The sequence below is a fragment of the Onychomys torridus genome, chromosome 16 (genome assembly GCF_903995425.1).
Source record: "Onychomys torridus chromosome 16, mOncTor1.1, whole genome shotgun sequence".
Lineage (NCBI taxonomy): Eukaryota > Metazoa > Chordata > Mammalia > Rodentia > Cricetidae > Onychomys > Onychomys torridus.
The window spans coordinates 62568690-62619185 of record NC_050458.1 but is presented as its reverse complement, the minus strand read 5'-3'; the positions used below and the strand labels follow the sequence as shown (position 1 = coordinate 62619185).

The following is a 50496-nucleotide window of genomic DNA, read 5'->3' as shown; positions in this document are numbered from 1 at the left end:
TTGCCACCAACCCAGGTGAAAAAGGAGATGGTCCTGGGCTGAGCCCTACAGACTGGGCCCTGTGGGACATGGGACAAGTTCTCAGACTCAGTTTGCCAAGACACCCCAAAAGGTCATGAAGGACACACCTGGGCTTAAGTCCTGCTGTGTCTGTAGGCATCGCCTCCTGTATCTTTCAGTAAATGGCCCTACATGTGGACATGGCTTCTGGTTCCTTACTGTGATGTTTTTAAGCATATACCGTAAAGTAAAAGGATGGACAAGACAAGAGGCCAGAAAAACCGTGCCCAGCATATGCGAGGGATGGGGGGTGTGTGGGGATGATTGCCAGCTCCTGTCTTTCTGGTTGCACGTCTGCCCAGCCTGGTCACCATATACCTTGGGGCCCCAAGCAGTCTGTTTGGAATAGAAGGAAAAAAAAAAAAAGATTCCCCTTCTCGGACCTGTGGAGTAGACATAGAATCTGCAAGGAATGCTGAGGCCTTGAGCATGCTGGCCCCACCGGACAGGGCTGGGGGAGCAAAGGAGGTCTGAGTTAGTGCTCTCCTCAGGCCAAGAGGGCAGGCTGCCCCCTAGCCCAGACTTACCTTAGAGATATAATCAGACAGAGCCCCCACCTCGCCCATGCATATAATCCCCTCTCAAGACGCCCCCCCCCCAAAGAAACACCCTGAGGCTGATAAAAATGGCTGCTGTATTTCTGCTAAAATGACAGTGTAAGGCTGAGAGCGAGGGGCGGGACCCTGGTGCAAAATGGCAACCTACAAGAAAGGATAAACGTGGCAGCCCCTGCCCTCCCTCTCTACTTAGGTAAGGCCTTGGGCCCATGTTCATTCAGGAAAGAGATGAAGAAGATGAGTGTCAATGTTGGGGTTCGGTGCAGGGAGAGGTCCTCATGGTCGGGGTGGTCTTGTGCAGTGAGGGTCAGGGGATGTGCAAGGCTGGAGACTCAGGAGTACAGGTGTAGTGTTCTCTCTAGGCCCTCACCAGCTTGCCCTCTTATCCCAAAGCCCTTCTAGGTGCATGGGGTGTGTTTCCTGTGGTCCTCAGGGCTAGCCTCATCCGAGGAGCCCAGCTCTGGTCATGTGTGGTCATGTGTGCATGTGTGACACACAGGAATGGTTGGCTGGCTCAAGCACCCTCATGGGAAACAAACTCTGGAGAGAAGGTAGGAGGAGAGCCGCTGGGTTCTGTTCAATTTTGCAGCTTGAGGACAGAGCCAATTGTCACTTCCCTGGGGACTGATGAATTCAGCTACCTGACCCTGGAGGACAACAGGATGGAGGCGCTGGGGTGGGATTTGAAGACCGCTACTGGAGATTTCTTACTTGATCAGACCTTTCCAGATGCCTCCCCGCCACACACACACAGCTTCAATGATGTCTAGGCAGCCAGGAGCCTGTCTCCAACCCTGCCGCAAGCCATACGACCAGACCTCACAATCCTACCCCTTCACACCTTGAGTTCATTATCGTGGCCCCACTTACAAAGATTCCTCAGAGTGCTAAGAAAATAGATCCATTTGGAAAGGTCTAAGCTTACTGCCCATTAGCCTGGCTAATGGGCAGATTGGCAGTACCCCTTCAACAGTTCTGTCTCCCCAAAAAGGGAACCAGACGGCTTTCTGGGAAACTGAACTGGCCCTGCTGGGTATGCTCTGCCATGGTTCTGGAGTCCCCCAGGCTCACTTGATGACTCAGAAGCTGAGTACAGGTCCTGAGGGCCCCCCCGGGCTGGAGTGACCTCATCCCCTGGGTCAGAAATCACTGAGGATGCTGATGTCAGCAAAGTCGGCCCGGTAGCGGTGGGCGTAGAGGCTGAGGAGGAAGGCCCACTTGAAGGAGATGAAACTCCAGACACAGGAGAGGTAGTAGCTGGTTGGGTCTTTGAGACCTGCGGGGAGAGGCACCAGATGGTAACTTGACAGATCTACCCAAACCACACAGCCGGCCACAAGGCCAGGACCCCCATTCCTTCCCACTCCACATCCCTATAGCCTCCGGGCCTCTGAACCAATGCAATTGAAAGATGGGTGTTTAGCACAGGTTTAGGGCACCCCTGCATGTGCAGTCACAAAGCTGAGGCATGAGGGGAGGTCAGAGTTCGCCTGCAGGTCTGTACCATCCACTCCCCTTTTGAGGCACACACACAGGCCACTTCCAAACTGCATCAGAGAGGGCACGGCCTCTGGCCACTTCTTACTACAGCCAGCAGGGGGTGCTGCCCTCCTGGAGCTAGGCAGAGAATAAAGGACCCCAGTAACTCTGGGGAGGGAGGTGTTCATGTGGGCCACGCTTGTCCCCAATACTTCCTACCAGTCTGGAATCCTCCTGTCCCTGAGGAGGTGTGGGCTCCCATCCTCCCCACTTGAACAGTCAGGAACCCCTGCAGGGGAGGTCATGAGATGCCTTCGGTCCCTAGAATAGCACTTACAGAAACTGGACAGGAGTCCCAGGGTATAGTCACAGATTGCTCCCTCCCCCGGAGCCCTCCCCCTTCCTCCATTCCCTGGACGGTCCTTACTCTGGTGCTGGGTGATGGCCAATGCCAGGAAGGTGCAGAAGGCAGAGACGGAGACGGCCGAGAAGAGAATACCCACGAGGAAGAAGCCCCGAAGCCCTTTGAGCCAGGTCCTCCAGTAGTCCTGCATGTACATCACATGAGTCACCAAGACCCACAGCGCCAGGACACCTGCCGAGACAGACTCAGTCAGCACCTGCCTGTCACGTTGTGGCCTCCTCTCCCTCGGCCTACAGGCCCAGGGGCCCCCGATACTAGGGCCCTTAAGTCCACTCGGCCAGAGCTACTCACACACTGACACTAAGAGGATTGATCCTTATGACAGTGATGTGATGTCTATGGGATGGGATGTCACCACTTGAACATGGAAGCATGGGGCTTCAGCTGCCTTCCAGAGAGCCAGGCATTAAAGAGATTTGTGGACAACAGAACCAGGCCAGTCTTTGTAATTTTTATCACCAACTTTTTCTTTCTTCTCCTCCCCCTTTCTCCCTTCTCCTCCTCTTCTACTTCTTTTGACAGAGACAAGGTCCTTTTCTGTCGCAGAATAACGTTGTAAGGGGTGTTACTTTCGTTTCTGTGGAGTTCGTTGAACTCTGTGAAGCTGGGTGCCTGTGCCCGTCTAAAGAAGAGCTGAATGGCCAATGGTGAGCCAGGAGAGAGAAACAGGCAGGGCTGGCAGGCAGAGCGGATGAATAGACGCAGAGATCTGGGTAAGAGGGGAGGAAAGAGATGGAGGAGGAGGAGGACTCCAGGAGCCAGCCACCCAGGCACACAGCCAGCCACGGAGGAAGAAACAAAGAAAGGTATACAGGAGTAGAAAAGGAAAAGCCCAGAGGCAAAAGATAGACAAGTTAATTTAAAGTTAAGAAAAGCTGGCAAGAAACTAAGCCAAGCTAAGGCCGGGCATTCATAAGTAATAATAAGCCTCCGCGTATGAATTTATTTGGGAGTTGGGTGGAGGGTCCCCAAAAAAGTAAAATACCAACCAACAACACTACTTTTTTTCTTTCTTTCTTTTTTTTCTTTCTTTTTTTTTTTGGTTTTTGGAGACAGGGTTTCCTTTGTATAGCCTTGGCTGTCCTGTAACTAACTCTGTAGACCATGTTGGCCTCAAACTCAAAGATCCACCTGCCTCTGTCTCCTGTAGTGCTGGGATTAAAGGCATGAGCCACCAAAAGGCTTAGACAAAGTCCTATATAGCCCAGGCTAGCCTTGAATTTGTGATCCTTCTGCCTCAGCCAGCCAAGTGCTAGGATTACAAGCATGTGCCACCACATCCAGCTTAAAAATACTGTGTTAGCTGGGCAGTGGGGCTCTCCTTTAATCAATCTTAGCACTTGGGAGGCAGAGGCAGGTGGCTCTGAGTTCGAGGCCAGCCTGGTCTACAGAGTGAGTTCCAGGACAGCCAAGGCTATGCAGAGAAACCAAGGCTACACAGAGGTCTGGAAAAATCTAAATAAATAAACAAAAGGTTAAATATGCATACGAGTAAAATGCTTAAAAGGGTCTCAGTTTTAGTTTCTAATATGGCACATGTCCAGAGATAGCCTCTGTCTAAACAGAATTTGTTTGGCATTTCATCTGAGAACTTTCCATATAAGCCTCCTGAAACGAGACTTCCTGATGCCTATCCAAAGCCACAGAGGTGGAGGAGCATGCCCCTCCCACCCTTCTCCTCTGCCTGGTCCACCAGGTCCTGGGGCCTACAGCTGAATCCTTGGGCAGCAGGGCTCTTCTCGACTCTACACTGGTCTTGCTGAAAAAGGAAGCCTTGTCATGAGGGCTCCCAAGGCCACCCAGCACCCATGGGGCCTACTTGCTTTGGGCTAGGCCTCACACCATCCCTCCAGTGTGAGGCAGAGGGCAGGCTAACATCCCAGGCCCTTCTGGGCCTGCCCTCTGCGCCTGGGATGCTGTCAGTCAATACAATAGAAGACAACACCCTCAGTGCCAGGCAGTGCCTGCTGGTGTGGATCACAGAATGAAACAAATAACCGATTCCGTTGGCAGGGACCCAGAGCAGGGTCGTGAAGCCAGGCGAGGGAAGAATGAGAGAAGAGAGGTAGCCAGCTGTAAGTATTTTCAGTGTAGCCATGGGTTGTAGGCAGGCCCCTCAGGCTGCCAGCACCCAGGAGTCGGGAGGCCTCTCAAATCATCAGCTGCATACAGTACAAAGTGCTGTGACCCCTCAGAAGGACAGACATCCATTTGGCTGGGAAGGAGGTCTCAGGGACAGAGGGAACCAAAAGGGACCCTTTGACAGCCACCATACATTTTATTTCTTAGGCTGGGGAATGAGTACAAGTATTTGTTAAACTGTTCCTCCTCTTGACATGCCTGAAATGTTTTTCACTTTTTAAAGTTGTAACACAAAAGGTTGGGGTGGCAAGCAGAAGAATCTAGTTATCATGAGGCTATGGTGACTGGCTTAATGATCACAATCAGGGCAAAAACAAAACAGGGATAATACAAACCAGGAAACTTAGGGCCGGGCACTGGTGTGCCGCCAAATGTAAAAAGGGTTCAGTCCTGAGGTCCCGCCAGTCTGGATAAACAGGGAATCCTGGACTCCTCCCTGGGTGGGCATGAGCCCACCGACTCACCCACCTCACGCTGCTCTCCCCACCTGCCAGTCTGTAACCCATCTTCCCCTCCCCCTTCTTTCAGTTCAGCCCGAGCTGGCCTTCAGTCTTCCTCCTTGGAATGGGTCCCCATTACCCCTGGGCTGTGGGTGGATGAAAACAAACATGCTCCCATCTTTGTCTTGGCAGGAAGCTGTGCAGGCCAGAGGTAGACAGAATACTAATCTTTGCTCTAAGCCTCCATGATCTGGATTTTATCCCAAAAAAAAAAACCTCCTGAAGTTTTCACCAGCAGGGAGTTGGTTGGAATCTCTTGTTAGGGACTCTGAGAATCAAACCCAGGGCACTGTGCACCGTCTTTGCTTTACCACAGTGAGCTCCACTCCTAAGACTTGCATGTGGTCTCTTTTGTTTCTCTCTCCCTCCCTCCCTCCCTCCGTCTTTCTTTCTTTCTTTCTTTCTTTCTTTCTTTCTTTCTTTCTTTCTTTCTTTCTTTCCTTTTTTTGGTTTTTCAAGACAGGGTTTCTCTGTGTAGCTTTGAAGCCTGTCCTGGATCTCACTCTGTAGCCCAGGCTGGCCTAGAACTCACAGAGATCCGCCTGCCTCTGCCTCCCAAGTGCTGGGATTAAAGGCATGCGCCGCCGCCGCCGCCACCACCACCACCACCGCCCAGCTGCATCTGGTTTCTTAAATGGCCCCAAGAGATGAAGCCTTTGTCACTGAGCAATTCGGGGACAGACCAGATCCTTCCAGTGACTTGTCCTCCTCCTCTTCTCACAGAAAGGGGGTGCAATAGCTGAGTTCTAAGACCCTTTCCCACTTGAAGACTCTGGAAGCCAGCTTAAAGTGGAAAAAGTTCAGAGCAATTCTTCCGTGACTCAGCAATTTCTGGGTTAGAAAATGCTGAACTAGGAAGTATAAAGATGTCATCTCAGACAACCAGCATGACTCAGGGGTTCCCCTAAACTCTCACCCCCACATATGCCCAGCAGTGCTGGGAACAAGAAGAGGAAGAAGAGGGTGGCTCCAGGTGCTCCAGGCTGTAGCCAAGAACTTCCCCTGAACCCAGTCCAGTTATTCTTGCTACGGAAACGCGCCCAGGCTGGAGGCCATTTCCCACCCTGGCCCTCCTTGGAGAGATGCTTCCTCCACAAGTGGTCACCGAGGAAGTGTCCCTCCCTGGTCCCTTCCTATACTCCAGGAAAGCAACTATACCCTGTCTTGCTCTGTTCCCTTTCCTAGGATACTCAAGGACTGCAGGATGCCTGGTCTATACAACTCAGGGCAATATGGACGAGTCCCCAGCCCCATTGGGTTACAGGAGCAAGCCCGACCTCATCCTGGCTCTACTCTACTGCGCCAAGGCTAGGCCTGACTAGCCTCCGGGTTCATAGGCCTGGTTAGGGAAAGCACCTCCAGATAGATGCTGGGCTTGCTAGGAGGCTTGGAGGTACCCAAGGGAGACTGTGGAGTAAATACAGACACTTGGTGTGTGGCTCTGAGGACACACTCCAGCCCTGTTGCCCAGCCCAGAGGACACAGAAGACCCAGGGTGGCAGAGTTCCTCTATCAAAGCTCAGTTGTGAAGAGTATGGAGCTGTTTGGATGTGGGGTGCAAACACATTACTATCCATGGTTATCTAAACACAGAGCAGGCATGTTAACGAGGGCTCCCCAGTGCAGAGCAGAGTGGGGTTCCAATGAGGCCTCTCTGCTGAACCCACCCTTTTTTTTTTTTAGGTCACTGCCTTTCTGCAAAATCACTTCCTCCCAGATTCCTGCCAGGATAAGAGGGTGTCCCCACCTCAAGCGTTCATACATAACCTGTTCCAGAAGCCAGCATGCCCAGCAGCCACAGCTGACCAACACATGCAAAACCCACTGGGATGGACTGCTGTGACTCAGCAATTTCTGAACTACGGAATGCTGAGTCAGTAGTGGAGTGCCTGCAAGTCAGAAGGCTCCTGACACTTCACCCCAAAAGAGGAAGAAGGGCGGCTGGCGGTGGACCCCTTGTTACAACCCATGCTGGATGGGGAAAGAGTGTGGCCTTGGCCTGACAACTCTTTGCCCACCAGCCACCACCACTGGGCAGTTATGGCTCTTCCATGGCCATGGTTGCCAGAGACCAGACTAGCTGGGAGATGAGCCCCTGCTCTGGCTAACTGCTGCCAAATGCCTGTCTCTCAAGGTAGCTCCACAGCTAGCCTGCCTCTGGCCAAGCAAGGCCATCAAGGAGAGAAAAGGCAGAGAATGGGTTGGAGGGAGGCCCCGGTGGCTGCCTGGAGTGGGGGCTGGAACTTTCCCTGCTCTTAAGAAGCAGCTAGACACAGCCGGGGAGAGTGGACAGTAGCACACAGCCCTGTAGACCTAGAGAAGTGGTATCTCCTCCCACACCTTCTAGAAGAGGAAGCTGAGGCCTAGCAGGCATTGCCATGCTTCACACAGCTCGGGAGAGATCACCTCTACTTCCACAGGGCAGACTCTTAGCCAGCTGATCCCAGGCATGCCCTCCTCCTCCCCACAGCCAAAGAGCTTATCTTGAGTCTCAGCATCCAGCCTTGGGCCCTGGCAGGGCCTTCTGACCCAGAGGCAACGGGGCCAATAGGAAGTGTGGAGGAGGGCGGTCAGTGCTGGCTGTCCCAGCAAGGTCAGAAGTCTACAGGTGGCAGGCCCGAGAACTCCCAGCCAGGGCATCACACTGAACCTTCTCGGTGATCCCAGGACCTTGCCTGGTATGGCTTTGGTTTAGGAGCCATGCACGCCCTCTGATAGGACAGAAACACCTGTGGCTCCTTCTCCACCTCAGGGAGGCAGTCAGGGCATTCCGTGGTAATGAGTGGTTTTTTTTTTTGTTTGTTTGTTTTGTTTTGTTTTTGTTTTTGTTTTTTTTGTTGTTGTTGTTTTGGTTTTGGTTCTTGTTTGTTTGGTTTTTTGTTTTGTTTTGTTTTGTTTTTTCAAGACAGGGTTTCTCTGTGTAGCCCTGGCTGTCCTGGAACTCACTCTGTAGACCAGGCTGGCCTCGAACTCACAGACCCACCTGCCTCTGCCTCCCAAGTGCTGGGATTAAAGGGGAGTACGGCTGTGCCCAGTGGGAATTAGTTATTTTCAGTTACTCCACTTACGGATCTTTGGGCCAAGGATGTTAGTCATGGAATAAGACCTTTGTATATTAAAGTGTTATCCTTCCCTATACTTCTCCCCACACAGCTATTGTTTCGTGCAGCTACTGTACAATTGGGCTAACGTTCTTAGTAGGAATTTTAATGCCTTTAGTATGCTAATCTGAATTTTACAACTCTCAAGAACCCAACCTCTCCTGAGTTCTAAGGATGGAACTCAGGTCGGCCAGGCTTCCAAAGCTGGGCCTTCTTGGAGCCCATCATGTGACTGTTGTAACCCTGGACAAATTATTTACCCTAAGCCTCTCTTTTTCTAACCGTAAAATGGGCACAACGATGCCTACTTCAGAGGGCTGATATAAGGATTAGATGAAATAAGGGGAGTAGATTGCTTAGCACAGCATAAAGCATTAAATTATGCTAATAAGTACAAATAATATATTTGGCCTTCACACCACTTCTTTGGCACAGAGATTAAACGGCGTGACCAAAAACTGCATGCACATCAAGTACAGAGTACAGCTGAACAGTGGGCCTTCACCGCTGGTGCCTCCTGTCCCCTCCTTAGGGGATTAGCAAATTCCCACTGAGGATCCACAGCAGATGGACGTGGATGCAAAGGAAATGTCCAGTAACACTAGATCCCACAGCATGGTCCTGGTCTCCGCTGAGGGCCTCTGGGGCCGGCTGATGGGCTTCCCCGAGAACCCCCACTTATAAGAGACGCGGGAATCCTGCAGAAGCTCTGTGTGTGTTTTGCGGGAGCGAAGGTGGCCAGGGAGACGTGGTAGGTGCGCGCAGAGGACGTGGTAGTGGCCCCTGGGCGGAGGACAGACCGACAGGGTGCCGGGACGCGACAACCCCAGCGCGGCAGAGCTGTGCAGACGACAGCGTCCGGCAGTCGGCACCCTAGGTCGCGCCACGTTCAGAAGACATCAGGTCCCAGAGGCCCGGGCAATGCCCAGGAACCCGGGCCTGCGCTGCCACTGGCCTCTTTGGGGTAAACAACGCTCCCGCCCCGGGGACAGCGCCGCCCCAGCCGCCGCGCGCAGCAGCTGACAGTCCCACCCCACCCCACCCCCGCCCGCCCCGCGCCCCCCGGGATACCTGCGAGACCCCCCATTGCCGCAGTCCCCGGCTGTCGGTAGACCACTGTCCAGACGAAGAAGATGGAGAAGCCGGCCACCGAGCTGATGCCGGAGTAGGCGGCGCGGAGGCCGAGCTGCAGCCGGGACGGGGCCATGGGGCAGCGCGCGCGCCCCGGGCAGCAGCGGAGGACCAGCGTCGGCGAGTCACAGGTGCAGGGCCCGAGCTGGAGCCCCAGCCCCAGCCCCAGCCCGAGCCCGAGCCTGAGCCGCCGGCGCCCGGCGCTCCGCCCCCAACCCGCCCCCCTCCCGGTGCCGCCGGCACAGCGCCCTCCCCGGCCGGAGGCCGCTCGCGACACAAGCTTGACCCGGCCACCGCGGCTTTGCAAAGGCCGGCGACCTCTGGTGGAAGAGCAGGATCCTGGGTTCATCCCCCGACCCCATCTACCTAAGCGGGTCCCTTGGCGGGCCTGGAAATAAGGCTTAACCGGAGCCAGCTGCAATGGTTACTTTTTTCTTTTCTTTTCTTTCTTTTTTTTTTTTTTAAGCTGAGGATTTGAACCCAGGGCCTTGAGCTTGCTAAGCAAGCGCTCTACCACTGAGCTAAATCCCCAACCCAATGGTTACTTTTTAAATTTTAAAATAGGTTTTGAAATTTTTTGAGATAGGGTCTCTCTACATAGCCTTGGCTGTCTTGGAATTCGCTATGTAGACCAGGCTGGTGAAGAACTCACAAAGATCCACCTGCCTCTGCCTCCTGAGTTCTGGGATTAAATTTTGAACGGGAAACTCATCCGCATATAAGATTTAAGATTAAAATTTCTAGTTACGACTATAGAAACTAGCCAGGTGCAGTGGCACGTGCCTTTAAACTGGCAGGAGCAGAGGCAGAGAGGCAGGCAGATCTCTTGTGAGTTCGAGGGTGGCCAGAGCTAGACCATGAGATCCAGTCACAAAACCAAAACAAACAACAAGGAAAAAACATTAACTGGGTGTGATGGCCCACACATATAATCCTGGCACTTGGGAAAAAAGTGGCCAAGGCAAGGGAGACTGTCTTGGGGGAGAAACAATACCAAATCTGGACAGCTGATTTGATTCCCTGGCTCCCCCTAAATTAATAAGTAAAATAAAAAAAATAAAAACCCTAAAATAATACAGTGTACAACTACGATATTAATTCTTTCCACGAACCAGGAGGTGGTGGTACATACCTTTAATCCCAGCACTCGGGAGGCAGAGGCGGGTGGATCTCTGGGCGTTCAAGGCCAGCCTGGTCTACAGAATAAGTTCTAGGACAGCCAGGACTACAGAAAAACCCTGTCTCAACAAAACAAAACAAAACAAAAAATTCTTTCTGCCCATATTCCTAACCCGTGAATCCTCTCCCCCAAGGGTCACACACGTCACTTTTCCCTTTCATCTTCACAACTTTCACTCCCAAATTCCTTGCAAGCTTGTCCCAGCCTATGTAGGGCCATCTGTGGCAGAATCCCACTAGCCCAGCGCTAACAGGGAAAGTCAAAGGAGAAGCTGCGCTCTGCACCCCAGGACCTGGCGTGGGCAACCACACCCCCACAGGCCCCTCAGTGTAAGTAACTAGAGTTTCTTGCAAACATTTCCCCTCACTACTGCAACAGTTACTAAAACGCAGTGGTCTAAAGCAACACAAATGTATTACAGACCAGAGGTCAAGGGTCCAAAGAGAAGCGTCACTGGACTAAAAGCAAGGAGACTCCAGGCAGCCTCTCCCGGGAGGTGGAAGGGAGCAGCTGTTTGCCTGCTATCCCAGCTTCTGGGCAGTGCAGACGCCTGGGACTCCCTGCCCCCCTCCCTCCCTCTTTCTCTTGTAAAGACAACAGTAATCTAAGCTAATCTCTCCATCTCAAGATCCTTAACTTCCTCACTTCAGCAAAACTCCTGCAAGGTACTCCCAGCTTGCAGGAGCTTGTAGGGACTCAGACGCGGATGTCTTCAGGGCTGCTGTTCGGCCTCATTCGCCCTTCTAGAATATCAAGTCCATGCCCAGCAGTGGTGCCAGTTTCGTGGGCACCAACACCTAGCAGAGTGTTCCAAACCCCCTTAATAAACATCTGTTGAACAGATCCCTCTGAATGACTTAGGTGAGCAGTAAAGAGCATTACACACAAGAAGAGTATCACATACAAGCAAGAGTATTGCACACAAGCAACCCAGATAGGAATTCTCAATGGCCAAGCAAGCGGTGTAAGCCACGTTTGCCTGACTTCAAAATAATCTGGGGAGACATCTTAAAAAAAATAACCAGACTAATCCCAGTGCCCTTCTTGCTTATTCAAATTTCAATGCTGAAGTGTTTTTTGTTTGTTTTGATTGGTTGGTTTAGGTGCCTTTTGAATTTTGAGGCAAGGTCTCACTGTATAGACAAGGCTGGATTTGACATTGCTTTGTCAGCCTAGGCTGGCTTCAAAGTCAAAACTTCCAGCCCGGCCTCCAGGGTACTAGAATTACAGTATGAGCCACCACACCTGGCTTGGAGTATTTTTTAAGCAAGGAATGTTTTTTTTGTTTTGTTTTGTTTTGTTTTGTTTTTTGTTTTGTTTTGTTTTCAAGATGGGGTTTCTCTGTAGCTTTGGAGCCTAGCTTTTGGACTAGCTCTGTAGACCAGGCTGACCTCCAACTCACAGAGATCCACCTGCCTCTGCCTCCTGAGTGCTGGGATTATAGGCATGTGCCACCACCACCCCGCAAGGAATGGTTTTGATGCACAAGTTCATTTCAACCTTCTTGTGGGTGGCAGGTGGAGATGAAAGTGCTTGTCACTCAGAGGAACACAGCCAGAGCGCTGCCATAGATGGCCACAGGGCTAGCTGGGATGGACAGTACCCTGGGAATTAGGAGCAGTATGCATGAAGACAGCCCTGCGGGAAGCATGCACAGTGGAATGTTCTGAAAGCAGGTTTTTGTTTTGTTTTGTTTGTAGCTGGACTGTTGGATTTGAGGGGGAGTGACGGATTTTGAGCTTGGAGACTGAATATGCAGGGCCTTCCAACATTGCCTCCCTTCCCACGTCCTGGAGTAACTGTGTTCTAGAAATGTGGCCTGGTGGTACTGCAAAGAGGGACTGCCTGAGAAAGCCTGGAGGCAGAAAGATCAGTGGGATATGTCCTTCCCAAGTCAGTACAACGGTTCCTGGGTCTATGAAATGAGGACAGACAGCCGCCATACCCACTTCAAAGAGTTCTGAGGAGCAGCCAGCGCTTGGCCAACTTCCTGGCACACCAGGGGTTCTCAGGAAAAGCCAGAAAGCATAATTAGTAGCAGCCAAAAGCGGCCCTGGCAAGAGCTGGTTCGGGCAGAGAAGAAGGGAAAGAAGGAACCGATTCTAGAAATGGTTAAGTCACTTTATCCTTGAAGAGCAGGTGTTAATTCATTTGCACGGTGGGCAGGAACGAGGAGGGCGAAAGTCCTGTGAGTGTCAGAAGGTGGTGAGTAGCTTGTGTGGAGTGGAGTTGTGCAAGAATATAATAAGATGATTATGTAACAGTGGCCTGGGCCCAGGCTACACAAAGGGGGCAAAGCTGGGCTGAAGTATATAGGTATATAGCGAAGTGTGGGGCAAGTCAGGGGCTATTAAAAGACTGGAGACACTAGACTCAGGGTCTAGGTCCTCCTCATGACTCAAAGCTACCCAAAATAACTCTCTGCCACACAGAAAATAAGTCTCTATGTGCTGTGCAGTGGGGGCCCCTAGTGACATGTTGCCTTTGAGCGTGTGTGATATACGGCTGGTTTGACCGCTGAGCTTACACTTATGTCTATTTTAAGTAAAATAGTTGCATGTGGCTACGGGGTCACAGCACGAGACAACGTAGCTTGAAATGCTCAGGACTCCTGTTGCTCCATGCTTCTAGAGGGAAGAACGACGACCCCTCCTGGGTCTGTCAACCACACTCAAGTTCAGGAGCTCAACACGGTAATGTACAAACAAGTCACTAATGCTGTGGCAGGGACTGTCTGTGGTCACTATTAAAAAGGGGTCACAAGACATGAGCTATGCCTTGAGGGGATGAGTTAGACTGTCACGTCTAGATTACAAAAAGCTTCTTGAAGAAGAGGCACACCGGCACAGTTGTTTCTAGTGGTGTGCTGGCTGGTTTTATGTCAACATGACACAAGCTAGAGCCATCTGCAAGGATGGGACTCAATTGAGATCCACCTGTAGGGCAATTTCTCAATTAATAATTAAGGGTGGAGGACCCAGGCCATGGTGGGTGGTTCCATCCCAGGGCTGGTGGTCCTGGGATCTATAAGAAAGCAAGCTGAGCAAGCCATGATGAGCTAGCCAGTGAGTGGCACCCCTCCCTGGCCTCTGCATGAGCTCCTGCCTCCAGGTTTTTGTACAGTCTTTAGTTCCTGTCCTGACTTTGTTCAGTGATGAACAGTGATGTATAATTGTAAGCCAAATAAACCCTTTCCTCCCTGACATTTTGGTCATGGTGTTTTATCCTAGCGAAAGTAACCCTAACTAAGACAAGCAGTGAAGTGTAGGATAATTGAAATCTACTCTGGAGAGGAAGGAAGGAAGGCCTGCAGAACCTCAAAGCATATGGGTAACACACACACACACACACACACACACACACACACACACACACACGCACACACACAAGCAGGCACACACGCGTGCGCACACACAGTCTTCCCACATCAGCTTCTTTCTGTGTCAGAGAGCAGAAGCCCATCCCAACCAGGACAGATACCCTGGTCCCCTATAAGACAGTCACTCTCCTTGTCTACCGCAGAGACCACCAATACCTGAATACCTCTTCAGGGCACATCATCTACTCTTTAATCCCAGAACTGATAAAGAAATGATGAAAGACTCTGGGTGGTGGTGACACACACCTTTAATCCCAGCACTCGGGAGGAAGAGGCAGGCGGATCTCTGTGAGTTCGAGGCCAGCCTGGGCTACAGAGTGAGATCCAGGAAAAGGCGTAAAGCTACACAGAGAAACCCTGTCTCGGAAAAAAAAAAAAAAAGAAAAGAAAAGAAAAGAAAGAAAAGAAAAAGAGGTAGATTATTAAATCTACTTTAATCCAAAAAACAACTTTTAATCTTGCACATTTTATATCTGTATGGATTTTAGTTTATTGACACAAATTTAAAGTTAATTTTGTTATACTGTATGGATATTTCCACTCTTGTTTAAGGTATTATGTTATGCAGTTCATTTTAAAATGTAATATATAGTTTAAAAATACAAATTAAGGATTGGGGATTTAGCTCAGTGGTAGAGCGCTTGCCTAGCAAATGCAAGACCCTGGGTTTGGTCCTCAGCTCCAAAAATAGAAAAGCAAAAAACAAAAAAACAAATTAATAGTCATCTATAACAGTCAAACTTTTAGTCATATTAATCAGGTTTTCTAGATACACAGAAGTATATTTCAGATAGATAGGTAATCTCCAAGCACTTCAAAGACCCACAGAATACGGCATTTAAAATGTTTTAAGAACTTAGACAATGAGACACGTCTACTCCTGGCAACACCAGTTACTTCAGAGAGGACGATGGGCATCAGAGAAACTCATTATGTTACTATGTGGAAAAGGCTAGCCAATTGAGCAAGAAACTGCTCTTACCTGGACTACTTGACTGTATGTTGTATAAACTGGATATGCAGGACCCATAAGAAAATGACCACTGAACTTTGTCAAAACAAGGCAGGATAGTCCTTCATGTTCCTGCTTCACAGAAGAAATTGCCAGATTTTCTGCTGGACACAGAGAAAAGTGACTGATGAATTTTGCCAAAATAGAGAGAACAGTCCTTCAAATTTCCTGCTTCACTGAAAAGTCTGCCAGAGACTCTAGGCCTGTAGGCTGAAGATAGATGCCCCAACATATAGAGAAGCTTTGGGTGACTGTCCAGGCAGCCAGATGTCTCTGTCATTTCTAGAATTTTGGAAGTTGTTTACAATGTACTTCTGTTTACTTAGGTAGTATTATATCATTCTGGGGTCTTTGATGGAGTTGAAAAGTAGATAGTTATAATTATAGTTATGATAAAAGGTAAATTAGATATTAAACTTTAGACTCACAAATATAGGATAGATGATAGAATTTTTTTTTAAAGATTTATTTATTTATTATGTATACAGCATGTCTGCAGGCTAGAAGAGGGCACCAGATCTCATTACAGATGGTTGTGAGCCACCATGTGGTTGCTGGGAATTGAACTCAGGTCCTCTAGAAGAGTAGTCAGTGCTCTTAACCTCTGAGCCATCTCTCCAGCCCCTAGAATATTTTTTTAATTTTGTCAAATACAAATAGACTAGGTATTATAACTGCAATTCTTGCTTGATAATTGATTTGTTATGTGTAATTTTACTATGTTAAAGTTAAAACCTTCCTTTTTGATTGGACAGAAAAGGGGAAGTGCTGTGGGATGGTCTTTCTGTACGCTGTGAATATGTGTTGCTACTATTAGTTAATAAAGAAGCTGCTTTGGCCTATGGTAAGGCAGGATAAGAGCCAGGTGGGAAATCCAAGAGGGATACAAGGAGAAGAGGTAGAGTCAGGGCAGATGCCATCCAGCCACCCAAGGAGCAAGATGCTAGCAGACCAATAATGCCATGGCTACGTGGCAATATATAGTGTAATAGAAATGGGTTAATTTAAGATGCAATAGCTAGCTAGCAATAAGCCTGAGCCATAGACCAAACAGTTTGTAATTAATATTAAGCCTCTGACTGGTTGTTAGCGAACAGGCAGGCAGGAGAGAACTCAGGAGGCAGAGGCAGGAAGTCTCTATGAGTTCTAGGTCAGCCTACAGAACAGGTTCCAAGACAACCAGGGATACATAAAGACACTGTCTTTAAAACATATATATTTTAAAAGTAATCATTGCAGCTGGCCCAGGTAAAGGTTTATTTCCAAGCCCACGAAGGCCCTTCTACCCTGACCTGCTAGGTGCATCTGAGTTGGATCAATGAAGGCCACGGATTCTTGAGCAATGGACTGCAGGCAGAAACAGCACATGCCATTTCTAGGCAAGACTCATAAACATCTCTTATATGTCCTGAATTCCCTCCTTCTATTGTGATGACCCCAGAGGCTGTATGAAAGTGTTAAGTGTTGAAAGACTGACTCAGCAGGTCAGGAGTGAACGGATGGGCTGATGCAGCCCTTCTGTCTCCCTAGGTCTTCACTGGATCCTACAATGACTGTGGTACATCTTTATTGGGGCACAGTTGAGATTTTGGGGGGGGGGTAAATTGGTTTTTTATCATCATACCACTTCCGCCATCTAAAGAACACTTGTCTTGACCACCTCCCCCCCAACCCCGGGTTTCTAAAGTCACTTTTGAACTTTCCCACCAATGTCAGTAACTCCCTTTTGCAGACATCCTGCCTCCTAAGAAATTCCTTCCTTTCCTGCCCCCCAAGGCACATACCAGACATTTTTCCTCCTCTGTAGTACTAGGGCTACACCCATTGAGCTGTCTTCCAGACAACTGAGCTAATGGTCTTCTGAGGGCCTCCTCCTTTAATTTCTCATGGAGGAACCTCTGATGTTCTCTGGGGACACATCCTTGTTTACCGAGGCTCCACACCTTAGTCTAGGTGTTACACACGAGCCTCCTCTATCCCTCACTCTCTCATGCGACACCTTAGCAAACCTAGCTAAATCTACCCTGTCCTCTGTCCACATCCCAGTGCCAACATCATGACCACCTACCATAGCCTCTTAGCTGGCCCCAATTTGCTCATTTCTCTTTAAATCCTGTTTCTACCCAGTACCACAATATAGTACTCCTGCCCTCAATCATTGTCTAGCTTCCCATAGCTCATAAATAAACTGATTCTCATAAATAAACACCTTGTCAGTTCCTATCAGCCTCGTTGGATCATTGAGGTCTCTTTAAAGCCTCATGTGTGTTCCTAGCCCTGAGCCTTGGCAGCGCGTATCCAGAAAGCTCTTTGAAGGCTTCTAATATTGGTCATCATTCTGAAGAACCAGCCTGCCTCCATTTTAGGCTTAAAAGACATCTTATAGGAAGGGAAAACTATGTTCATTCCTGTTTATGATTAACTCTGTTTCTCAAGGATTGGGCTGTGCCCCACCTATAACCTTAACTACAGATGGTTCTACATTGTCTGTTCCAAGAAATGGCAATGATGTCTTTGTTTCCAAAAGTTGTATATAACCATCTTGCAACCCTACCTTTGTTTCAAAGAGTTATTTGTCCACCTATGACTAGCTTCTTATGATGACTAGTTGTTATGACTACCTTGTTATGCCCATCTTGCGACCATGTCTTTGTTTCAGGAAGTCATTATGACTAACTTGGTATGCTTATGTTCTGCTCCTGAAACCCCGCCTATTTTGCCCACCAAACCCCCCATTTGTAAACTCCCTACCCCTGAGCTATAAAAGCCTTGTCTTCCTCACATCCAATGCTGACCTCTCCAACCCTGCCTTAGGGGGAGGCAGCCTTTGTACATGAATTAAAAAAACTTGCTTTAATTAACTGCTTGCTTTAATTAATTGGCCATCATGAGTTGGTGTCTTTTGTTCTCATGTTTGGGATTAACACATTCAAGTCTCAACTCAAATGTTCCTTTGTCAGAAAGGCTATTTCAGAGCCCCTTTCTAAAACAGGACACCCCCATAACACTTGCCATTGTATTAAGGGTTCCAGGGATTGAACTCTGGTCACCAGGTATGGCAGAAACATCTTTAATCTCTAAGCCATCTCGAGGGCTGACTTTTCCTCCTTTACAAATAAAAGCCCATCCCAAGAAGTTCTCAACCTGTGGGTCATGACCCCTTTTGAGGAGGTTGAATGACTTTTTCACAGGGGTCACTTAAGACTAACAAAACAGGGGCTGGAGAGATGGCTCAGAGGTCAAGCACTGACTGCTCTTCCAGAGGTCCTGAGTTCAATTCCCAGCAACCACATGGTGGCTAATAACCATCTGTAATGAGATCTGGTGCCCTCTTCTGGCCTTGCAGGAAGACACGCAGACAGAACACTGTGTACATAATAAATAAATCATTAAAAAAAGCCAACAAAACACAAGTATTTACATTTTGATCCATAACAGTAGCAAAATTACAGTTATGTAGTAACAAAAGTAATTTTATGGCTGGGGGTCACCACAACATGAGCAATTGTGTTAAAAGGGTTGTAGCATTCGGAATGTTGAGAACCCTGGGCTAGAACAAGTCATAATGATTAGTCCTGTTTCCCAGGGGCCTAGGTAGGGGGAACTCAGCAATAATTAAGGGAAAGAAAGGCTAGCTGTCCATACAGAATTATTCCATCCTGGCTCTAGGGGGCAACCTTCCCCAGCCTTGAACTTTCATATTCAGCTACACAGGTCCACTAAAACCTTGCAGACCTAAATTTAGCTTGTGAGTTTTCTTGGATTCTTCTGCCCAGATCTTACCTCATCACCCTGTCCTCCCTTATCCCCAAGGAGTTCAGAACTGGAGGCCTTGGTGATGGCAGCCCAGTGTTGTGCCTGACTCAGGAGGGGAACCTAGCTCTCTCTCTCTCCACTTCTGTTTGTTTGTTTGTTTGTTTGTGACAAGGTTTCTCTGTGTAGTCTTGGCTGTCCTGGAACTCTCTCTGTAGACCAGATTGGCCTCGAACTCAGAGAGATCCACCTGCCTCTGCCTTCCGAGTTCTGGGATTAAAGACATGCACCACCATTCCTGTCTATCTCTCTCCACTTCTGCATCACCGTCTTCGTCCTGAGGTCAGGCCTGTGGACCAGAGAACTTCAGAAAGAACTTCCTTAAAAAGGGAGCTGCGGGTAGCTGTTCGAAGGGAGGGTCCCAGTCTCTGAGCACCCCAGCTTTTGAGGCTCCAGGAAGGACCCAGATTCAGGGGGATATCTTGGCCTTAGAATGCTGGGGTGACAATCTGCTCCTAGAAGAGGATCTTAGAGCTGGGATGGAACTACTTGAAGTCTCTCTTCACAATGAGCTCTCACTTCTCTGCTTGCCTAGAGCTCTGTTCTCAACCTCAACCCTAGAGCGGTGGTTCTCAGCCTTCCCAAAGCTGCAACCCTTTAACACAGTTCCTCATGCTGTGGTGACCCCAACCATGACATTTTCATGGCTACTTCAGAACTGTCATGTTGCTACTGTTGTGAATTGTAATGCAAATATCTGTGTTTTCTGGTGGTCTTTAGGTGACTCCTGTGAAAGGGTCATTTGACAACCCTCCCCCAAAAGAGTGGCCACCTACAGGTTGGGAACCACCAGCCTAGAGGTGCTTTCAGAGGCCAGGATGATGAGTGAAAAGATGCCAGTCAGAAGCCACAGTCATTTTGACAAAAGCTTAAAGGGCATCAGAAGGCAGGGGATGGGGTGTTACTACACCGTAGCTGCCTAGGGAGAGGATCGTGAGGCCCCAGCCATAGGACCGTCTGAATCTCTCCTTTCCTTTCCTTGGGTGTTGGAATGTTGAACGTTGAATGTTGAATGTTGAATGGGAAGCAGAGGGCAGGTAAATCCTGTGTTTACCTCAACATGGACTGCAGCCTGGGGCCTATGGCGCTGATTCACTTGGGTGAGTCCTAGGAGGCTGAAGGGAGCAGAGGAAGAGTCAGGCTGCAGCTGTGAGGTAGAAGGGCAGTCACCAAAGCCTGGCACATGGAATGATGAAGACTCACACCCACTGAGACTGGAATTTGGGATGGGTTCATTACAAGAGCAGGCAGATCCCTGGTCATGAGGGCAGGGGTGAGTCAAGGACTAGACATTGGTTGATCTCTTGCTTCTTCCAGAGTAGGGACCCGAGAATGGCACCTGAAGGTCTAAGTGGCCTGACAACCCCTTCTGGAGGGGAAGGATGCGCCAGCAATTTGGGGGGCGGGGAGGCAATGGGAGTACAGCTATGCCATGAGCTGGGCAGAAAGGAACAAAGATAGACCCATGGGGGAGCCACAGGGAGGTGGAAAGGACCAGTGGAAGGAAGGAGGAACCTCACTGACACCTCTCAGATCAGAGCACCACACACACACACACACCACACACACACACACACACACACACACACACATACACACCACACACACATACACACCACACACACACACACACATACACACACATACACACACACATACACACACCACACACACACACACCACACACACACACCACACCACACACACACACCACACCACACACACACACCACACACACACACCACACACACACACCACACCACACACACACACCACACACACATACACTCACACACACACACACCACACACACACATACACACACATACACTCACACACACATACACACACACATACACACCACACACACACATACACATACACATACACACACACATACGCACACCACACACACCACACATACACACACACCACACACACACCACACACACACACCACACACACACACACCACACACACACCACACACACACCTACACACACACCTACACACACCACGCACACACATACCACACACACACATACATACCACATACACACCATACCACACACACACACCCCACACACACAACACCACACACACACACTACACCACACCCCCCCCCCCACACACACACACACTGCTTTGAGCATGAGTGATACAAAGCCTCAATTTAGAACCACTGTAGCAGGTAAGAGGTTTTCAGGGATCCCATAAGCCATTTCCTGCTCAGTGACCACTGATTTCTCCCCCAGAGGACCCTGGGAATAGTGTGTAGCACACTGAGTTCCAGGAATGGGGCAGGGAATATGGAGCTCCAGGGGAAGACTGTCTTAAATAGGCTGCAACGAAACACCATGAGCAAAAAAAGCAAGTTGCGGGGGGGGGGGGGGGGGGAAGGGTTTATTCAGCTGACACTTCCAAATCGCTGTTCATCAGTGAAGAGGTCAGAACAGGAACTCAGACAGGGCAGGAACCTGAAGGCAGGAGCTGATGCAGGGGCTATAGAGGGATGCTGCTTACTGGCTTGCTTCCATGGCTTGCTCAAACTGCTTTCTTATAGAACCCAGGACCAGCAGCCCAGGGATGGCACCACCCACCATGGGCTGGGCCCTCCCCCATTGATCACCAAATGAGAAAATCCCTGGATCTGATGGCAACATTTCTTCAGCTGAGGCTCCTTCCTCTCTGATGACTCTAGCTTGTGTCAAGTTGACCCAGGAAACCAGCCCTACAAAGCCTGATGCAGGTAGACACCTGCAGGGAAAGCAAGTGGGTAGTGGCTGCATTCTGTAACGGCTCCCAGGCCCATTAGGGCAAGTCTGTGAAAGCCTGAAGAGTCTGGGCAGTCAAGGAGATCAGGCTGGCATTCCAGCCACTCCTGCAATATGTCTGCATGGAGCATATGGCTGGCCTGCCCCTCCCCCTGAAGGTAAAGAACCCTGAGGAAGAGGAGGAGGAAGAGGGTGAGGCTGGGGAGCAGAGAACACTCTCTGTAGTCCTAAGGTGGGAAGTCTGAGCAGCTGAGGCTGCTGTCCATCCAGGGCATGGTTATCTGTGCTGGTCTATCCCAGGCAGGGTTATCTGCGGTGGTCTATCCGTTGGAATTACAGACTTCCCTTTGGCTCTCTGCTTCCTTCTCTGGCTTCCATCTTTGCACCTCCCCTGGTCTCTGATCAGGGCCTTTCTGAAGGGAGGAAATGGGCAGTGGATCTGGTGCCAGGAAGTCTTGGACTGTGCAACTTCCTCTCTGGCCCCAGCATTTCCTGAGTGGGATTTGGGGGCAGGATTGGGGCAGGTCTGGTGCTGGAAAGAGATTCTATTCCTGTCCTGAATGCCAAGTTGTCTTCATTGCCCTGTTCCTCCCTCCCTGACCCTAGCCAATACTCTGGGGGCAACTGAAGTAACCCAGCAGGCCGGCCTGTGACACAGGACTGGATATTCCATGAGGCCTACCTCTCAGGACTTCTCTCCTGGGTCCTGCGGCCACCACTCTGCCAGCGGCCAAAAGCAGACAGTAGGGAGGGCTGGACAGAGTCCAAAGGCTCAGCATAGGTGAGGATGGGAACAGGTGAGCCACAGGTTAAGAAAGTCTGGGAACACTGGAAGAGGGACTCTGGGAGGAGGGGGTGGTCTGCAGGCGGCCAGGCGGTCAGCTGTGGGGAGAAGGGGAGCCCTGTTGGCTGAGGAAGGCAGAAGGGTCTGGAACGGGGGAAGTGGCCACCACCGGAGTGGCCATTTCTGAGCACTGACCATTCAAGGTCAAACAGGATGTCTCCAGAGCACTTGGCACTCACATGCCTGCGCGTGTGTGTGTGTGTGTGTGTGTGTGTGTGTGTGTGTGTGTGTCCTTTCTCCTCCGTTTCCCCTCCTCCTTGAGAAGCAAAAGGCAAGACTAGGAAGAGGTGGCTCTCCTCTGCATATTCATGTAACACAAGTTTTCTGAGTAACTGGCCTGCTCTCTGCTGCAGGCACCTCTAGACTTAAGCCTTGTGTCTTCCGTGAGCCTGTCTTCTCCCACTGGCTCTCCATCCTTTGGTCTTCACCTCAGGTCTTTTCAGTGACGGTTTCCTTGCCCCTCTCTCACCCACCAGGACCTTGATCACCAGCTGGAAGCATGTCCAGTCCCCAGACCTGCCTGTAAACCCTGTTTGCCCATTTCCCCAACTTAGGGAAGGCAGCGACCAGCTTTCTTCTGCTCACATCACTGCCCAAAGTGGCCCACGGGTGACCGGCTCTGACCTGTTAGTCCTAGGAAGGTTTGGCTTCGCGCCCATGGACATTCCAGCTCCCTGCTCTGCCCCCACCTCAGGAATGGGCAGGAGAAGAGATGAGTAACTGAACTGGAACCACTCCTGAGAGAAGGAGCCTAGGAAAAGATTTAGAGGACCTTACAGAGCCAGGAGGCAGAGTCCAGATAAGGGGGGTCTGGGTGCTTGCCTTCATCTTTCCCCATGATTGCTTAGCGATAGCCAAGGTACAAGTCCAGAGACCCTGGGAGGGGGCTGGCATCGGACATGAACTCCTCTACTGTTTAGTTAGGGTTGGTCTCCAAGCTGCCTCTTTTCTGCAGTCTTATTGAAGGGCAGCAGTGAACAACTTCTTCCACCCTCAAATGATGTGGCTAAAGCTTGTGAGTGGCGTCAGCAGTATGGGACACGAGAGGAGGAGGGAATAAGGAAGCATGAAGGAAGGGAACACCTTAAAAACAAACGGACAGAGCCAGCCCTTCTCACTGCTCCACATCTGCAGCTCCTCAGCAGGCAGCACCTGGTTTCTAGGGTTCCCCTTGACTTCATCTCCGTCTGTAATCATGAAGCATCTCTTTATGCCAGATACTATGCTGATAAAGGACAGTAATCAGATTAGTGTGGGAGGGAGATGAGAAGATAACCCCACTGGACTTTATGTTCCCAAAGCCTTGGTTGGTTGGTATTCTCTCCCCCCCGCCACCCTCAGGCAGGGTCTCTGGTAGTCCAGGCTGGCCTTGAACTTGCTAGGTAGCTGATGACAACTTTGGACTCTTTATTCTCTTGCCTCCTCCACTTCCCCAGTGCTGGGATTACAGGCATGTACCACAACTCATGTATTCGGTACTGGTGATGGATTCCAGAGCTTTGTGCAGTGCATGCTGGGCAAGCGCTCTATCAACTTGGCTAGCCCACCAGCCTGTTCCCAGTGTTTGGGGGTGGCATCTGCTACCCAGTCTTACAGCACCATTCCTGGCAACTGCGGTAAATGTCAAATGGATTGGAGATTTTTTATGAATGACCCTGAGGGACCACCCTGAAGGATGAGGGAGGCGAGGCAGGGGTAGCCATCAGGGGTGGGAGAGGCGGTTGAAGAAATACTAGACAGGAACATGCCTGTCATTATACCCCCAAGGATGGCCCTACCGTTTGCCATCAGGGTAACCTTGGGCACATTTCTTCACCTCTCTGTGCTCCAGTTCCCTAACTTGCAATTAAACGCTGTAAGGAAAAGAAAATGGCATTGAGAGCCACCACTAAGATGAGTGGGCTGCCCACTGTAACTGCTGAGACCACCACTGGGCAGGAGCAGCTGCCCTGGGGAAAGGGGAGGCGTGCTACCGGGGAACCAACCACCCAGGTGCCTGATTGGCTAGAGGAGAAGGGAGCTACCTTACAGGTTTCTTGCTTAGGCGTGGCAGGACTCCAGAACTGAGAGGCCCAAGCTGGGGGAGGAGCCCCCTGGGGCAGGAAGGGAGCGTTGCACACGTGGAGTTTTGAGGCTCCAGCACCAATCCAGGAAGCTGTGGGCTCAGTGTGTGCAAAGTCAGCCAAGAGGCCTAGCTGGACAAGGAGACACAGTCTAGAGTCAGAGCCTGGTTCTCAGAGCTTCCCTCAGCAATCCCACCGCCATGCCCGGTCCCCAGGAGAGCTACCATTCACCCCAAGAGACAGAGAGGGTCCTGGGGACCTGTGTTCAGGCAGAAGCTCGCTGAAGGGACAGCCTGTTATCAAGTAGATTTGATGTGCTTCTCACTCACATCATCTGTCTGTTCCTCTCTGAGCACCAGAGCCATAAGGCCCAGGGCATTCTCAGCTCTGTCAGACTGCACAGATTCAGTGACCCCTTGGGTAGAATCACTCAGTGCTCCATTGCTCTCCAGTTAGAAGACCTTGAATACATTATTTAACATCTTGGAGCCTCAGTTTCCTCATCTGAAAAATGGGACAATGATAATGCCATTTTACAGGACAATTAGGTGGATGTATATGAAGTATTAAGAACAGGGCCTAGTGCATGCTAACACTAATTATTATTTATCTGTCCAAGACACCTACCGGGCATGTAATGACGGTTGGGGAGGGTGGGTGCCGCAACAGGACATGGCATGATCATGTCCAAGATGAGCCATCTGGCCTGGATGTCTTCTTCAGACATCCTTCCCCGTTCCCTGACCCTCCCAGCCTCAGCCTCAATTGAACATCTAATGACAGTATTTGCACTGGCTAGGTCCCCTCCATCACTCCAGAGAAGACCCACTGCTCTGGCAGGCGGCAGGAAACCTGACTCCCGCTAAAAAGGGACATCTAATCCTTTTGGTGGCTCAGGCCACCAGTGACTAGGTAAGCACAAAAACCAGCATTGTGGCTTCCTAGAATGGAGAGGATGAGGGCGGGATGGGGCCAGTGTTTGGGACAGTCATTGTTGCCCAGTTGAATGTCTTTCTTCAGCTGCTTCCTGTGTATTAACTACTTCTCTTGCTGCCATGACAAACAAAAGCATCATAAGAAAAAGGGTTTGAGTCACAGTTTGAAGGCCCAGGCCATCAAGGACAAAGCATGGTGACAGGAGCATTCGCTGGTCACAGCGCACTGGCAGTCAGGAAGGGTGAATGTCTCAGCTCACTTTGGCCTTTTCGCTCACTGAGGGACCCTGCTCTGTGGGGACGGTGCTGCCCTCGTTCAAAGTGGGTCTTATCTCTAAAAACACCTTCAAAGGTGCCCCGAGGTTTGTCCCTCGGGTGCTTCTGAATCCTGTCAGATGGATAATAAATATTAGTGTCATACCCTGCCCGGCCCTGGCTGCCACACACATTGTCCCTTCTCACATCTTAGTACCTGCTCATGGCATTGCAGTCTAGAGAATGGCAACATGGTGAGAGAGCATACGCAGGACATGCTGGCGGTGAAGCAGAGCCAGACAACCTGGACAGGGCTGTCACTGGAGAGGAAGCAGAGCCAGGCACATGGTTAGATCAACAGGTAAGCAAGTGTCTTTCCTCCTCTCTCAGCGTCTATTCCCTCCTGCCCTAAGCGGGGCAACAGGAATAGGAAAGGGAATTTCCTACTCCACATCCAGTTTCAGGGAACTCTTTTGCAAGACCTTCTAGGCATCCTGAATGGCACCACCGAACCCCCAAACCCCAACACTTTCCCCGAAATGCTACTCATTTCCTATCTTTTAAAGCCAAGTAGCCAAGCCGTTCTCTAAGTTCTAGAAACTTGAGTTGTGGGCTGGACTCCTTCCCAGGTTCCCTTCTTTGCTCAGAGGAGCAGGGAAATTTTCACAAGTGTGTCTTAAAGGGTTGGCACCACAGATGACCTGAAAATGTTTGTCCAAGGTACAGATTTTCTGCTTCATGCCAGTAAGATGGACTCAGGATTTGAGGAGTTAAAAAGTACCTGCTAATATACCCAGGGAGAGAAAAACTATTGAGACACACACACACACACACACACACACACACGCACACGCTCTAAAATTCAGGTTTTTAATGACGATTAAAATTCTTACATCAAGAAATCAGTTCTGGGTGGAAATACTGGATTTAGCCCCCACCCCTCCCCCAGATTTAATGGCAGTGGGGAAGGAGAAGAGAAGGGGCGAGGGGCAGAGTCCTAGAACGCTGGGGGGCGGGACCTGCGCCTTCTTCTAACCCCTCATTAATGTCCTGAACAATTACCAGGCGCCAGGGAAATCGCTGTCCCAGGTCACACTCTCTGTCCACTCGGAAGCAGGCGCGAATGAGACGAAGTGCCCGCCATCTGTGTGTCGGTGGAAGTGAGCCCCAGGGGGCGTGGGGCCTCTGCCTTTACCTAGCCCGGCTTAGGGGAGCACTTGGGGGGCGAGAGGCGTGGCCCTCTAAAGTCCAGCCTGCCACAAATCCAAAGCCTGGCCGATGCGTGCTTCTACGCGACCCTCTCTCCATCTGGAATGCGGTCCCTCCCCTCCAGCCTCAACTTCCCATCCCGCAAGATCGGGAGGGCAAAGGTGGGAAGCCAGGCAGCGGGATTCCCCACAGGAAGGCTGCCTAGTTCCAACCCCGAGCTGCCGGAGACCCTGAACCCAAACGGGAGGCCGGACGCCCCTGGCCAGGAAGCAGCCCCAGCCCGGATATCCCTCTCGGGTGGGGCGGCCATGACTCACTCCCTCCCCCTTCCCTAGTTTCCTTGTTTGCATTTCTCCTACTCGCCACGTGGCGGCGGGTGCAGCCTTCAGGGCCCCTAACCCCGCACCCGGGCTGCGTAGGACAGGGGCATCCACCCGAAGGCACCCGGTTTCGGGTCCGGAGCCCTGAACCCACTGACATAGTCTCGGGTAGGGACTCCATCAGCTGTGGGTCCTGCCCCTTCCCCGATGTCCACCCCTACCGTAAAGCCTGTGCCTGTTCCCCGCCCCCTCGGCTGGTCCCGGGGAGGGGAAGGGGCGGGCAGCGCAGGGGGTGTGACAGCTCCCGCCCGGATCAGTGCCAGCTGCAGCTTCGCTTGAACGCCCTGTGCCAGCTGGCTCTTACATCTGGGACGGAGGCGGAGGCTCAACGCTCTTAGTCTTTGGGGAGGGGTGGGGGTTCCCCCCCAGCAACCCCTTCCCCCCCCAGCCTTCTACTCACCCAGGACGAGCCCCTCTGCCTAGCCCGGCAGCTTGCTACTCCGGACTACCTGTCCTGCTGGGAACTGGCCCTTCGCTGCAGCCCGGGTGGCACCGACAGCCCTCCAGGATTCCCGGGCAGAGCTGTGCTGGAGCGCGCCAGGGATCCTCCACAACCTCTCGCTAGAGCGTGCACCGCTGTGTGAGCTGGAGAAGAAACATGAAGGTGGGTAAGGTGGGGCCGGGGTTAGGGCCAAGGAAAGCTCCTGGAAAGGGCGGGAGAGGAAGCCGACACGTGGGGGAGTTTGGGTGGGAGAGGGTGGCGGGGAGGAGAGTTTGAGGCAAAGCTGCTTCTGGGGAGCTAGTGTGTGTACAGCCTCAAGCCGGGAGAGGTGGACGTGCCTGCGGGACACGGCAGTGAGGCAGGGCAGAATTCCAGCGAGGACTGAGAAGGGCCCCATCTTTGTGAGCCAGCTGGAGACCCCTAGGTGCGCCAAGCCAGCAGGACCCGGGGCAGGTCTTCCTGTCCCTCCCCCGGCTCCTGGCAGGCTTGCCGCACCTCCGCCTGACCCGTCCAAGTCCAGAGGACGCTAAGCCTGGGGTTGGTTGGTAGTGTGGAGGTTCAGCTCCTCCAGCCGACGGCTGTCGACTTTTCTCCTCACATCACAGGTCAGCTGGCCAGGTGAGAACCACTGGCAGGTGGGCCCAGCTGTGGTGGAGAGTCCAGCGGTGGGGACACCGCAGGTGGCAAGTCTCCCTGACGTGGTCCCGGAGGGCACGCTGCTCGAGATGGTGCTGAAGAGAATGCACCGTCCCCGGTGCTGCTCCTACCAGCTGGTGTTCGAGCACAGGCGGCCCAGCTGCATCCAGGGACTTCGCTGGGTGAGTACCCTCCATCTGCCAGGCTGAACCAGGGCTGGAAGGGGCCGGGCTGCAGTGCTGGGGGGCCAGCCTGCTTGCTTGCTTCAGGCGTGCCGAGAAAACCATTTGGGTAGATAGAAGGCAGGGCAGCTTGGTGGCCCTATGTGTGGCTGATCACATAACTGGAACCTGTGTGTCTGTGTATAGGGTGCCCGGTATGTGAGGTGTGCTGGGCTGCCCCTCAGTAGGACTTTATCATTTATCCATCGCCTCCATGTGCCGGGCATTGACTTACGTGTTGTGAGTTCTCTCTGTGTGGCAGTGGGAGATGTGCGGCCAGGTCAAGTGGGGGTAAAATTAGCTTGGTTACTGTTCTAGACACATCACCGTGGCAACGGTCTCCTTTAGTGAACAATTGAACTGGACTGAATCTGGTTTTTTTTTTTTCCCCCTCTCTCCTGGGGTGAGGCATTTGTGTGGATAAAGCTTGGCACCTGGCCCTGGGGACTGAAGAGGTTTCGGAGTGGCTAATGACTGCTGAAGGAAGGGAGTGAGGAGGGGGGCTAGTGGGGGCGGGGGAGGTAGGAGCCAGTCCCTAGGCATACTCTCTTCTCTCTTCCCAACCATCAGGCTTGACGGTCCTGTCTGTATGCTGTGTATGTGTGTGTGTGTAGGGGGCACAGGGTACTGAACTGAGTGAAGGGTTGAGAGAAGGCAGGAGTGGGTTACAAACTTGGAAAGGGTCATCTCTCACCAGCAAGTCCCTTTGCGTAAACCATCACCTCCTATTCCTAGCTCGTCCAACACTGTTCCCATTTCTAATAAAGGGGGCTGGGTGCAGAGAGCCCCAGGTGGGTCTAGAGGAGGAGACCCTCTGCACTGGAGTTGACTCTGTACTTGCCCTTCTCTCCCTGGGTTTTCTAATAGTGTGTGTGTGTGTGTGTGTGTGTGTGTGTGTGTTGGAGGGCTGGCTCTACCCCACATCCCCACTCAGGCTCTGGGTCCCAGTGGTAGTTCCTGCTGGTTTCTAGCTGCCTGGAACCCTCCCTCCGGCCTTCCCCTTCAGGCTATAATTACTTGTTCATTTCCTGTCCCCTTCCCAGCTTGGAGAAGCTAGGTAGGAGGTGGGAGAAGGTCAGTTACCAGGACAATGAGGTCACTGGGGAATCTCTTGGGATCCGAAGTCAGGGAGAGGGTGGAGGAAGTCGCCGGCCAGTCTCTTAACTCCCCTAAGACTTCAGAAAGGAAGGAGCAGCTTGCATGGGGCGCTGGAAACATAAAAGTGGGGGCTGCTGGACTGCAAACGGGGTCAAAGGTCCAGAGACAAGGCCCACCTCTGCCATGTGTGGGGGCGAGTGGGGGAGGGAACCACTGTCCCCCAACTCTCTACATGCTCTTCCCTGAGGGGTGGAGTGAGGTAGGGTCAGTCTGTCGTGCCTGTGTCCAGGAGCTCTCTGGCCCCCTTCAAGGCTGCACCTCTTGACTCTCTTAAGGCTCATTTGGCTCATGAAGTGTTCCCGTAAGGAACAAGCCCCAGCAGGGCGTGTGCATGTCCAGGGTGAAGAAGGTGAGCCCAGAGCCCAGGAAGACAGGGCTGGGTTATTCAGGCTACACCCACCTCTTTAGAAAGCCCAGGAGAAAGGGGGTTAACTTCTGAAGTCGAGTTCATCAGAGACCAGGACAAGAGGGGGTAAAAGCCGGGTAACTACAGCGGGGGGGGGGGGGGGGCTCTCAGTTAGATGCAGAAAGGACTTACCAGCTAGGGCTATGTGGATGCAGCCATGGGGTGTTCAAAACGTGAGGGAGAGATGAAGTCTTGTATTATATCTGAGAGCAGGGGAAAGAACGTGACCGTGGGTGAGCCCCACAGACTCAGGCAAGCTTGGAATGATTCTATTCATAAGGGCAGTTTGTGGGGGGGAGTAGCTTTATCCCCAAAACAATTCCATCCAAACAATGACAGTGGCGAAGAGTCCTACTCCTTGTGTCCCATGCCCTATACCAGCTACATCTTTGTCTCATTAAATATACTCAGCAACCTGGTGGGATCAATGCCAATGGTTCCATCTTACAGATGTGAAAAGGAAGCACAGAGAGGGCAAGCAGCAGGAGAAGGGCTGCACAGCTGCCAAGTGGCTGAGCTGGGCTTCGTACCCAAGATCTACCTGCAGAATAGCTTTGACCCCCTCTGTGTCCCTGCTCCATGCACAACCTGGCCTAGGACTTTAGCCGCGACCAAAGGACCTGGTCTGGTGGGTCTCCACGCTGTCTGGCTCCCTGGCTGACTGTCTCTCCAGCCGAGCTCTGATTCTTAGTGACAGGGAAGGAAGGTGGGGCAGACCATCGGACTGTCAGCAGCCCTTTCCCGCCTCGAACCCTCCCTGCCCTCAGCTGAGAAGCGTTGCTAGGTGAGGGCCGCGGGTCATCACTTGACCCACACCAGCCATTACTTTCCAACTGAGAACCTCAAAATGACACTCAAGGGTCATGAGATCAAGACCAGGGCCAGCCATAGCCCATCCATCAAGGCAGCGGGTGCACGTAAGAAGTGAGAAAGCTGGATTACTGCATTAACGTTTGCCAAGCAGTTACTGCGAGGCAGGCACCATTCCATGGCCTTGAGATTATTAGCCTCTTTCAATAATACGCTAATAACTCTCTGGGGTAGATTTCCCCTTCCCAGACAAGAAGCTGGTCCATAGAGGGCTTAAGTCAGCAAAAGGTCTCACACCCCCTGGCTGCCATTCCGAAAGCAGCATTTGAACCCAGGCATCTGGCTCCGGAGGCCACACAGGTGCCCAGTGCTGCTGCTCATTAACGGTCCTCTCCCTGCCTGTTCCCAAGGTCCCCATCTGCAGGAGCATTGTCGGGGCACAGAAAGTGGTAACAAGCATGCCCCTTGCTCTGCCTATTGAATGTTCCTGAGGGCTGAATGCCTCTGCTGTTTCTGTGGCTGTGTGTGACCTGCTCTGAGGGAGTACAGGGGTACAACTCACGAGAGACAGGGGTGGGGGCTGCCGAAAGCATGGGCTGTGGAATCAGACAGGCTCTGGTGTGAATGCTGTTTGCCACCTGTTAGGGTGGCTTATGTAACCTTTCTCTGGCTGTGAAAGAGAATACAAACACCTGCTTCACACGGCGATGACACCTAGAATCTTCCCTTTCTGAGCATCTGCGTGACCCTAGGCAGTGAGTTTGACTCTCGGGGCTTCAGCGAAATCAAATGCCTTATGGTTGCATTCTCAAGCTACTGCTCTCTGACTCCCATGCCCATCCCTCGGGGTAGGGCAGGAAGTGACCAGCTTGGTCATGTGCCCTCTGAGGTCAGAATAATTCCAGGAAGGGTGGGCTAGGGATGCAGGTCAGTGGATAGAGCGCTTGCTTAGCGGGCTTGGAGTCCTGTGTGGTGGCAATTCCCGATATCCTAGCACTGAGGAAGTGAGGCAAGATGATCAGATGTTCAAGGTCATCCTTGCTGCTTAGTGACTTCAGCCTGGGCTGCAAGCAACCTTGCCTCCAAAACAAAACATCAAAAACCAGAGGCTGCAGAGATGGCTCTGTGGATAAGAGCATTTGCTGATCTTGCAGAGGCCCTGAGTTTGGTCCCTGGCAACATGTTAGGCAGCTCACAACTCCCTGTAACTCCAGTTCCAGGGAATCTGACACCCTCTTCTGACTTCTATGAGCACATGCATGTGAATACGCTTGTGTGTGTGTGTGCGCACGTGTGTGTGTGTGTGTGTGTGTGTGTGTGTGTGTGTGTGCGCGCGCACGCGCACATACACACACACACTCACATCTAACAATAATAACAGAGTTCATGCTAGAGCCTGGACTGTGGGCACCGATGGGAGCTGGGGCAGGAACTAGGGTGACTCGGGCATTTTGACATGAATAACAAGAAGTCATTAGCACTCGGGCACTGTTTGTTCCAACACAGGGCCTGGCTGGAAAGCATTCCTACCCTTCCTCCCTTCCTGGCTCCTCCTCCTCCTCATTTCCTGTCCTTAAGTCTCTAGGGCTGTGTGTCTGGCACTGGCCTGGGTCCGATGACCCGGGCAGGGATACCCTTGGGACACCTAGTGACTTCCGCCGCATGCTGAGTTAGGCACCCATGCCAGACCTCTAGACCTCTGCCGGGGTATAGTGACAAAATATTTGTGCCTAAGACCTGCCAGACTCGGGGAGAGGACTTGGATGCCAGCTCCCAGCCAATGCTTTTCCAGGTCCTTGAGTGCAGGCAGGTGTGGTGGGTGAAATGGGACCGGTAAGGAGATCATTTGGGTGGGAGCGCCGGTTAGCCAAGGCTGGCTGGCAGTCCTGCGCGTGTGTGGCTGCCTTATGTGGGGTGCTTGAATTCACCTCAAGACTTGTTTCCCTGTAAGTCACAAGGAAACAGTCTCTGCTTTGCCTGCCGCACCTATGATGGAGTGCTGTCAGGGAAGTGGACATGCTCTGTGAGCTGTAAAGGGTGCTTTGGGAGAGCTTGTAGAGAGTAGGGCAGCCTACCCAGAGCTGTTCATAAACTCCATTTTCAGATGTTTGGAAAAGAGGGTTATGAAGGGGCCTTTGTGGCTGGTATGCCAGGGCACAGGTGTCCTGGAGTCCCTGGTAGTGAACTGCTCCCAAGAGTCTTTTAACCAATGTTTTTATGATAAACCAGTCATCTGGGCTGCCAAGGCCTTACCCACGCTTATGGGTTCTGTGGTTTGCAGTATCTCATAGAAAGAAGCAAGCCTCCCAGCCGCAGCCCCACCTGTGCCTCACTGAATAACAAAAGCTGACATGTGCACAGCCATATGCCTGGCAATGGTTAAACATGCAGTCTGTGTCGGCTCCTGGGGGCCTTTCAAAAGCCCATGAGTTGCTTTGGTTCGCACTTCAGAGATTTCATACATAGAGATTTTGTTCAGGGTCACACCATTAGTACAGAGCCTGCTCCAGGGTTTGTGTTTTCATTAACTGAGCCACAGCCCTACAGAGGGCCCTGGGGTTGGGCACAGACCTGAGCTTGGGGTCAAGCCTGTAGTCCCATTTGGGAGCTGGTGTTCCTGGGCCTCCCAAGATGTCCGTGCTTTGGCCTCTCATGAATCTTGTATGATGTCTTCCCACTTCCTGCAGCTCCACTCCAACCAACCCCACACAGGGCCTATTTGCTTAGTAGCCTGAGCATGTGGGGACCCCGGGTGAGCAGCGTGGATCTTGGGGGCCTCACCTGCAGCACACTGGTGTGGGAAAAAATTATCTTCTGAGAGGGGCAGTGGCATGGGGAACAGGTGGTGTCTTGCACAGAGGGCGAGCAACACGTGTTTATTTATGGCATAAAGGCTGCAAGGCTGCATTGGGGCCAAGACTTGGGCAGAGGCAGTAATGAGTAGGGCAGGGAAGGGTCCCACACTGGGCGTGAAGGCCTTCCACTGATCAGCAAACTCTCCTTGCTGCCCTCAGACACCACTTACCAACAGTGAGGAGTCCCTGGACTTCAGTGTGAACCTGGAGCAGGTATGAGCAGCGGAAAGTGGGTCTGGGAGTGGGCAACAGGCTGCAGGCTGCAGGCCTCAGTTTGCCCTGACCTCCCTCTCTTCATCCCAGGCCACCACAGAGCGTGTGCTCAAGGCAGGGAAACTCCTGCACCGCCATCTCCTGGCCACCTACCCTACCCTCATCCGAGACAGAAAATACCATCTCCGACTATATCGGTGAGTGGCAGTGGGGGTCAGCTTTCCTTCCCTGCTCTCTCCTCCAGGCACTGGGGCCCAGCCCTGCTTTGTGGGGGAAGAACTGGGATTGGGCCCGGATGGTGACTCTGGATAGAGATCCCTCTCACCCCCACTTCAATTCTCTGGCCTCCTTCCATTTCCCACAGACAGTGCTGCTCTGGCCGGGAGCTGGTGGATGGGATTTTGGCTCTGGGGCTTGGCGTCCATTCACGGAGCCAAGCTGTGGGCATCTGCCAGGTGTTGCTGGATGAGGGCGCCCTTTGCCATGGTGAGCTGAGCTCAGATTGGGCACTAGGACTGGGTGGACACAGGGAGGGCTAACCTGAGGACTGGACTCCATTGGGAGCTATGGAGGGGCTTAAGGCATGGTGATGGTGTTAGTATGAAGTCTGATACCTGGCCTAATTTTCTCTTCTCTGCCATGCCTGGGCCTTGGCTCCCCAGTAAAACATGACTGGACCTTCCAGGACCGAGATGCCCAATTCTACAGGTTCCCTGGACCAGAGCCAGAGCCTGCAGGAACCCATGATTTGGAAGAGGAGCTTGTTGAGGCAACAGCCCTGCTCTCGCAGCGAGGGCCCGATGCCTTACTCACTGTGGCGCTCCGGAAGCCGTGAGTGGGGAGCCCTGCCCTCTTCCCCCACTCTCACGCAGCCTTCAGTTAGACCTCAGAGGCTCCCAGATTCATTTGGAGGAAAGGACCTAGGCAGGGGTAGAAACCCACCCAGCTCAGCTCTCAGGCTGCCTTGGACTTGTCATGTGATCTCAGCCCCCACATCCCAGACCATTTCTCCTTCAATTCCTGAGGGTGTTGGGCCAGAGGCTCTGAAGACTCTCCCCACTGACAGAGGGTGTGGATTTTGGATGGAGACAGGTCAGGGTTCACCTTCTAGACCAACCAGCTACTCACTGGGTGACCTTGGACCTCTTCAGCCAGCTTCCTCTTCTGTCAAGTGAAGATAATATGCCCGCATCATAGTTGTGAGCACGGAATGAAATAATGCGTGAAAGGTGCTCAGCACAGTGCCTGGTACCCGGGGCTCACCCACAAAGCCTGTTATTGACAGTGGATTGACTGATAGTTGTGGAGTCGCCATCTGGCTCCAGGCCCGGCAGGCAGGCAGGCAGGCGGGCGGGCAGGCAGGCAGGCAGGCGGTGTGGCTCCTCTCTGGCTCCAGTTCTCAGGGCTTCCTCTGTTCCTGCAGCCCAGGTCAGCGAACAGATGAAGAACTGGACCTCATCTTTGAAGAGCTGCTGCACATCAAGGCGGTGGCCCATCTCTCCAATTCCGTCAGTACACACAGCAGGCTTGCCCTTCAGCTAGGCTGCTTCCTCAGGAGCCCTGGAGCTGCTACTGCTAAATGGGGGCTGGGGGTGGGGAGAGCGGTTCCCTCCCCCTTTGTCTGTGGTGTGAAGATTTCCATCTAGTTTCTTTTTTTTAATTTCTTTTTTTTTTGGGGGAGGGTGCAGGGGGGGGGCATTGAGACAGGGTTTCTCTGTGTAACAGCTCTGGCTGTCCTGGAACTTGCTTTGTTGACTAGGCTGGCTTCAAACTCACAGAGTATGGGATAACAGATGTGAGCCACACAGCCTGGCTTCTTTTTCTTTCTTTTCTTTTTTTTTTTTTTTTAATTATGGTTTAAATGTTTATTTTATTGTTTTATGTGTATGGATGTTTTGCCCACACATTATGTCTGTATACAACATGCATGCCTGGTGCCTGTGGAGTCTAGAAAAGGGCATTGGCTCCCCTGGAACTGACTGATTACAGATGGTGGTGAGCTGCCATGTGGATGCTGGGAATCGGCCACGGGTCCTCTGGAAGAGCAGCCAGTGCTCTTAACCTCTGAGCCATCTCTCCAGACTCTCTACCTAATACTCACCGTTAGCCCTCAGACTAAATATTTTCCCACTTGTCTCGGCCATTTCTTTCCCTTACTTTGTCTCTGCTGCATCCCAAGGCCAGCCAGCCTGGCCACAGTTCTATCCTCCAGTGCTTTGTCTCTGGATTTACCCTCTGGGTCTGTCTTTCTCTCCCCCAGGTCAACGCTATTGACCTTCCTTTTCCCACCCCTAGGTGAAGCGGGAATTAGCTGCTGTTCTGCTCTTTGAACCACACAGCAAGGCAGGGACTGTGTGTAAGTCGGGTTGGCCACAGGGTGGGGAGCCATGGGGCAGTGGTGGATGACAAGAGAGGACGAATCTGATCCATGCTTCTGTCAGTGTTTAGCCAGGGGGACAAAGGCACCTCGTGGTACATTATCTGGAAGGGATCTGTCAATGTGGTGACCCACGGCAAGGTGAGTTCCCCCTCCAGCCCACCACGGTCCCCTGGAGTGTCAATGCTCATGGACACTCCTTTGGAAAGTCCCAAGGCCGCTGATCCCACACATGTGTCTGAATCTGTCCCAGCAAGGGCTGGTGGTAAGGGTAGGTTGTGACTGAGTCCTGGCTTCAGGGGCTGGTGACCACATTGCATGAGGGAGATGACTTCGGACAGCTGGCTCTGGTGAATGATGCACCTCGGGCAGCCACCATCATCCTCAGAGAAAATAACTGTCACTTTCTGCGTGTGGACAAGCAGGACTTCAACCGCATCATCAAGGTGCCATAGGATGGCAGAGTGGTGTGTGTGTTGGGGGGGCAGAGTCATGCGTGTCTGAGACTGGTCCAAGCAGACTTGGGATCTGGCTGGGAGTGGACACCCTCAGTTTGGTGTGAGAGACTAGGGACTGGTGGGTTGCAGATGGTGGGGTTTGGGTCTGTGGAGGGGCTGAGGCTGGGAAGTCTGGTAAAGGTGGGTCTAGAGAAGCGCCGAGCATCCTTAGGAGCCTGTAGGGCTCAGGGTTTGCAAGGGAGGTGGTACAGAAAGTCTAAAGAGGAGCTTAGGGCATCGAGCGCCGCTGTGGCCCCTTCTCCAGGATGTGGAAGCGAAAACCATGAGGCTGGAAGAGCATGGCAAAGTGGTGTTGGTTCTGGAAAGGAGCTCTCAGGGCACTGGCCCTTCCCGACCCCCAACCCCAGGCAGGAACCGGTAACAAGCCTGCCCTATCTCTTCCCACTCGGCTCCACACTTACATACCTCTCCCACTTCCAGCCTTTGCTCCTTCCCCACGCCACGTTCCTGTCCTCTGGCCCTCTGGGGGTGGGAGGCGTAGAGGGACTGGCAGGATGTATCGGTGGGGCTGGCATATCAGGAGGCATGATGGGATCACTTACTGATGTCTGAATGGAGTGATGGTGAAGAGGCACGTGCTATAGATGGACTGGTTTTCCTCCAGGTATACAGTAATGTCTGGCACCCCAGAGAAGATCCTAGAACTCCTCTTGGAAGCCATGCGACCAGATTCCAGTGCTCATGACCCAACAGGTCAGAAGACACTACCTGTTGTCTGAGTCATCAGGAGGTCATCGATGCCTGACCTCATTGGGGGCTGGATTGGTCCATACAGGCAGTTGGCAGGAAGTGCTCTTGGCCTTGGAGGAGAACATTGTCATAGGGGCTGGGCATTCCTTTGCTGGCTTGTGCGGCACTTGGGGACGTGTGCTCCAGCTGCTCCTACAGCTGTGCCATGACTTGGCTTCTGAAGTCCCTTCCCATCCCTAACCCTACCCAACAGAGACATTCCTCAGTGACTTCCTGCTGACCCACACTGTCTTCATGCCCAGCACCCAGCTCTTCGCCGCCCTCCTGCACCAATATCCTTCGAACCCCAGGGCGATGTGGGTAGGGGATGGGCTGGTGTGTGGAGGAGAGGGAAGGAGTCCCTACCAAAGTGACTGCTGTGACCCTTTCCTGGTGCCCTGCACATGCCTGGCCCAGTCGGGGACTGTCCCTCCTCTGCTCAGGTGTGGTGACCGGCCTCAGTGGTTTGGTGTAGTTCCCTTGACCGGTGCCCACCTTCCATGTGGAGCCAGCAGAGCCTGCTGGAGGCAGTGACCAGGAACGGAGCACCTACATCTGCAACAAGAGGCAGCAGATTCTGCGGCTAGTCAGCCGGTGGGTGGCCCTGTACGGCCCCATGCTCCACTCAGACCCCGTGGCCACCAGCTTCCTCCAGGTACCTGGGCATGCAGCTGGGCTGGCTGGGGTGCCCGTGAAGAGACAGCAGCAGCCAGCCAGCCAGCCAGCCCAGGGGCTAATGCTCAGTCTTTCACAGAAACTCTCAGACCTGGTGAGCAGGGATGCGCGACTTAGCAACTTGCTGAGGGAACAGTGGCCAGAGAGGCGGCGGCACCACAGGTGACCCTCTGACTGCAGTTTGTCATTCCCCTTTGTGCCACACAGGCTGAGCGGCTGGCACTGGTCCATCCGGGGCTTTAGTCTGGGCCGATTGCCTTATGCTAGGTATTCTTGTCAGCCCCCCATTCTGTCTCCACACACACTACAGTCATCCATGTGCTCATGCTATACGTTGACTGCCCCGCATTTTCACATCTTCCGTTTGACCGGTTGCTATGGACTATGGTACCGATTTCCACCTGCCCTGCCCATCAACTCCTTCGACTTTACCTTGCCTCCCCAGACATCTATGGGGAACAGCTGGGGTGCAAGGACAAGAGCTCATTCAGAGCCCCGGAGCCCGCGTCTCCCTCCTGCTTCCCCCATCCCTCCTGGTCTCTGGAAATCACAGAAGCCAATCCAGATCTTAGGCGCGTCTTGCCCTCTGCCCCATGTACACACCTCACCCCATCCCTCAGAGCTTCTGGGGAGGGCAAGATGGGAGCCAGACCGCTGTGGCCACTCACCCTGAGAGGTGTCCTGCCTGTAACGATTTTCAGTGACCTTCTCGCCCCTCTCTCACTCCTCTCTGCAGGTTGGAGAACGGCTGTGGGAACGCATCTCCTCAGACCAAGGTGCCTGCCCTGACTTGTTTCTCCCTCGGCCTGGCCCAGCTTCTTCCCTCTGCCCCTCCTGCCTCCACACCCAGAGGGTCCTTGACCCGTGACAGGTGCACCAGGGCAGGTCCTGTTCCAGAGCTACAAGCTTAAGGGGACACCTTCATCCCCTCCCTAAGGGACTTTATTCCTTTGGGAGATGATCCGTGCCTGCAGTTGTAGCTGGGAGATGAGACAGGTGGCTGGGTTCACCCGAGACCCAAGGGTTTCTGGTGGGTGGTATTGTAGGAACTTAGCCGGTGTGGTGAGGCCTGTCCCAGGGGTCCAGGCGGCCAGCCCACTCCCAGCCGGGGCTGGGGAGGGATGAGAAGTGACTGGAGCTAAGATGTGGATGAAGAGAAGTGACAGGAAGGACTGGGAAGAAGGTAGAAGGCCTGGTCGTGGGGAATGACGCACTGGAGGAGAACTCAGAGTCGGTGCCCTGGTTTCAGCCAGCCCCGCCAGCCGGAGGCTCTCACTGGTTCCTTCCCGCTATAGTCAAGGCTGGCCTCATCTCAGGACCTTTGCATTTAGCCTTCTGCATGGGCCTTTCTTTGGTTACCCCTTTACCTTTCTAGACCCTTCTTGCTCTGACAGAGTGTGTGTTCCTAAGAGGCCCTCCCGTTTCCCATCTGGAGCATCCCCAGGTGTCCTCTCACCTGGTGGCCTGTTTCTGTGTTTGCTAAGGGACCTTGACGGTTGCCTTTAACTTCTTATACCGCGGGTGGGGACCCTCATCCTGCTAGTTACTATTTTTCCTTTCTGCTCTTCTGAGACCTGGCTCCTCCCCACACTCCAGAACTTGTGGTATGTTGTATGTTCCTGCCTGTCACATCCCTTCAGAGCTGTGAAATAGTCTCCCAGTGTGTGGAATCCCAAATGTGTGAAGTTGGCAGAGCCTGAGAAGGCCTGAGGAGAAAAGCCTACTTACTGACTTACCATGAGGCCTTAGAGAGGTGTCCCAGGAGCTGAGCTGAGGACAAAGAGGGCCCCAGGGCAGCACTGGAGGAGGAGAGGAGGCGGAGGCGAAGAGGGCTGGCAGGGGCCAGAGTGTCTCCTCCCAGGGTCCCAGCTATGAACTATTGAGAGGTTGGAAGGGACAGTGATGACTTCTGTCCCTGGCTCAGTGCGGCTCTCCCCAGGTGGGTTAGAGGAAGTGAGTGTTTGCACCTGAGGGGTGAGGGGGGTAGAGTTTAGAGGTAGTGAACTATTATAGCAGTTAAGAGATCGCCCTGGGTGGGAGAGAGGACACTGGGGACCCATTTACATGAAGAACCCAGAAGGAGGTGACAAGCTCTGATAAGTCGGGAGGAGCCTGAGCCCGGAAGAGCAGAAAGGAAACAGCAGTGAAGGCAGGATGAGGGACCCCTGGGTGCGAGAAGTCCAGGGGCATGAGTCGGGGCGGGGATGTAACTTTAAGGCCAGGGTCCTGGTGAACCCAGCACAGGTGGCAGCATTCTAAGCATGGCACTCGTGGGGACTCTGAGGAAGCTGTCTAGGAAGGGGCAGGGAGCAGGGGACCAGCTCCATTTAGAGGCAGCGAGAAAGTATCAGATTTGGAGAGAGCGCTGAGGCCGGATGAGCTCATGTTAGGACTGCCCCATCACAGAGGCGCTCTGGCCTTAGCAGCCCGCTCTGCCGGGATAGTTCTTGAGGGACAAGGGCACAGGGGGAACACAGCACATTTCTAGCCTCGTAGCGGGTGCTGTGTGGCCTATGGCACATTACTTAACTTCTCTGAGCCTCATGTATCACATCCACAAAATGAGGATTAAAAATACTTTCCTGCAAAGACCGCTGTGACTATTTTGGTGCCCAGAACAATGCCCACTTTGTATCAAATGCTGAGGGAAGGAGAGGGGAATCTGGGCCCAGGCATTTTTATCCTAGAACAGCTCTGGCCCTGTTTATGGAGGTAGTTTACCCCCCCTGCCCCCAGTGGGTGACTGGCCTGCAGTTGACCTCAGTGTCTCCTGGCTCCCTGCCCTCCCTGGACTAAGATTCCAGCAAAGCCCCTTGGCAGTATGATGCTCTGGGGTCCCTGCTGGCGGTGACAAAGGCCTTCCCTGTCCCTTCCCTGTACGTTGTCTCTGGATTCTGGAGCCTTATCCTTTTTTCCTCTCAGGCCCGGAATGCACCTGTTTGGCTTCCCGGCCAGGAGGAACCCCTCCCAAGCAGCACCGGTGCCATCCGAGTTGGGGACAAAGGTGGGTGACTGAGCAAACTAGGCGTGGACTGCCGTAAGCATTTGATCAGCATTGCAGACTCTGCCTCCCTTGCCCGGCTGTGGCTGCCCTGGGCCAGGGGAGGATAAGGTCTTCCTCGGGGGCCTTTGTTATAGCTACCAAGCAGGCAGGGCCCCCTGTGCTCTTTCCCTAGGACCAGGACTCCCCACAGGGCCTTCCCACCAGCCTAGTAGACTTCTCCTTACATCCCCTTTTCTGGCCTGTGGGAATCCTACTGCTGATCTATGGTCCTGCTCCTTATGGGGTGGGGAGAACTGGGCACCTGTTTCCAGCTCAGCCCTTCCTCCTCTCCAGTCCCCTACGACATCTGCAGACCCGACCACTCGGTGCTGACCCTGCAGCTGCCTGTGACAGCCTCCGTGAGAGAAGTGATGGCAGCTCTGGCCCGTGAGGACCACTGGACCAAGGGGCAGGTGCTGGTAAAGGTCAATTCCGCAGGCGGTGAGTTGCGTCTCTGGATCAACTCTCCACCCTGGGAGGGCACCCTCAGCTCCACACCCGCACCCTTGAATTCAGACCGTTATGTTCATGCCCTGCACTGGGGGTAGGATTACCACATCTCCTCTGGCTGCTTCAGGAGCAATGCTCAAGGCCCAGCCGGTTCTCTCACTGGCTGTGACTCCCCCGAGGCAGGGTGTGTGAGCTCTCTGAGCTCATCACCTGTAAAGCTCAGATAATGAGATGCTGTGCCACTCGGAGCTTGGAGAGAACTAAATGAGGAAAGAGTTCAGATGGTGCCTGATGTGTGTCACTCTCGTGTACTCATTTATTCCTAGTCATGAGCTCTCAAGAGGAAATTTTACTGTTTTTCAAGCGTGGAAACCAGAGCTCAAGAGAATTTAGCCTATTCCCTGAGATAATGGTGTTAGTCAGCATGGTCTAGCCTTTGGTTTTAGGGAGGCCTCATTCATTAAGTCATTCAGCAGGTTTCCTAGTTTGCTTTCTGTTTTTTTGTGGTAAAGAGCATGTTCAAAAGTAATCTAGGGAGGCAAATGTACATTTCATCTCACAGCTTAACAGCCCATTGTGAAGGAAAGTCAGGGAAGAGACTCAAGGCAGGAACTAAAGAAGAGGCCACGGAGGAGAGCTGCTTACTGGCTTGCTCCCCATGCCTTGCTCAGCCTGCTTTCTTCTAGAACCCAGGACCACCTGCCCAGGGCAGCACTGCCCACAGAGGGCTAGGTCCTCCCAGATCAATCATTAATCGAGAAAATGCCCTCACAGACTTGCACAAGCCAGTCTGAAAGAGACATATTCTCAAGTGAGGTTCCCTCTTCCCAGGTGAACCCAGCTTGTGTCAAGTTGATGAACTAACCAACATAGCAAACATTTTAAAAACTGGTTTCTTTTTTACAATTTTATTTTTATTTTGTATGTATGGGTGTTTTGCCTAAATGTATGGTCTGTGCACCACCATGCATGTGTTTGAGTTCCATCAAAGTCAGAAGAGGGTTTGGATCTCCTGACACTGGAGGTATGGGATAGTTGTGAGCCACTGGGTGCTGGGAATCGAACCCAGGTCCTCTGGAAGAGTAACCAGTGTGTTTAACCACTGAGCCTCCTCTTCAGCCCCCACAGAAAACTTTGTTTTGTTTTGTTTTTTTCAAGACAGGGTTTCTCTGTGTAGTTTTGTGCCTGTCATGGATCTCTGCAGACCAGGCTGGCCTTGAACTCACAGAGATCCACCTGGCTCTGCCTCCCGAGTGCTGGGGTTAAAGGCGTGCGCCACCGCTGCCCGGCTCCCATGGCAAACATTTATGAGGGTCATCTGTGTAACAGCAATGTGTTAGGTTTGAACTACGACACAGTCAGACGGTAACCACATAGATTGGACCCCCAGAGCTATGTGAGGATTCCAATTTAACCTCTACCCAGCTGAGGAACCCTGGGCCTCTCTGAGTCTCCATTTCCTTGTCTGTTCAGTGAACATTATCCCTGTACTATTATGAGAGATGGCTGTAGCTGTTAATCTACAGACACCACCCATAAGGCATGTAACCCAGAGTCTAGCGCATCTCTGCCTAGACTACCATTTAGGTTATCAGGACCTGCTTTCAGAGAATTTGTATGTTAAAAAGCCACTGGTATCCTTGAATAGTGTAGCCTGGGCCTGATGGACAGAGCCCAGCAGTCAGGAACTGGGGTCCTCAGGGAACTGTGGCAGGGGTGTTGGGGCCGAAAGCCCCCTCCCTTCAGGAGCGGACAGAAACTGGAGCACACCTGTGCTCAGCTCTGGGAAACACTGCCCTCTGGTGGTTACCTGGTGAGTTACCGCTGGCCAAAGTCCTCGTTGATTGAGACCCTACTCTGTGGCATTTTCAGACCACAGATGCACACCTGTGACAGTGACCGATGCTCTATTACTAATCTCCTCAAGTGTACATTTGCTTATAAATTACATATAAAAATCACATCATCGACATGCGATTATACAAGCTACACACAAACTAGAAATTCAAAACAGGTGAGAACATGGATTAATTAAATAGATGATCTACTTCTCTGGACACACGGGTATTCTGGTGTGCCATACTTTGGAAGCCACTGGCCTTGAACTCACAGAGATCCACCTTGATCTTGGAGATCAAGGAGGCTTGAGGACTCAAAGTTTTGTCCAGTTCACAGCCGATGAAAGTAACACCCAGAGGTATCTAGGGCGTCTCCTAATTGTCAGAGAGCCTTTTTTATGTGCATCTTTTATAGCAGCAGCCATGCTTCTAAAAGTGACCTAGGAGGTAGCTGAGGTGAGTCCCACTGTCTTCAACTGATGAAGGAAGAAACTGAGGGTCGGGGAAGTTGGAGCCTCACCCAAGACTGACCAGTCTCCGGCGCTGCAGGCGGTGTCGGAGGTGTGGGCATGCGCACCTGTGTGTTTATAGCCTCTCTCTCGGAGAAGCAGCGAGGGGCCTGCAGCTGGTCCCTGGCCTCCCTTCCAACCACCTTCCCTCAGCACTGCCCCTGTTGCCTTCACAGATGTCGTTGGCCTGCAGCCAGATGCCCGCGGCGTGGCCACCTCGCTGGGCCTCAACGAGCGGCTCTTTGTTGTTAACCCACAGGAAGTGCATGAGCTGGTAGGGACCGGCAGGTTGCCAGAGCCTGGGGAGCTCTGGGAGGCAGGGTGGGTTCAGGGGGAGGGACACAGAGGAGAGAGGGAAGTGTTTGGCTCCAGCTGCTACTGTGTCTTCACAGGGAAGAAGTGGGAGGGGCGGCCTCAGCATCTGTGGGAAGTCCAAGGGGAAGAAGGGCTACCCTAACTCTAGACTCCTAGGGGCTCAAGCTGGTGTTCCAGCATGAGGAAGTCGTCAGAACAGTGACCCCTCAGGAGAGCCCATTTTCCAGGGGCCAAAGACCCAACAAGCCCCTCCTCCCTCTGGCCACAGGCAGAGCCTTGGTCCTGGGTCCTCCTGTATCTGAGCCCTCTTCCCCTGCAGACCCCACACCCTGAGCAGCTGGGGCCCACTCTGGGTTCTTCTGAGATGCTGGACCTAGTGAGTGCCAAGGACCTGGCCGGCCAGCTGACAGACCATGACTGGAACCTCTTCAATAAGATCCACCAGGTGCAGGAGAGGTAGGGCTGAGGAGGAGGGTGTGGGCAGGACACCAGGCCTAGCAGGCTGACCTGGGCTCTGCCCCATCTAGGTGGAGCTGATCCATTATGTACTGGGCCCCCAGCACCTGCGGGATGTCACCACGGCAAACCTGGAGCGCTTTATGCGACGCTTCAATGAGCTGCAGTACTGGGTGGCCACAGAGCTCTGCCTCTGCCCTGTCCCTGGCCCCCGGGCGCAGCTGCTCCGGAAGTTCATCAAGCTGGCAGCCCAGTGAGTGCCTGTTGGGACAATGGATGTGTGGAGATGACGGGGTACTGAAGGATAATGGGATGTGTGGAAACAGTGGGGTGTGTTGCCAGCCCTGTGGCCACCCTTTCTTACCCCCCTTCCCTGCCCACGGTGTTGCCCAATCTTCCTTCTCTTTGTCCCTGGGTCCCCAGAGCCTTTGCCTCCTAACCCACCCACCCTGCAAGGCAGCACTGGGCATATATGGCTGTTTCCTCTGAGGGTGTCTGGGTCTTGTGCTCACAGCCTCAAGGAGCAGAAGAATCTCAACTCATTCTTTGCGGTCATGTTTGGCCTCAGCAACTCCGCCATCAGCCGCCTGGCCCACACCTGGGAGGTAGGTGCCCAGGAGGATCCGGTGCCCAGGAGGACCCAGTACCAAGGCCAGGCCTCTGCCCTCCTAGGGGATGTCTAGGGTGGCCCTCTCTTCTTAGCCATGGCCTCACCTCACCTGTCTTGTCTTGACAGCGTCTGCCCCATAAAGTACGGAAGCTGTACTCCGCCTTGGAGAGGCTGCTGGTAAGTGCTGGGCCCATTTCTGCCATCTCTGGACACCGGCTCTTGGCCTTTCATGGCTTTCAGTGCCCACTTAGGGCCTGGATCCCTCTGGCCTGTGGTTGTGGAAGCTGGCTAAGGGTGTGCGGCATAGTGATGGGGGCCTTGTGGGATACCGTACCCCTTAGTATTCACACAGGGAACATTTGCCCTGGATATGAGACCATGGCAGGCCCAGGGATGTCCTGGGTCTGAGGTTTGGGGGAAGGAGGGACTGTCAGAGGATGCCAGACTTTTATTGCTCCACCCAAGGGTCAGGCTGATGGCCAAGCTTGACAGCAAAGACAGAATGGAAGTCTTTTGTTCCTTGAAGTTGTGAGCAGAGACCCACTGTATTATCCGGTGGGAGGGTGTCACTGGCTCCTCTAGGACCCTCAAAGGGATTGCAGAGCTTGTAAGACTTTTAAAAGTGAGGAATGAGTCAGTGGCTGAGCCTCCTGGAACTTTTGAAGGTTTTGTAGAGTCTAGAGAGAAGAGCACCAAGGTGTTTTCAGCCTTGGGAGTTCTTAAGAAAACTCACCTCATGGGATCCAAGGGGTACAGGGGAGCACACCCACCAGAGAGACAGAGAGGCCGAGAGAGGTTTCCCAGAAATCAGTGTGAAGATTCCCTGGGGTTATTTGGAGCTTAGAAAGCCAGTCTGTGTCCCCTTTGGGCTACCACAGACCCTGCCTCAGTGAGATCCTGTAGGATGGGAGGCTGGCTTGGAGCCTCTCCAGTGTGGCCTGGGACCCAGGAGAGGCTGGGTCTGCGGTGTGCCATCATGTGCAGGGCTCCCTCAGGGCAGCTTTTTCTCCTCACAGGACCCCTCATGGAACCACCGAGTGTATCGATTGGCACTCACCAAGCTCTCCCCTCCGGTCATCCCCTTCATGCCCCTGCTTCTCAAAGGTAGGACCCTCCTCTCTGCCTCATCCTTGGGCTCGTGTCCACATCCCCTCAACACTCTCTGGGGATGACAGGTGAAGGGCTGACATGCAGGGAGCACTGAGCTAAGTTAGGAGTTGACAAGTGGAAAGAAGAGTTAGGACGGGAACGTGACAGAGCCACGCCGAGGGCCATGATATCGGGGAGTTGTGGTGGCTCAGAGGCTGCTGGAGACTCGGGATGTGGGTGTGACAGGCCCTGTGATCCCTGTGGTTGGCTCCTTACCTTTCCTGGGATGCAGGAGGGGAAGGAATTTGGGGACCTATATAAGCAAAGTCATCATCCCTTTGCAGACATGACCTTCATCCACGAGGGGAACCACACGCTCGTAGAGAACCTCATCAACTTTGAGAAGATGGTAAGCTCAAGAGAGTGGGCTTCCGCCTCCAGTGTGGGTTGGCAAAGATGGCAATTGCCCGGGGAAGGGTCAGGGGTGAGAGTCAGCTGAGAGAATCTGAACCCAGGTGTGCACGCAAGTGACCCCAGTACAGAGGCAGGAGGATTCTGAGTTTAAGAACAGCATGGGCTATAGAGAGACCTTGTTTAAAAGAAATTAGAACAGAAAATTTATTGCTAAATCACTCCCACCTTATTCCAATGCACAGGGGAGGGTCTGCCTTCTATTGGAGTTACTGGGGTAACAGTCTCAAATATCACCCTGTTTAATAAGCGCCCTTCTGACCCTTATCTTCTAGTCTTCCCTAATCTCTATCTTCCAGCTGCTGCCTAGTTCCTATTGAGCATGTGCACATGCTGGGTTGCAGGGGCCTTACTTAACCTTATCTTTTATAGATTCCCTAGTCCCCAGAACATGGTTCAAAGGGGGCTTGACTCCCAGCTTCCCGTATGCAGGCCAGGCCCTGGGCTCATAGGCCAGGCTCTGGGCTCACAGGCCAGGTCTCATGTCTTTGTGTTGCCCACAGCGAATGATGGCCAGAGCTGTACGGATGCTCCACCACTGCCGGAGTCACAGCACTGGTAAGAGGGGGTCCCCCTGGGTAAGAGTCCCTCCATGCTCCCAGGGAGGCTCAGCATGGCCATCTCCACGACTCGCCCCTTTCACCCTGCCCAGTGCCTCTGTCACCGCTCAGAAGCCGAGTTTCCCACATCCACGAGGACAGTCAGGCGTCAAGGATCTCCACATGTAAGCAATGGGACAGGGGAACTGGCAGTAGTTGGCATAGCCAGGGACTTAGGTACAATCCATTGTTACCTGTAGGGCACAGATGCCATGGCTAGCCCAAGAGGAAGTTAGTGACAGAGGTGGAGCTTGCATGCTAACACCAGACTATGTATTTATCTGATAGGAGTTCTATGCAGTTAAGGAGTAGTCGTAACATAGGGTTCATATCACGATGCCCATCCTGTGTTCACAGATGCATTCGTACTGATAATAAATCGAGTCTTTGGCTCAGTCCACATAGAAGAAAACAGAACGATAACTTGGTTCTCCACTGCCCACACCCTCTCTCCCCACAGCTGCCACTAGGATGAATTTTGAGTTACTCACTCTGTCTTTTATATTTTGTTTATTGATCAACTGATTAATATTTGAGACAGTCTTACCTCATAGCCCAAGCCTGGGATTCCAAGCTTGTGTTGTATCCTGTGTTTTGTTTTTGTTTTTTGTTTTGCTTTGTTTGTTTGTTTGGTTTGGTTTTTCGAGACAGGGTTTCTCTGTGTAGCTTTGGAGCCTTTCCTGAATCTGTAGCCCAGGCTGACCTCGAACTCACAAAAATCTGCCTGGCTCTGCCTCCCAAGTACTGGGATTAAAGGCATGAGCCACCACCGCCGGACTCACTTGCTTCTACCTCACCAGCGTGGGAATCCTAGGTGCTTGCTGGTTCTCCGGTTTGGCCTCAGGTCTTCATGCTTCCAAGACAAGCAGTCTGCAGTCCACACCCTGAACTATCCCCCTAGACTTTGTTTGGTTTTGGGCTTTTTTGAGCCAAAGTCTTTGCTGGCCTAGAACTTGCTATGTAGCCCAGGCTGGCTTCAAACTCATAAAGATCACCTTGCCTCTGCCTCCTGGGTTCTGGAGAAAAGGCATGCACCACTATGCTTGGCCATTTTTGTTGCTGTTGTTTTTAAACAGGGCCTGGAACTCTCCATCCTCCTGCCTCAGCTTCTGAAGCACTGGGATTATAAACAAGCACCACCACCTCCAGCCTGTTTAGTTCCTTTTGAACTAGAGAAGGGGTACTCGGCTGAGATCTTGGGGGGGAGGGTCTTCTTTCTTCAGACTTTGCAACCACTGCCCTCCCGAACCCGGTGGGGCAGATGCAAGGACGGCAGTGGGGGAGGGGCTCGTGTTAAGCCATGCAGAGCAGGGAGTGGAGGCACCAAGAGCCAAGGGTGCTCCCTGGAGAGGGCAAGGGTGGGTTTGGTGAAGTGGCAGTGGTACCCCCATGATGGCTCTCCTTTCCTCCAGGCTCCGAGCAATCCCTGAGCACCCGGAGTCCAGCTAGCACCTGGGCTTATGTCCAGCAGCTGAAGGTCATCGACAACCAGCGGGAACTGTCCCGCCTCTCCCGGGAGCTGGAGCCATGAGGAGGGACTGGGCGGAGCAGGCACGTCTCTCAGAGAAAGCCAGAGCCTGTGGGGCCCGAGAGGTCCAGAGGCCAGCCACAGCTGGGCAGGGCTCTCCATGGACCGGACTCAAGGCCCTGGAGTGGGCAGTGTAGAGGCAGCTGTCCGCTGTGATGAGTGTCGGCGAAGGAGATCTTTGATGTGGAACTGAGCTGGCCACAAGGCCAAGGAAAAGGGGACATTGAGGCCCTGGCGTGGGTAGGAGAGCTGGGAGGTTCGGGACTCTGTGGTTCCATAGAGAGCTCTCTGGCCAGGCTTTTTGCACCATCTGTACGTGCCGCTGTGCTGCCCAGTGGTCGCCAGGCCCCGCGCTTGTTTTTCACAGGGGTCAGAGAGCTCACATCTGTATGATGTATGTGCTCTGGGTGGGGCCTTGCCCGGAGAGGGTGGGGAGCTCTGCTTTTCTCTCCACACATCTGAGATAAACAGCTGGGTGTAGGCAGGGCGGTTGCTAGAGTGGTGGTCCCTGAGGAGCTGTATTGTTCCCATAAATTAACAAAGCTGTGTGTGTTCTACAGCCTGGGTGTGTGGCAGGGCACGCCGGTGGAGGAGGTTGTTCTTTGGGTGCAGAAAGCAGCCTCACCACCTTGAGCTGGGCTCCAGGAAAGCTGACTGTTGCCCAGATGGGCTACAGTGCTGTTCCGGGCACTCTGGAAACCTTCAGCTCTCTGCAAAAAATGACCGTGAAAGTCCAGATGTAGCCAGCATCCTCTACCTTCTTCTTCCTGATCCTGTTCTCACCATCTGCCCTTGATCCTGTTGGGCAGTGTGTATGTGCTGAGCAGAGGCCTCAAGGGGGTGAGCGAAGAGAGTCATGGGCAGAGGACATGGAGGCAAAACTGATGTCCTGGAAATAGGAATTTATCCTGGGTAATGAGTTGAGTGCCCCGCCCCCTACCCCACCCAACAGGCACACATTCTGTGGCAGTTAAGGACCCCTGCTTCCTTGACTCTTCAGCACCTGCCTGGGCAGCATTTCATGCCTGGAAACTCTATGCCAGGATGCTACCCTCTCTGCTCTCCTTGTTGGGAGCCTGGCAGCGATAGACATGTTGTCTGATCTGAAAGAAAGCCCACAGCCTCCAGCATGACTCTGGGTAACTCCAGGGTAGCAGCAACCCTCTCAGGCATCTGGAGGAGTCATCTCAGAGCAGAAGGGCAGGAGGCAGCTGGTGCAGCAGCCGGCTCAGACTTGACATACCCTGCCTCCCCCTGCTTCCACGCTGCCAGACTCGTCAGCCCGAGGTTACAGAGGCCGGTGTCAGCTG

The 50496-nt window shown here is 52.7% G+C and overlaps 2 protein-coding genes and 2 long non-coding RNA genes across 7 annotated transcripts; 2 read left to right on the top strand and 2 right to left on the bottom strand.

Moving 5' to 3' along the window:
- Window positions 1–676: 676 nt before the first annotated feature.
- Slc48a1 (solute carrier family 48 member 1) lies at window positions 677–9583 on the bottom strand. Its single transcript, XM_036208567.1, has 3 exons — window positions 9335–9583; window positions 2524–2691; window positions 677–1893 (listed from the first exon to the last, which is right to left on the bottom strand). The coding sequence occupies exons 1-3, from the start codon at window positions 9468–9470 to the stop codon at window positions 1757–1759; spliced, it is 441 nt and encodes a 146-aa protein (XP_036064460.1). The 5' UTR covers window positions 9471–9583; the 3' UTR covers window positions 677–1756.
- Window positions 9584–12657: 3074 nt separating this feature from the next.
- LOC118596802 lies at window positions 12658–26003 on the top strand. The gene is made up of 3 exons (XR_004946753.1): window positions 12658–12762; window positions 25259–25371; window positions 25864–26003. It is a non-coding gene; the product is annotated as an uncharacterized LOC118596802 (long non-coding RNA).
- On the bottom strand, window positions 23740–28804 carry LOC118596801. Of its 3 annotated transcripts, XR_004946752.1 has the most exons (6): window positions 28176–28804; window positions 26712–27823; window positions 25867–26433; window positions 24789–24963; window positions 24421–24591; window positions 23740–24249 (listed from the first exon to the last, which is right to left on the bottom strand). It is a non-coding gene; the product is annotated as an uncharacterized LOC118596801 (long non-coding RNA). The 3 variants fall into 3 exon arrangements; XR_004946750.1 differs by having other exon boundaries at window positions 25867–27823; XR_004946751.1 differs by having other exon boundaries at window positions 24421–24587; window positions 25867–27823.
- On the top strand, window positions 27203–49745 carry Rapgef3 (Rap guanine nucleotide exchange factor 3). Of its 2 annotated transcripts, none has more exons than XM_036207698.1 (28): window positions 27203–27842; window positions 28286–28498; window positions 33926–33979; window positions 34070–34176; window positions 34344–34465; window positions 34642–34810; window positions 35403–35487; window positions 36275–36335; window positions 36421–36497; window positions 36656–36802; window positions 37119–37231; window positions 37479–37567; window positions 37818–37896; window positions 38099–38258; window positions 38358–38440; window positions 39015–39054; window positions 41201–41282; window positions 41616–41762; window positions 44295–44392; window positions 44753–44878; window positions 44961–45142; window positions 45404–45494; window positions 45626–45676; window positions 46516–46603; window positions 46933–46997; window positions 47563–47617; window positions 47712–47783; window positions 49071–49745. In XM_036207698.1, exons 1-28 carry the CDS (start codon window positions 27837–27839, stop codon window positions 49187–49189), a joined length of 2781 nt encoding a protein of 926 aa, XP_036063591.1. In that variant the 5' UTR covers window positions 27203–27836; the 3' UTR covers window positions 49190–49745. The 2 variants fall into 2 exon arrangements, with proteins under 2 accessions (XP_036063591.1, XP_036063592.1); XM_036207699.1 differs by lacking the exon at window positions 27203–27842 and adding an exon at window positions 27968–28104.
- Window positions 49746–50496: the final 751 nt, after the last annotated feature.

Bases quoted from the DNA above. Each gene is read 5' to 3' on its own strand.
- Slc48a1 (XM_036208567.1), bottom strand. From the start codon at position 9,470: ATGGCCCCGTCCCGGCTGCAGCTCGGCCTCCGCGCCGCCTACTCCGGC. The intron at 2,692-9,334 runs GTATCCCGGGGG...CTGTCTCGGCAG, and splicing joins GGCAATGGGGGGTCTCGCAG to GTGTCCTGGCGCTGTGGGTC. The intron at 1,894-2,523 runs GTAAGGACCGTC...CTCTCCCCGCAG, and splicing joins GGCCATCACCCAGCACCAGA to GTCTCAAAGACCCAACCAGC.
- Rapgef3 (XM_036207698.1), top strand. The intron at 36,336-36,420 runs GTAAGTCGGGTT...TGCTTCTGTCAG, and splicing joins CAGCAAGGCAGGGACTGTGT to TGTTTAGCCAGGGGGACAAA. The intron at 37,568-37,817 runs GTCAGAAGACAC...CCTACCCAACAG, and splicing joins CAGTGCTCATGACCCAACAG to AGACATTCCTCAGTGACTTC.